General features: G+C 42.4%; 2 protein-coding genes across 2 annotated transcripts; both read right to left on the reverse strand.

The window, feature by feature from the left end:
- Positions 1-7,994: 7,994 nt before the first annotated feature.
- On the reverse strand, positions 7,995-19,872 carry rnf141 (ring finger protein 141). The gene is made up of 6 exons (XM_080760694.1): positions 19,745-19,872; positions 18,694-18,904; positions 15,842-15,950; positions 15,202-15,386; positions 12,507-12,614; positions 7,995-11,195 (listed from the first exon to the last, which is right to left on the reverse strand). Exons 2-6 carry the CDS (start codon positions 18,822-18,824, stop codon positions 11,045-11,047), a joined length of 684 nt encoding a protein of 227 aa, XP_080616820.1. The 5' UTR covers positions 18,825-18,904; positions 19,745-19,872; the 3' UTR covers positions 7,995-11,044.
- A 2,177-nt stretch (positions 19,873-22,049) lies between these two features.
- LOC308314079 (alpha-1,3-mannosyl-glycoprotein 4-beta-N-acetylglucosaminyltransferase C-like) lies at positions 22,050-60,580 on the reverse strand (the record flags this gene model as incomplete). The annotated part of the gene is made up of 5 exons (XM_080761486.1): positions 60,417-60,580; positions 54,053-54,139; positions 24,404-24,546; positions 23,860-24,001; positions 22,050-23,209 (listed from the first exon to the last, which is right to left on the reverse strand). The coding sequence occupies exons 3-5, from the start codon at positions 24,530-24,532 to the stop codon at positions 22,050-22,052; spliced, it is 1,431 nt and encodes a 476-aa protein (XP_080617612.1). The 5' UTR covers positions 24,533-24,546; positions 54,053-54,139; positions 60,417-60,580.
- Positions 60,581-70,206: the final 9,626 nt, after the last annotated feature.

Here is a 70,206-nt window from a genome sequence, read left to right on the forward strand (position 1 = left end):
TCGTCATTTTTTTCAAATCCTCAAAAATGATGAAAAACGGCGCGCTATAGTATGCCGTACGATATGGGCTATAGCCCATGGTCCAAAATGATGAGAAAAGAGGTTAACTTTTTTTTTCAAAATTTCAAAAAACATGGGCTATAACCCATTGTTTTTGTCATTTCGTCATTTTTTTCAAATCTTCAAAAATTATGAAAAACGGCGCGCTAGAGTATGCCGTACGATATGGGCTATAGCCCACGGTCCAAAATTATGAGAAACGAGGCTAACTTTTTTTTTCAAAATTTCAAAAAACATGGGCTATAACCCATCGTTTTTGTCATTTCGTCATTTTTTTCAAATCTTCAAAAATGATGAAAACGGCGCGCTAGAGTATGCCGTACGATATGGGCTATAGCCCACGGTCCAAAATTATAAGAAACAAGGCTAACTTTTTTTTTCAAAATTTAAAAAAACATGGGCTATAACCCATCATTTTTGTAATTTCGTCATTTTTTTCAAATCCTCAAAAATGATGAAAAACGGCGCGCTATAGTATGCCGTACGATATGGGCTATAGCCCATGGGCCAAAATGATGAGAAACGAGGTTAACTTTTTTTTTCAAAATTTCAAAAAACATGGGCTATAACCCATCGTTTTTGTAATTTCTTCATTTTTTTCAAATCCTCAAAAATGATGAAAAACGGCGCGCTATAGTATGCCGTACGATATGGGCTATAGCCCATGGTCCAAAATGATGAGAAACGAGGTTAACTTTTTTTTTCAAAATTAAAAAAAACATGCGCTATAACCCATCGTTTTTGTCATTTCGTCATTTTTTTCAAATCTTCAAAAATGATGAAAAACGGCGCGCTAGAGTATGCCGTACGATATGGGCTATAGCCCATGGTCCAAAATGATGAGAAACGAGGTTAACTTTTTTTTTCAAAATTTCAAAAAACATGGGCTATAACCCATCGTTTTTGTCATTTCGTCATTTTTTTCAAATCTTCAAAAATGATGAAAAACGGCGCGCTAGAGTATGCCGTACGATATGGGCTATAGCCCATGGTCCAAAATGATGAGAAACGAGGTTAACTTTTTTTTTCAAAATTTCAAAAAACATGGGCTATAACCCATCGTTTTTGTAATTTCGTCATTTTTTTCAAATCCTAAAAAATGATGAAAAACGGCACGCTATTGTATGCCGTACGATATGGGCTATAGCCCATGGTCCAAAATGATGAGAAACGAGGTTAACTTTTTTTTTCAAAATTTCAAAAAACATGGGCTATAACCAATCGTTTTTGTAATTTCTTCATTTTTTTCAAATCCTCAAAAATGATGAAAAACGGCGCGCTATAGTATGCCGTACGATATGGGCTATAGCCCATGGTCCAAAATGATGAGAAACGAGGTTAACTTATTTTTTCAAAATTTAAAAAAACATGCGCTATAACCCATCGTTTTTGTCATTTCGTCATTTTTTTCAAATCTTCAAAAATGATGAAAAACGGCGCGCTAGAGTATGCCTTACGATATGGGCTATAGCCCATGGTCCAAAATGATGAGAAACGAGGTTAACTTTTTTTTTCAAAATTTCAAAAAACATGGGCTATAACCCATCGTTTTTGTCATTTCGTCATTTTTTTCAAATCTTCAAAAATGATGAAAAACGGCGCGCTAGAGTATGCCGTACGATATGGGCTATAGCCCACGGTCCAAAATTATGAGAAACGAGGCTAACTTTTTTTTTCAAAATTTCAAAAAACATGGGCTATAACCCATCGTTTTTGTAATTTCGTCATTTTTTTCAAATCCTAAAAAATGATGAAAAACGGCACGCTATTGTATGCCGTACGATATGGGCTATAGCCCATGGTCCAAAATGATGAGAAACGAGGTTAACTTTTTTTTTCAAAATTTCAAAAAACATGGGCTATAACCAATCGTTTTTGTAATTTCTTCATTTTTTTCAAATCCTCAAAAATGATGAAAAACGGCGCGCTATAGTATGCCGTACGATATGGGCTATAGCCCATGGTCCAAAATGATGAGAAACGAGGTTAACTTATTTTTTCAAAATTTAAAAAAACATGCGCTATAACCCATCGTTTTTGTCATTTCGTCATTTTTTTCAAATCTTCAAAAATGATGAAAAACGGCGCGCTAGAGTATGCCTTACGATATGGGCTATAGCCCATGGTCCAAAATGATGAGAAACGAGGTTAACTTTTTTTTTCAAAATTTCAAAAAACATGGGCTATAACCCATCGTTTTTGTCATTTCGTCATTTTTTCAAATCTTCAAAAATGATGAAAAACGGCGCGCTAGAGTATGCCGTACGATATGGGCTATAGCCCACGGTCCAAAATTATGAGAAACGAGGCTAACTTTTTTTTTCAAAATTTAAAAAAACATGGGCTATAACCCATCGTTTTTGTCATTTCGTCATTTTTTTCAAATCCTCAAAAATGATGAAAAACGGCGCACTATAGTATGCCGTACGATATGGGCTATAGCCCACGGTCCAAAATTATGAGAAACGAGGCTAACTTTTTTTTTCAAATTTTCAAAAAACATGGGCTATAACCCATCGTTTTTGTAATTTCGTCATTTTTTTCAAATCCTCAAAAATGATGAAAAACGGCGCGCTATAGTATGCCGTACGATATGGGCTATAGCCCATGGGCCAAAATTATGAGAAACGAGGTTAACTTTTTTTTTCAAAATTTCAAAAAACATGGGCTATAACCCATCGTTTTTGTAATTTCGTCATTTTTTTCAAATCCTAAAAAATGATGAAAAACGGCACGCTATTGTATGCCGTACGATATGGGCTATAGCCCATGGTCCAAAATGATGAGAAACGAGGTTAACTTTTTTTTTCAAAATTTCAAAAAACATGGGCTATAACCCATCGTTTTTGTAATTTCGTCATTTTTTTCAAATCCTCAAAAATGATGAAAAACGGCGCGCTATAGTATGCCGTACGATATGGGCTATAGCCCATGGTCCAAAATGATGAGAAACGAGGTTAACTTTTTTTTTCAAAATTTTAAAAAACATGGGCTATAACCCATCGTTTTTGTCATTTCGTCATTTTTTTCAAATCTTCAAAAATGATGAAAAACGGCGCGCTAGAGTATGCCGTACGATATGGGCTATAGCCCACGGTCCAAAATTATGAGAAACGAGGCTGACTTTTTTTTTCAAAATTTCAAAAAACATGGGCTATAACCCATCGTTTTTGTCATTTCGTCATTTTTTTCAAATCCTCAAAAATGATGATAAACGGCGCGCTATAGTATGCCGTACGATATGGGCTATAGCCCACGGTCCAAAATTATGAGAAACGAGGCTAACTTTTTTTTTCAAAATTTCAAAAAACATGGGCTATAACCCATCGTTTTTGTAATTTCGTCATTTTTTTCAAATCCTCAAAAATGATGAAAAAACGGCGCGCTATAGTATGCCGTACGATATGGGCTATAGCCCATGGTCCAAAATGATGAGAAACGAGGTTAACTTTTTTTTTCAAAATTTCAAAAAACATGGGCTATAACCCATCGTTTTTGTAATTTCGTCATTTTTTCAAATCCTCAAAAATGATGAAAAACGGCGCGCTATTGTATGCCGTACGATATGGGCTATAGCCCATGGTCCAAAATGATGAGAAACGAGGTTAACTTTTTTTTTCAAAATTTCAAAAAACATGGGCTATAACCCATCGTTTTTGTAATTTCGTCATTTTTTTCAAATCCTCAAAAATGATGAAAAATGGCGCGCTATTGTATGCCGTACGATATGGGCTATAGCCCATGGTCCAAAATGATGAGAAACGAGGTTAACTTTTTTTTTCAAAATTTCAAAAAACATGGGCTATAACCCATCGTTTTTGTCATTTCGTCATTTTTTTCAAATCTTCAAAAATGATGAAAAACGGCGCGCTAGAGTATGCCGTACGATATGGGCTATAGCCCACGGTCCAAAATTATGAGAAACGAGGCTAACTTTTTTTTTTCAAAATTTCAAAAAACATGGGCTATAACCCATCGTTTTTGTAATTTCGTCATTTTTTTAAAATCCTCATAAATGATGAAAAACGGCGCGCTATAGTATGCCGTACGATATGGGCTATAGCCCATGGTCCAAAATGATGAGAAACGAGGTTAACTTTTTTTTTCAAAATTTCAAAAAACATGGGCTATAACCCATCGTTTTTGTCATTTCGTCATTTTTTTCAAATCTTCAAAAATGATGAAAAACGGCGCGCTAGAGTATGCCGTACGATATGGGCTATAGCCCACGGTCCAAAATTATGAGAAACGAGGCTAACTTTTTTTTCCAAAATTTAAAAAAACATGGGCTATAACCCATCGTTTTTGTCATTTCGTCATTTTTTTCAAATCTTCAAAAATGATGAAAAACGGCGCGCTAGAGTATGCCGTACGATATGGGCTATAGCCCACGGTCCAAAATTATGAGAAACGAGGCTAACTTTTTTTTTTCAAAATTTCAAAAAACATGGGCTATAACCCATCGTTTTTGTAATTTCGTCATTTTTTTAAAATCCTCATAAATGATGAAAAACGGCGCGCTATAGTATGCCGTACGATATGGGCTATAGCCCATGGTCCAAAATGATGAGAAACGAGGTTAACTTTTTTTTTCAAAATTTCAAAAAACATGGGCTATAACCCATCGTTTTTGTCATTTCGTCATTTTTTTCAAATCTTCAAAAATGATGAAAAACGGCGCGCTAGAGTATGCCGTACGATATGGGCTATAGCCCACGGTCCAAAATTATGAGAAACGAGGCTAACTTCTTTTTTCAAAATTTCAAAAAACATGGGCTATAACCCATCGTTTTTGTAATTTCGTCATTTTTTTCAAATCCTCAAAAATGATGAAAAACGGCGCGCTATAGTATGCCGTACGATATGGGCTATAGCCCATGGTCCAAAATGATGAGAAAAGAGGTTAACTTTTTTTTTCAAAATTTCAAAAAACATGGGCTATAACCCATTGTTTTTGTCATTTCGTCATTTTTTTCAAATCTTCAAAAATGATGAAAAACGGCGCGCTAGAGTATGCCGTACGATATGGGCTATAGCCCACGGTCCAAAATTATGAGAAACGAGGCTAACTTTTTTTTTCAAAATTTCAAAAAACATGGGCTATAACCCATCGTTTTTTTCATTTCGTCATTTTTTTCAAATCCTCAAAAATGATGAAAAACGGCACGCTATAGTATGCCGTACGATATGGGCTATAGCCCACGGTCCAAAATTATGAGAAACGAGGCTAACTTTTTTTTTCAAAATTTCAAAAAACATGGGCTATAACCCATCGTTTTTGTAATTTCGTCATTTTTTTCAAATCCTCAAAAATGATGAAAAAACGGCGCGCTATAGTATGCCGTACGATATGGGCTATAGCCCATGGTCCAAAATGATGAGAAACGAGGTTAACTTTTTTTTTCAAAATTTCAAAAAACATGGGCTATAACCCATCGTTTTTGTAATTTCGTCATTTTTTCAAATCCTCAAAAATGATGAAAAACGGCGCGCTATTGTATGCCGTACGATATGGGCTATAGCCCATGGTCCAAAATGATGAGAAACGAGGTTAACTTTTTTTTTCAAAATTTAAAAAAACATGGGCTATAACCCATCGTTTTTGTAATTTCGTCATTTTTTTCAAATCCTCAAAAATGATGAAAAATGGCGCGCTATTGTATGCCGTACGATATGGGCTATAGCCCATGGTCCAAAATGATGAGAAACGAGGTTAACTTTTTTTTTCAAAATTTAAAAAAACATGGGCTATAACCCATCGTTTTTGTCATTTCGTCATTTTTTTCAAATCTTCAAAAATGATGAAAAACGGCGCGCTAGAGTATGCCGTACGATATGGGCTATAGCCCACGGTCCAAAATTATGAGAAACGAGGCTAACTTTTTTTTTTCAAAATTTCAAAAAACATGGGCTATAACCCATCGTTTTTGTAATTTCGTCATTTTTTAAAAATCCTCATAAATGATGAAAAACGGCGCGCTATAGTATGCCGTACGATATGGGCTATAGCCCATGGTCCAAAATGATGAGAAACGAGGTTAACTTTTTTTTTCAAAATTTCAAAAAACATGGGCTATAACCCATCGTTTTTGTCATTTCGTCATTTTTTTCAAATCTTCAAAAATGATGAAAAACGGCGCGCTAGAGTATGCCGTACGATATGGGCTATAGCCCACGGTCCAAAATTATGAGAAACGAGGCTAACTTCTTTTTTCAAAATTTCAAAAAACATGGGCTATAACCCATCGTTTTTGTAATTTCGTCATTTTTTTCAAATCCTCAAAAATGATGAAAAACGGCGCGCTATAGTATGCCGTACGATATGGGCTATAGCCCATGGTCCAAAATGATGAGAAAAGAGGTTAACTTTTTTTTTCAAAATTTCAAAAAACATGGGCTATAACCCATTGTTTTTGTCATTTCGTCATTTTTTTCAAATCTTCAAAAATGATGAAAAACGGCGCGCTAGAGTATGCCGTACGATATGGGCTATAGCCCACGGTCCAAAATTATGAGAAACGAGGCTAACTTTTTTTTTCAAAATTTCAAAAAACATGGGCTATAACCCATCGTTTTTTTCATTTCGTCATTTTTTTCAAATCCTCAAAAATGATGAAAAACGGCACGCTATAGTATGCCGTACGATATGGGCTATAGCCCACGGTCCAAAATTATGAGAAACGAGGCTAACTTTTTTTTTCAAAATTTCAAAAAACATGGGCTATAACCCATCGTTTTTGTAATTTCGTCATTTTTTTCAAATCCTCAAAAATGATGAAAAACGGCGCGCTATAGTATGCCGTACGATATGGGCTATAGCCCATGGTCCAAAATGATGAGAAACGAGGTTAACTTTTTTTTTCAAAATTTCAAAAAACATGGGCTATAACCCATCGTTTTTGTAATTTCGTCATTTTTTTCAAATCCTCTAAAATTATGAAAAACGGCGCGCTATTGTATGCCGTACGATATGGGCTATAGCCCATGGTCCAAAATGATGAGAAACGAGGTTAACTTTTTTTTTCAAAATTTCAAAAAACATGGGCTATAACCCATCGTTTTTGTAATTTCGTCATTTTTTTCAAATCCTCAAAAATGATGAAAAACGGCGCGCTATAGTATGCCGTACGATATGGGCTATAGCCCATGGTCCAAAATGATGAGAAACGAGGTTAACTTTTTTTTTCAAAATTTCAAAAAACATGGGCTATAACCCATCGTTTTTGTCATTTCGTCATTTTTTTCAAATCTTCAAAAATGATGAAAAACGGCGCGCTAGAGTATGCCGTACGATATGGGCTATAGCCCACGGTCCAAAATTATGAGAAACGAGGCTAACTTTTTTTTCCAAAATTTCAAAAAACATGGGCTATAACCCATCGTTTTTGTCATTTCGTCATTTTTTTCAAATCCTCAAAAATGATGAAAAACGGCGTGCCATAGTATGCCGTACGATATGGGCTATAGCCCACGGTCCAAAATGATGAGAAACGAGGCTAACTTTTCTTTTTGCACAAATGCACATATGCACCTACACACGCACAGGCGCACATGCGTATGCACACCTGGACCTGTAAATTAACAACACAAAAACTAAGGCACTGGTGTCGGACTTCTGGTTTACCGGAACGGGGTTCAACTCCCTGCAGTGCCCTGCTCAATTTGTTGTATTTACATGGTTCATTGGAAATTGCGGAAATTGGCAATTGCGGAAATTGAAAATTGCGGAAATTGGAAATTGCGAAAATTGGAAATTGCGGAAATTGGGGAAATTGGAAATTTTTCCGCAATTTAAAAAAAATAATCTAAAACCGATGGGCTATAACCCATCGTTTTCAAATCGTACAAAAAATTAAATACAAAACGTAGTAAAACATAAATACTATGGTCAATGTAACTTGCTCCTTTATAGTCACTTGGACAACGACAACAAAAACATTGTCAGACTTTATTCTTTCACATCTTTATGGATTATTATATAAAATAGATTTTTGATAAACAGCTAATTAGTCAAATAGAACATTTTAGCAACTCAAACCTTAGTACTAATACAGTGTAATCCTCACCACAAATCAGTTATTAAAATTATCCAGCAGAAACTTAGAACTACATAGCTGAGAAGAAACATAATTTAAATAATTATTATATTAAGTTTTTATTTAAAAATAAATGTGAATTTGCTAATACAATCAACTTGATACCCATACCCTTAGGACTTCATTTCAAAAGTAAATTGTATTTGCTAATGCTTAACTTTGTCAATAACCGTAGGATTGCAACCCATTACATTTTCATTTAATTATGTGATTTCAAGATTACATAGCCTATTTCCTTATTTGAAATTATAAAGCTGCCCATTGACAGAGCCATAGAGTAAGACAGAGTTACGACAACTCCGTTCACTTCATGGGGCCAGGCTCTTTTACATAGACTTCCGGACAACCGGAAGTTTACGGAATGCATTGGATGGGCTCGCACAAAGCCACGTGACCAGGCTGTTTTTTGCCCCCTCAATGTCGCAACTCTGTCTATACTCTATGTCTCTGCCCATTGCTAAATGTCAAGAATAGTCAGGCCAAACCTAGCAGATCACATTATAGGTGGAGTAATACACTGACTACAGTACTGCACTGCTTACAGAAATCACATAATCAACTTAGAGAATATACTGCACACAAAAGAGACAATTTTAGTTTTGTTGGAAAACCGAAAGATAAAGTAAACATTGCTCACGATCACAGCATGTGTACCCCATCAAAGCAACAGCCAATGCCCAACACTTACTTTAATAGGTTTTATAGAAACATATTGCATGACTCAAACCTCTCCTAGTCCTTTTAACGTATCTTAGTAGTCTCTCTGTAACTCTTATGTTCTGTGAATTCCATATACTGTACTGTCCATCTGTCTCTCTCTGTCACAACAAAAGAAAATATATACAAAAGGGAGAACTGCCCATTCAGCACTGCATTATCCACAAGTTTCACACATATTTTGCTAAATAGTTACTGTATTGATTTCAAATAATTGAATCGTATCGCCATAATGAACCGATATCGTATCGTCAACCATGTATCGTGATACATATAGTGTCGCTGTTAAGATGTATCGTTAGATCCCAAATATATACTGTAGTGTATATACTTTCTATAACCTCCTTATGTGTGTATTATCAATGCAAGATTCAACACCGAACCAGCATAATATGTATATAATTTTCACCAAACTGCTTTTAAACTGCTTTGAATGGCTGTGTATTGGCCCTCTCTAGTCATGCAGGAATATGCATTCCTATCAAGATCACTTATACTCTAACTTCTAATGTAGGGTATTTTGGGATTCAACGGCTTAGCGTCCACATTCTGGGTCTAACACTGTAACAAGTGTAAGATAATAAGTGGTAAAAAGGCCTTGAATTAAACTGCTACGACTGACCAACAAAAAGCACAACGCAAGGATCAGAACCCAGTCCAGGTTCTTAAGCTTTGCAAGATTATTGTTGGATGATATTTAGTGATTCTGAAACAAATGAAATTGCCTATTTATTCGTTTTTGATTCTCGTGTCTTGCTTTCAGCGTTGTGATCAGTTCACTTTAAATTCAGGAAGTGGATTTCCTTTACATCCAACCACATATTGACAAACATGCACTTGGAGCATAGTCATTTTAAACTCAAGAAATGATTGAAACAAGAGTGTGCATATTTGCTAAAGCACTTTGGTATAGGGGACATTATGTTTCATGTGCTGCTTTCTTAGTCGGTACATACATAAAAAGACCATAGCAGTGGTATCTGGCATGTTTAGCTAATTGAGTTCAACTCAAGTTTTATAAGCTTCTAAATATCCCAGTTTGTCCCAATTTGGAGTGAGAAACGACTAATAAGCACGTGCACGGCCACGTGCACTGAGGATTCGGATGTAGGCTATAATAAAATAATAATAAAAAAATATATTATTTTTCATTCCTGGACTAAATAACATTAATCAAAAACGAGATTTCTCGTTTTGGCACACGGGGAAAATGGGCTAAAAATGAGACTTCGCGTTCTTCTCAGATTGTGTTAAGTAAGGTGTTAGTATGTGATCCAACACAGTGAAAAGTCTGCGCTATTTTATTCATATTCTGACTGCGTCTTAATGCATTTGAGCTGGTTGGATTCAAGAGTGATTTACATGTATTAGCTTTTTCTAATTTAGCAACGCTCTCAGCCTGCTTCTCTCTCTCTCTCTCTCTCACACACACACACACACACACACACACACACCTGAACTGAACTTAAAAAACACCTATAAAAAGCGTGAGTCATAGTCAATAGATAACATGTGATCGGTATGGTGCTTTAAATGCCATGTGCTTACAAGCCAGGTTAGTAGTTAAACTCCTACTGTAAAGTTAACCTGGTGTAGTGCACAATGAGTTATTTCAGCATATTTGTTTGTGAAAGGAATAAAACAAAAGGTATATTAACAGCTTTTAGCATGTCCATCCGTCCCAATTTTGGACTCCACTTGGACAAACTAAAATCAAACCTACGTCTAATGAACAGAACTGATCAAAGGCAGGTGACCCATGCAGCCCTGCTGAAAGTGTCTCTGTGTGTATAGTTGGCGTGATAACCCATTTAGACCATCTGTGTCACCTCATAGCCTTTAACCAGTTTAACCATTATTTTATAATTATACTTTAGCTGTTGAAAATTAGCACATCTACATATACTGCTATGAGCTTGCACATCTGCTATTTTTGGTAAATCGTGAAAATGTGTGCAAATCTTTGAATATATATTCTTTCACAGCAAACGTTTTTTGCTGAAATATTTGCTTCTGGGGTGGTCCACGGCCAGATCGTGGTCCGCGGCCAAATACAGATAATTCTGGGGTGTCCTTGACATGAAATACATAGATTTTTCCAGAAAACTGTCATGATTTAGAAGACATTTGTAGAATGTATTCTCAGGTCTTAAATGGGTCACGTCAACATGTCAAGGCCTGTGTGGGTGCCCGGCCTCATCGGCCAGGTTCAGGATGTAGCCGGCCATATCGTCCTCTGTCGGTGCGTCGGACATCACCCACGACTCGTTGGCAGCCGTCACCTGCAGGCGGCATATGGGACAGTTTCGGCTCTGGCCACTCCTATGTGTGAACAAGAGAGATCAGAGGATTCTAGTATAAGTTAAATGTGTCGACTTTGGAGTTGTGAGGAAAAACAAGCTTTGGAATCACAGATATAGAGCACCGAAGGGCCTTTCTGTGTGGAGTTTGCATGTTCTCCCCATGTCCCCTATAGGGTAGGTACCCTCACAAAAACATGCAGTAATCCTGGTCTCTAAACTGCCTCCCCCTGGCCAGCCGGGGCACCTGATGGAGGGGAAAGGAACTGGTTGGAATAACGTGTTCCTTCCACGCGCTACGTCCAACCAGGGAAACTCCCCCCTGTCAGGTGTAAAGGAGCAACTTGGACACTCAAGCATGAAGGAAGCATGAGTTAAGTCCGTTGCTCTCCCCAGGTTGGCGGAGGGTGTGTAGAGCCCAGGATCACATTAGATGATTGACACAGGGGTCACAAAATCGTGGGATAAAAAATATATTTAAAAAATATATATATATCGGTAAAGGGCGCTAAGGCCACTGGTTTATGTACTTTTTTATTTGCATTGTAATCCCCATAGGGGGATTTTAGATCGCCTCATTAGGAACTGTATTTGTAAAATAAACAAATCATCCCGGCGGTTTCACTCATTTATGAAGAATCAACTGACTGTGAGAAAACGCTAATATTACTGCTACCAAATTAGTTACATTTTTGCTAGAAACAGACTTGGTATGAAATATGACTGACTGACTGTCGTAAACGATACAGAGCCACCTCCCCGACAATTTCGCTGAGACAGTTTGTTTATTTTTGTCCACAATTTTTATATGAGATGATGTTTAGATGACCCCATGGCCCATGCTATTCTCCATAGAGAAAAACTTCCATGAACCAGGGGATGAGTGAGTGACGTCAGGACTTCGGCACTCCTGCAATTTAGTGTTCCTGAAATGTAGTGTCATATATTCCCGCCGACATTGAAATCTGGTGTTAATTTTTTAATACACACCATTTAGTCTTAGTCCTATTTAGTCTTCTGAAAAACCTTAGTCCACTTAGTCTTAGTCAACTAAATTAACTCTGCTCCAGCAGCACCATCCAGCCATTTCACATAAAGTGCACAGTAAATGTAAAATGGTGCATTTACTGTATATAGCGCCCCTAGAAAACAACATTTAGTTTTGATTGCGTTTAGAATAAGCCTTAGATCAACCAGGGCATTGTAAGTACCCACACACACATACATATACTGTACATATACAATATACACAGTATACACACACACTTAAATAGCCACCGCAATAATAGAATTTGCCACAAATGTAATAAGAAGTGTTAAGTGTTAAGCGTACCACTTGTCGATGCACTTCTGACAAAAGCTGTGAGCACAGGGCAGGATGAGGTCAGACCTGCCGTCCATACAGATACAACACTCCTCTTCATCAGTCAACTGTTTCACCCTGTGGGACACAAGCAGTGGTAGAAAAAATACTCAATTTGGTTACTTAACTGTGACTGCCACCTAGTGGTTTGGGGAGGTGTTGAAATTCTTCATTGGAAATAACCCCTTGACTTGTTGAGATGAACCGTCTCGTTTTCAAGGGGATCCGTAAATACAGCCTGATTCTATTCTACATCCGAGCCAGAGTAATATAGTAAGAGAGTGGCGACACTAGCGTTGACTCCCATTGTAAAAATGGAATGCGGAAGTGGATAGTTCCAGCCATAGGAGTAATGTTTGGAACTATAGCCCATAGGCACCTGCTTTTGCGATTCTGATTCTGAAAAGAATGACAGCCTGTCTGGTGATACCATGGGGGCAAGACGGGCAGTGTCGGTAGGCCAATCAGAGGCAGGCGGGGCGTTACCATGTCTATGCTCGGACGTAGAATAGAATCAGGCGTAAATACAGAATGCATAACAAGAGAAAAAGAACACATAACAGACAAACATAAACAGGACAATTCATACAACGGTAACAAGACAACTCACCCCGTTCCTGTTTTCCTCCCAGAATTTTCCCCAGTGAGGGGTGGGAGAGGCTGGTCAGCAGACGGCTGGACTTTGTATTTCTCTAACTATAAACTTTCATGACAGCAGTCAGCCTAAGTACAAATATAATTTATGAAAAGCTACTACAGTGAAGTCTGTTCACAGAAGTTGTTGTAGGATATGTGGGGATTATCTGACGAGGTACCATTTGAGTGTGCAAAACCTTACATATACTAAATAATACTAAATTGTTTATACGGTCAATATACAGGAGTATCTTTTTATATTTTTCCAAAAATAATACAACAGCCAATAGCATATTACAAAGTTATCCCCCTCACTGGAGAAAATTCCGGGAGGACAAACGGGCACGCACCGGGGTGAGTTGTCCAGTATTCCATACAACTAGTCCAGTAATAATGTCATTTGACCAAACTCAGCTGATTTTGTATTTACAATTTACTAAATGTCATTATGCTTAAAGATGGAGTGCCGTGATTTTTCCCCACCCTTAAACATGATCATCAGATTTATAAGGAGGAAGAACTTTTTTTTTAAAGTGTACAGTATTTGTTAAAATTATGGTTTTATGTGGACACGCCCACCAGTTCATTAGGTATGCGTGAGTTTAACCTTAGCACCACCCACCTAATCCAGTCCCTCCGCCTCCTCCTTTAAGACCACCCACTTGTCCTAGTCCTTCCCCCTCCTTATAAAAGGACAGCCCATGGCTCTGCCCTTTTGTTTACAAAATGACAGAGGGATGACACATTGGTGTGTCTAATGTAACAAAAACTCATGTTTTTGTGAATGTTAGAAGTTAACACTTCCCATATTTATGAGATGTCGGATAAGCACTATTATGAACTTATACTGCCACCATTTATCCATGCATCCATGCAATCTATGTTTATCCATTATATTGACCCTATTGTCACAATCAGCTCATCTCATCATCCAATTCAATCATAGTTTAACAGCAGAAACAATTAGTTTAATAGATCATTTAGCATGAATAATTTGCCAATATACTGTAGGCTATTGATTTCCTCCAGCTAAGCACCCTGGCATTTAAAATTTTATTAACACAAAACACTTGCAGCTCTGCCCTAGGCCCATTATGCTAGCAACTAGAAGACTCTCCACTCTTCTATTGCTCTGATCAAACTCAATTTACAACATGAATATGCCGTTCCTTCTGATTGCATTGAGTTTCAGCAAAGGTCGTGTTGCCAGATTTAAAAACAAGCGGCCAGGTCCACGAAAACAAGTCACAGAAATTGCCTTGATTTATGAAAACGTATCAACAACACCAATCCTTTTAACAACATCGCTTGTAATAGCCAGACATGGCAACATGACTTCCAGTGTGACATAACAGATACTTCTAATTCTTGACTTTACAGCCTTGTATAAGTATAACAACAGCCAACACGAATGCACACTACACTCTGACTCTCGGCCACTGTGATTATAAAAGAAACAACCTGAACTCCTTGAGAACAGCAGAGCAACTGCATGGACAGCAGAGCAGGTACTGTATAAGGCTGGTTTGTGGTTTCCTTGATTAATCCTGAGGACCCGACGTGAACTCTGCTCTGTGAACTGGTATTGTGTGGTGTGGTAATGTGTGAAATGCGCCGTTCAGTTCACACGTGTGTATGTGGCAGGCAGCTCCGCCCACAGAGGTTGTCTATTTAAAATATATATATCATGAGGGGGAGGTGCGTGTGCAATAGTTATACGTCACCCTATCAGTGTTTATATCATTGGTTCCGTTTGACCTTCAAGGGTTCAGCCTCCAGGAAGAAACCCTAAATACAAAGTTAATACACCATTGCACATAAAAACAACTCCAGGGTGTCTAATGAAGTACACCTCATAAACACATGAAAAACTGGAAAATTACAAAAATTGTGGCACTCAATTGTGGCACACAACACACTCCTTAGGCTAAAAATGGACATAGCCTCCTTGACATGATGAGGTCAGCAGATTTGTGTGTGCAAATATACAGTGACAAACGGGACATCCAGGTATGTAGTCCATTCTAACCTGCCCATCCACATGCTGGCCTGACAGGAGTCTGCAGACGGAAGCTGTCCTGAGGGTCCCTCTGTGACGCGCTCTGCCGACGACAGCACCTCCGCAGCTTGGCTGGTGATGTCATGATACAGCTGAATGAACTGGTACAGGTTCATGATGCGAGATGCCTCCACCATCGCATTCTCCTTGTTGATCTGACACACGCACGCACACGCACGCACGTACAAGAAACACAATCTTTAGTTCACTTCCCCCGTCTCTCCCTCACCAGTCTGAGAACCCATCGTCAAAAAATAAAGGAAAAACAGTGCCCTTTGACGGACTCAACAGTGTGTCTCGACTCGAGAGACTACTCCCTCACAGACACAAATCCAAGCATGTACAAATGCACATTTGCAATTTGCTTTTGCTAATCTCATGCACTTACACACCCATATACAGCATGCATGCGTGTGTGTGTGTGTGTGTGTGTGTGTGTGTGTGTGTGTGTGTGTGTGTGTGTGTGTGTGTGTGTGTGTGTGTGTGTGTGTGTTTGTGTGTGTGTGTTTGTGTGTGTGTGTGTGTGTGCGCGCACACCTCACCTTGGTGCAAACTATCCTCACACACACACACACACACACACACACACACGCACACACACACACCTCACCTTGGTGCAGACTATCCTCACAGCCACCTTCCACAGGGCAGTGGCATCGGAGCCTGGCTGCACCTCAAACAGCAGGTGCTTGGGCTGTCCAGCAGCCAACTTGGCCGTACTGAGAGAAACACAGCAGTGGAGAAATCAATCATGTTGAAAATAATATTGTAACCAGGCAGTAACCACATGACTGAGTGAGATGGGCAATATGACTTAACCCGAGACCTGATTCTACAAAATGTCTTCAAAATCCTAATGTTCCCTACCACCCACCCAACACAACAGTGGCCCCCAGGTTGATTCTAAGTCAGGGTGGTGGTCCCTGGCCCATAACCCCACCCAACACAACAGTGGCCCCCAGGTTGATTCTAAGTCAGGGTGGTGGTCCCGGACCCTGGCCCATAACCCCACCCAACACAACAGTGGTCCCCAAGTTGATTCTAAGTCAGGGTGGTGGTCCCTCGTTCACAATCAGCTGAAAAACCCCTGGATAAGACATCTTTGAGACCAAGACCATAAGGCTTACTCACCCTATCTTGAACAACTTTATAATTGAAGGTTGAGTTCTTAAGGATAGGCATTAATAAGCTATAAGCTTCAGCCTATACCTTTTCAATCACGTTAAAAGAAAATGTTATACTTGTAATGTCCCTCTGAAGAAAAATAAAAAGATTGAAATAAACTATATAAATAGTATATAGTTTATTTCAATCTTTTTTTCTCTTCAGAGAGACATTACAAGTAACACATCTGCCTGCCTATAGGCTTTTTAGAAGAAGCCCTTTCTTCTTGCCGTGATCGCTGCCTTCCTATCTAGATTTGCTTTTATCTCCTCCAGACTTGCACTGACAATGCACTATATTTGGGTGTCAGTAAGTGAAATATTCAAAGACTGCAACTGATACAAAATGCAGCTGCCAGGCTCCTGACTCACACTCAAGAGAAGTGAGCACATTACGTCGTTGCGGCCCTTCACTCATGTGTTTTAGAAATAATTTTAAGATTCTACTGCTTGTTTTTAACCCATTCTGAACGGGAACCCATTTTGGTGTTAGCATCATGTTATGCTTTAGCTATTGAAAAATAGCAGATCTACAATCTGGCGCGCTACGAGCTTGTAGGTCTGCTATTTTTGAAAAATCGAAGAACGACTGACATTCTTAGAATCTGATCTCAGGTCAGAATGGGTTAATCAGACCAGTGTGTGTCCAGTGGAAACCTCGTATGAATCTGATCTCAGGTCAGAATGGGTTAAAGCCCTAAGGCTAAATAGTCAGGCTCCTGCGTATATCTGTGATCTTTGAGATCATCCATCTATTGACGGTTCCAAAGTCTCGCCTTGTCACAAAGGTCGACCAGGCTTTTTGCCGTTCAGGCCCCTCAGCTGTGGAACTCACTGCCTCAGGCAGGCAAAATCTCTAAAATACATAACTCTATCACACAGCTTTTTCTTAATTCATGAACTGTTGTACTATTTATGCCATTTCTGATCTTTATTGTCTATTTACTGTTGTTATTGTAAAAGCACTTTGTAGCTTGTTTTTCCAAAGGTGCTATATAAATAAAGTTATTATTATTATCTATACATGCGGTTATGGTGATTGCAAATGGGAGATAATATAATATGTTTCACCTGAGTTTTGACCTAAGTTTCAATACAGTTAATATACAAATTGACAAAACATCCGGTTTTAGTGTTGAAACCGTTTCAGTGGGATATCGCCACCGTCACAGAGGTACCGTATATGTCTTGTGACAGACATTATGTCTTATTAGGTTATAAATAGCCATGTCCTTTTGCCTCACTGAAAATATACATACCCATTAGGACAATTCTACAAATGTCTTCTAAATCCTATACAGTTTTCTGAAAAACCTATGTTTCTATGTCAGTGGTGCTCAACCTTTTTCATGTCAAGGACACCCAAAAATATCTGGATTTGGCTGCCGACCCCCATCTGAAAATATGTTGTTCCAGGGACCTCCCCAGAAGCAAAGATTTGAGTTAAAAACATTCGCTCTGAAAGAATATATATATGAAAAGATTTGTGCCACATTTTCATGATTTTTCAAAAATAGCAGATCTACAAGCTCATACATAGCTCGGCACCGAGTGCCGCGCTACGAGCTTGTAGATCTGCTATTTCTCAACACCTAAAGCATAACATAATGCTTAAAACACCAAAAGGGGTTCCCATTCACTGACCCAGTGTTTGGGAACCTGGCAGTGCCCTATAGCGGCTAGCCTATAAAGAGCGTCGCAGTCCCGCCCCCTAGAGCGGCCCGGAAGAGAATTGCCAATTAATTTTTCCCATAGACGTTTCAGAAAGTATTTATTTAAAGTCCTTTAAAGTCCTTTAAAGCCTTGGACAAAGCCAACTCTGCTCCTGACAAATCATGACAATAAACACAATTATTTTGGGCTGAACAAATAATTAGAAAGAAGCAAAAAAGGGCAGGGTACAACACCTTTTTTGGTTGTTTTTAATTCTTTCTAATTATTTGTTCAGCCCTAAACAAATTGATTATTGTCATGATTTGTCACCATCCGAGTTTTTTTAAACGTCTATTGGGAAAAATGAATGAGAAATTCTCTTTCGGGCCGCTCAACTTCATGAAAGGTGGTGGGACTGCGACACTCTATATACTGGTTTCATGGTTGCAGTATTTGTGGGGTGCATACTTAGTTTAGACTAGTCATTGGTTAGACATGGGTTAAGGTTAGGTTTAGGTGTGCTGCCCCATGGGAGGTTAGGTTTAGGGTGAGAGGTTGTAGTTGTAGAACTAATGACTGGTCTAACCAAAAGCTGTCTAAACTAAGCACTGCGCCCATATTTGTCAAGTGACAGCGTTGAACTTACACATCATTGAGTTCAGACACTCGGGCCAGGAACTCCTCGTAGGTGAGGTAACCGCTGTCACGCACCAGGCCGGCATGTTTCACCACTCTCTCAGGCAGGCGGCCCGCCTGACCTGAGATCTGCTGACCCATCACAGCAGCAGCAGCAGTAGCAGCACTTTGCACAGCGCGGACCAGGAGACTCACTGAACTTCATTCAGTACTGGGGGAGTCTAATGGGGGACAAATGATTAACTATTATGTTATAACCCATTTAGACCTGAGGACGCATCTGTGTCGATCACCTCATAGCTTTTAACCACTTTTAACCATTATTTGAAACAAAAGCTGTATTATAGGAGGGGCCCTCAAAAAACAGGAAATGATCATAGGAGGTAAAAAGGGGAAAGAAAAATATACAGTGAGGGGGAAAAGGGGATGGGGGACAGTTTTGAATTGCAGCTGTGTATAGGTGCCCTTTGAGAGCGGTTTTGAAGGAGTCAAGGGATTGGTGTGGCTCAGTGGCTGCATGCGCTGGGCAGTTTTACTTCAAGTATAACCAGTTAACAGTTACTGTATAGCCTACTTGTTAAACCAGATAGGTAACAAACACAGACATCTTTCCAGTGAACATTGGCTGTAAGATTACAGCCAAAAAAACAGAACGGAAACCAATTAATTGTAGTCTGTATGTACTGTTGTACAATAGTACAATCTTATTATGTACGTGTCAAGACAAGTAGGCCTATAGTTCTATTGCTGGAGATGCTTATAGAGTTCGAACTATATTTAGCAACCAATTTAAGATCGATAATATATTTGCATTTCAACGCGGTTTCGATGGTAACTGAAGCAAACATTACTGTCGTCAAATCGTCAACATATTTTGAACAACTTATTCAAAAGTAAACAACGTAATTTATAAATAAAACACGGTAAATATATATATGATCAATTAAGCCAAATCAATCTAACATTTACATTAGCTAGCAAAATTCGAACCAAAATATACCGTAAAAAGGTTAAACCCATAGCAACAGAGCAACTACTGTCATATATTAGTAATATCTTACCTTGAACTACAGACATACAATCATAAAGTGGCATAGTTATTATTATGATAGGTTGATGTAATAATTCACAGTACACTGCATTAACCCTGTTGTTATTTTTTTTTCACAGTAGACGCTGTTTGATGACGTCACGGTCGAGTAGTAGTAGCTCATTCGAGTAGTCAGACTAGAGCGCCCTCTGTCTTGCCATCCTTTACTTTTATAAATATAATATAACCACTTTTGGAATTTAAAATGCTCCTCAGACAGCCACAGTAGCCTAAACAAAAAAGAAAAGAAAAACAGCATAATCGTCTTTACCCGAACCTTGATATCATTGTTTGTTATTGTATTGTTATACTAATAATTGTTTAATTGTTTAACTTTCGACCAAAGTATAGTCTACTTTGTTTTAGCAAATCATTAAGTCATTCAGTCAAATAGGCAAAATAATGCTGTCACATCATTTCCCCCCTTATTTGCATACAGTAACCTACCTAATGATAATTTACTTAATGATAGTACCAATTATCATTAAGTCCAGACAGTATTAGTAACATATTATTTTGACCAATGGCCCCTTGGTATATAGGCCAGCAGTTTTCAAGCTTTTTCATATCAAGGTCCATTATGTATCCACGGACCACCATTGATGACATTTAGCCTCTCAGACCCTAAACTAAAGAATAGTTTAATATCGTTGACAGTTGACACACAATTTGATCCATTCTGTTGGCAAACGTTGATTAAAATGTACAATTAGGGCGAGCGTACCTGTTACCCAATTCTTCTAAATTCTCTAATTATGTAGACTTCTTGTAATGTAGCTGTTTAACAATAATGTAACTCTTGTTGAGAGTGTAAAATGAAACCAAATGGACCAATTGTGCATCATTTAGCTGGGGACCACCTGGAACCTCCTCAAGGACCACGGTGGTCCCCGGACCACTGGAGTAGGCTATATGGCCAGTCAGTAGCTAATAATGGTACCCAAGAGAGTGAAGAGACAGTCTAGATGCAGACCGATATTGATAACGTTGGACAAATGCATCACCAGAAGAGGGCAGTGTAATACAGCCACAAATATAAAAGTCAGGCGCACCTTCAGCCAAGATAACTGCTCTGATTCTCTTCATTAGATTTTCTCTCTTCATTTTAGAGTTCAAACTTGAATGGTAAGGTGGAACCCAAAAATATATTTAAATTCAGTACAGTAATATAATAATAATAATAATAGCTCAAATTTATATAGCACTTTTCTAAATACCCAAAGCGCTTTACATAAAACATGAGGAACAGACTTTATTCAAGAAAACAAAAACAAAGCAAAACAAGTATAAGATCAGCTAGTGCTAGGTTAGGATAAACAACGGATGGAGGGGGGGACATCTTCACCAGACCTCAGCTGGGGGAAGCTATCTTGAAGAGGTGGGTTTGGAGCATTCCAGAGGGAGGGGGCAGAAACATAGAAGGCCCGGTTGTCCACCCAGGTGTGGTACTTGGTCTTGTGGACCTTCAGGAGGTTGGCTTCACTGGACCTGAGGGGGTGACATATAGGGTTCACCAAGATCGGAGAGGTAGGGGGGAGCCAGGTTGTTGCATGCTTTATAGGTGGTGAGCAGAATTATGAACAAAAGGGCCTTTCTGTGTGGAGTTTGCATGTTCTCCCCGGGTCCCCTAGGGTAGGTATACCCTCACAAAAACATGCAGTGATTACTGGTCTCTAAACTGCCTCCTCCTGGTCACCCTGATGGTGCCTGATGGAGGGGAAAGGAACTGGTTGGAATAACGTGTTCCTTCCACACGCTTAGGGGAAACTCCCCCGTCGGGTGAAAAGAAGCGGCTTGGGACTCCTCATGCATTGAAGGAAGCACGAGGTCAGTCCATTGCTCTCCCCAGGTTGGCAGAGGGAGTGTAGAGGATTACATTAGGATTAGATAATTGACACTGGGTGAAAAATTGATTACAAAATTGTGGGATGTAACAAATAAAGAATAATGTACAGTGACAGTATGGCAATGAGCCAGAAGAAATAATTGACACTAAACACCTCTATATAAAAACAATTTTATATATACACATATCTTGTATGCATATAGATGTTAAAAGGATTCATACAAACTGATCACAGTCATTTTAATCCATAAAAACAATCACAATTCAGAGAAGATTTCTGAACAACCCAAGAAAAATATGGACTGTTTCAAATTCCACATATACAGTACATAGATACAGAGGTTGTCCAAAATGAACTTGAAAACTTTCACAGTAATAAATACATATTAACTAACAGCATATTATTCAAAACAATATATCTTATAACATTTCATAGATTCTTGGGCTGGGTAGTCCACAAACTGATAGTTCGTACAATAAGCCATTCTTGCTGACTGGCGGTAACTACAATTCGCACACACTCAATGTCAAAACTAATCTTGTGGTCCACATCATGAACTTCTATGTTGCCACCACGAAACTCCCCTAACGTGATGTAGGAAGAACACTGCCTTCCTTGCTTGGTTTCCACTGACCTCTGCCCTACTTCCAGAGCGCCGTGATGCAGCATATCATTTTGCCTGTCATCTGTACCCGTGGTGATTTTAATTTTACTGATTTTGGCAGATTTGTTAAAGACTACGACAAAGAAGTCTCCTGTGCACGGGGGCTTCCCCCAGAAGTATTCATCGACTACACTGCTATAGGCTTTCATCGCCTCATAGTTTTCAAATACATTGATATTGGTGTAAAAAGTAGCGGGAGGGTTGTCAGGAATGTCTACGGAATCTTCCTCAAAGTCGTCATCCTTCAGCTTGTTCTCCGCTCCTTTGTACGAGGAGTAGTAGCCCATGTGCTGGAACAGCGAGGGCTTGAAGCGGATCACGTCCTTCTGGGCCAGCAGACCCCTGAAGTGAATGAGGAGCCAGTCGCACGGCATCTCCTGGTAGAACATGAGCAGGAAATGGGCCAGACGTGGCAGGTCTTTGGAGTGGTATAGCTTCCCGATGTAGCCGAGCTTGGAGAACTCCAGCATCACCCAGTAAGAACCTTCTCTGGAGGTGATGACCTTCTTCAGTGCCGTCAGGAAGTTCCTGGAGCAGCGCACGTCGTCCTCTAACATTATGTAGAAGTGAGAGAGATTTGTGCAGAAGTTGAGAAGGAAAGCGTAGTCCACATTCTGCTTGGAACGGAAACGGACCCTATCCTCTGGGTCATTGTAGTTCCTTTTCAGCCCATCCAGAGATGGGTAGTACTGTTCCGGAGCGTGGATTACCAGGAGACGTCCAGCTATGACGTGGTGGGCAAACTTCCTGGTGATTTCCTGCACCAGGTTCTCACACCAGACCATGTCAAAGTCTGCCAGATGGACCACAACCACAATCTCTTTCAGTTCCTCATAACTGGACTGGTCAAAGATGGATTTGATGGTCTCCAGGAGGTAGTTCCCACGTTTCCTTTTGACCGACGACAGTCCAATGGTGAGATATTCTGTAAAACAGAATACCGGTAGCTTAACTGTGAAATTGTCTATTATTGCCTATTATCTAGGCAATTTAGAATTGTTCTGAAACATCAACTAAGTGCCTACATTTTTTTATTCTGGACAACAGTAATAGTACTGTCACTACATTTAATCATCTTATCTGTTTTGAAGATATAGGTATTTATGTACAGATTACATCCAAGTAGCCAAGTTTTCAGTATTACCCGTATTGCTTCCAAGATCATCGGACTCCATACACCCACACTTTCTGATATGAACAATAAGGCCATTACACGGTTAGCACTTTCAATATCAAATGACACTGATCATCCTCTGTATCGCTTTTTTAACCTCATGCCATCTGGACAAAGATACAGAACCTTGCCATGGAAAAAGGTGCGTTTCAGTAGGAGTTTTTAATGCCATCGCAGCATTAAACAAACTGCCCCGCCGATAGGATTGTTCTGTATACATCGTACATGATGGGATGGTTCTGTATGCAGTGGGGACCTGTTTTTGTATCGTCTTGGTGTTATGTGCTATGTGTTGTTCTTGATGTGGGTGTTGAACAGACTGTGAATACAAATATCCTTCGGGACAATAAAGATTATTATTAGTTCAATGTACAGTACTGTAGTGGGAAATACATACTTACTTTTACGTGGCAAGGGGGTTCCAGCAAGGTAACGATATGTCACATTTAGGGTCCCAGAAAAGTTGGAGAGGTCTTTGAGGACATATCTTTCAGAGTTGGTAGAGTGTATGAGCGTGTCCTCCATTTGCCTTTTGTTTGCCTCCTAAAAGACAAACATAATCTTTAACAATCTGTGCAATTTGTACATTTCACACAATAAATGGATACACTGGGGATTTTAAATGCATGATGCGACCTGGATCAGAAAGGTAGTAATAGAGATAGACTCATTCAAATCATTATTAAAAACAAGCAAGTGATAAAAAGGAGAGCAAGAAAACATTTTCATTTAAATCCTTATTTCTTTCATGTATTTTATAAGATCAATTGTTGCTATCTGAAACATGTACTTTTCCATCTGCCTTCAAGATGGTGACTTTGAATTGTTTTGTATTTTGTTGTGACAATTCTTGCACAATAATTACTATTACTATTATTATGTTGTCCCAGTGGGAAGAGACAACATAGAAGGTAAAAAAAACAGTGTAAAATTGGAGAAACTTACCAGCACATACACATTGTCCGTGTACAGGTTGAGAAAGAGGAGGAAGGTGATGAGAAACCCGAGGAAGGGGAACATGGAACGTTTTCGTAAGCACCTCATCTTATCCACAGACTTCCACATCAGCCTCATGGTACCATCGCTCACTGTGGGGAAAAGCATACATAACACAGACTTACTGTAGGTCAAATGATAGTTACAAGACTTACGTCCCAGTAGCTACCCTCGATCCGTCCATCAGGGAATGAGCAAGGCCACACAATCCGTTGCTCCGTAACTACTCTGCCGGGACTGGGAGAACCAGATTCTGGCGCGTGGAAGGACTAGGCTCTGTTGGTTGACTCCTGTCCGGGCTCCTTCTACTTCTCACCAGATCCACTCCTGCTCTCACCAGGCCCAGGACCTGTGCGTTGCACCAGACTCCCAGCACCAGGCACTTCATTCAGGAGTGGTGGATTATAATGGCCCTCCTAAAGGCCTCACCGAGGTTTGTTGGGCATCCTCCTCACGGAGGACACAGGCTGGGGCGCTATACCCATACTGCTCACCCAGGTGCCGTCTACATTCTTGCATTCTGTCAGCACTCAAACAGCCACAGTGAGAAGTAAAAGGGCAGATAGTAAGTAAGTGCTAAATGTTTCAAAAATGATTACTCTGGAACAACTTGACCAACAGCAGTAGGTCAGTACAATCAAAGTAAAGTTGTTTGGCCCTCTCTCTCCATGAGACGAGAACATCATTCGTACACATTCATAAAGCTCTGCTAAATTAAATATTTCATCACTGTTAAAGCCGAATACCATTCATCAAACACGTTTCCATGCAGGAACACATCCCGTTAATGGTCCCCACGGCCAACAGCCTTCGGTTTTAGTGCTCGATTTACCTGGAATCAATTACAATGCACTTTAAAATGGATTCCATGATCTCACTGGGGCAAACGTGCTACTGTATAGCTAAACAAAGCTATTCTTGGTGATTTCCCTTCCTACATTTCATCCAAATTCCATTTGGTTAATAAGTGCCTGGCTATGTTGTGTATAGCCTACCCTCATTTTCATCTGAGAGGGGTAAAATATCTCTTTCTTTGGTCCTGGTTGTGGAATGACCTACAGACCAGACACTGTGGAATGACCTACAGACCTTTTTTGGCCTTGGAAATTCACATGAGAAGTTTCAAAAGGATCATAGCCCAAGGAGTGTTTTTTTGCAAAACTAATGCTTGGAATGGATTCAGCATCATGTTTGACATGTCACATGCTACATAAAGCATGCTGAAATTTTGTCAAGGTATTTGTATACTATGTGCAGTGACAATAAATTGAATCTAATCTAATCTAATCTAATGCCAATTATGAAAATTGCTCAACATATGCAAGTTAGTTTCTACATGCTGGGTACTACTCAACATTTCTAACATAAAACCTTGGTGTACTCAACATGTCCGGGTTCACAATGGGGCTCTATGGGCTGGCTACTAGGGCTTGCCGTCAATGTATTTCCGAGAAAATAAATAAAGGTTGAATGGGGGAAAAGAATCAATGTATTCTGCAGGATGTTGCCTATAACCCTATATTCACACAGTGAGTGCATGCACCTCAATGCAACATTGCTTACAACACATCACAAGTCATCACATACAAGTTTCAACTTTGTTCATAGTAGAAACCGATGGTTAGTTTGCAGGTGTAGACAATAATGATTGCATAAAGCAAAGCCAGCACTGATAACAGATAATCAGATGATTTTTCTAACCACAGACAAACAATATTTAATGGTGCTCATAGCTGAAGTTCAGGAGCAGGGCCACACTTCCAACGCAGCTACCTCCACCTCCTATCAAGCCACCTCCAATTGGGTCACCTCCACCCGTGCATATAAAGCCCATCCAACCCCCGGTTCTCCCCCCGTTCTCGCTTTCGTCGTCCCACCCCCCCACCCTAATTCTCATCCTACATCTCCTAACAGATCCCTAAGAGGGTCTGACGTGCCTCGGGAGCATGCCGGATCCCCGAAGCTTCCCCACCTCGGGTCAAATCCCAGACGCCGTCGATGGCCCGCCGTGGGCCATCACCCCGTGGTGGTATTCATGATCATGTCTTTCTTCCCGTTATCAATAAACATGTCAAACGTTTTCATTGGTGGTGTGGTCCTTGATAGTGAATTGTCAATCATTCTTTCCTTAAACGTCATGTGCGTAGTCTAGCCATATTTGGTAACTTTATTGAGTCACTGATATAAAAAGGTCTTACACTTCTTCTATTGTCTCCACCAGGCTGAAGGCATGGGGAGAGATTACTGTATGTTTTGTTGTCTCCACCAGGCTGAAGGCATGGGGAGAGTATGTTTTGCATCCTGTCCTTCTGTCCGTGCGTGTGTCCGTCTGTGGTCAGCTAATCTCCGGCAAGGTTGGCTTGATCGCAGCAAAACTGTGTGTGCGTGCGCACACGCACACACACACACACACACACACACACACACACACACACTTGCAGGCCTGTTAGGTGGTATAAAAACTGGTACAGATACCAGAAAAGTCCAGTATATGTATATACTGGACTTTAAAAACTGGTACAGATACCAGAAAAGTCCAGTATATGTATGACTTTTCTGGTATCTGTACCAGTTTTATACCACCTCATCCTTTACCTAATCTTGTTTACGTTTTGTTTATTTTTACTTGATTTATAAGTGCACAACGCATCAACCTTGTACTTTCTTTGTGATCCTGTCATAATAAATCCTCTACCTACAACACGTCATTGTCAATTGATGTTGATGTTGTGATTGTGTCAATGTAGCATTGCCTCTACTGATATTGACTGACTGGCACTGTCTAAATACTCTTGAAGGTTGCAGTTGCTTCTGTGTGTTTGCTATTGTGAACCGTCAATGCAATAGTATGTTATGCTAGTAGTCTGACAACATAGAAGAAGATTGGCAACCAAATGAACAACAATGACTACAACATCAACATGGTATCTTTTAAAGCTAAAACAAATTCCCTTCTTGTATACTCTGGCCTACTTTGACAGCTTATGTAAAATGTCTCACAACAGGCCTCAGTGTGAGTCCCAGGTGCACCATCTTGTACCCTTGATGTTAAAAGGAAAGCATCCTTTGCAGTGTCAACCTATATGTATCCCTGGACTGAGCAACTCAATAAACAATGTGCACTGCTGAGGTCAAAAAAGAAAAGAAAAGAAAAATGAAAAGTATTTCAGCTCCATTGTAAAACCTGAGAGAGAAGCGTCTGCGAGACACGAGGGTGGAGCATGGAATAATCACTGTGAGAAAATATAATAATGTTGGAAACACACACACACACACACACACACACACACACACACACACACACAGATCTGATCTGATCTGATCTGATTTGTAATAGTGGTCTGATAAAGCAAATATTACAGCTGCGAAAATGAACAAAGACGTTCCAACAAAGGCCTATACAATTCATGAACATCATTGCCTTGGCAAGAGAAATGATTGCTGAGAATTCATGAGCTTTTTGTTTGCTTTCTACGAGAGCAAATCTAGACTTTAAACAAACTGTGCGCTGGTCAAATAATTTCTATGGAAATTAAGGTAGGTCACGTCACAATTGTGTCTGTTCAGTTATTATATAATATTTCTATGCACCCATTTTGGAGTTGAACCGGTTGAAAAATGACACTTGAAGGGCTAATGCTATACATTATAGTATTATTAAAATATCCTAGTCACATTTTAGTCACCTGGAGTGTTTTAGTGTTAGTCTAGTTTTAGTCGACTAAATCAACTGTAGATTTAGTCAACTAAAATGTATTTTGGCAGGCCTTGATGCCGTCCATCGTAAAATAGCCGATCTACAAGCTCACAACATGTCCCAGCACGATGCGTTGTGAGCTTATAGATCGGCTATTTTCAGCATGCAAACAAGTGTAAACGTGTAAACTGACTTGTGTCTTTTACTGGATCTCTTGTCCACTAGTCCCTTCCTAACATTTTAGTCTCGTTTTTATTTGTTGACCAAATTGTCAACATAATAGTCTTAGTTTTAGTCATAATAGATTGGTTTTCATTTTGTTTCCATTTAGTTTTCGTAAATGAAATAACGCAGTCGACGAACGTTTTTCGTCATAGTATTTAGTCGACGAAATCAACACTGCTCCTATTGCAACGTATGTCGTACAAACGCTTTGACTTTGATCTCCCCCCGCAGCTTTCTGGTGGTCTGATGCACTAAAGTGTTTCATTTATGTGTAATTACTTTGTGCCAGCATGGACAGATCCTGTACAGTTAATTCCTTGCCGGCACACAGTAACACCGACATGAAACAATATAACCTTAAATATAACCTGCATTCATCTGGAGAGAGAGCGAGTGCATTTTCCTGCAACAGCATCAGCCGCGGAACACCCGTAGTGTTTCTCGGCGGCATCAGTCTGACACTCTACCCCAAACCCTAACCCTAACCGCAAGCACGACGCAACGCATGGCATCAGCCGCAGAACACCCGTGGCAGGCGAGAGTGTTTCTCGGCGGCATCAGTCCAACACTCTACCCTAAACCCTTACTCTAACCCTACCGCAAGCATGACGCAACGCATGTCGGACCAAGGCACTGCCGCGGAAGCGAGCGGCAGTCGAATGTCTTAATCCCCCCAGTTTCCCCGACAGATGCCGCCCCTTCTCCCGGCAGCGCCGCGCCTGTTTATCTAAGCTCATCTCGCTCAAGAATCGCCTAAGGGTGGCGCCATTTTCCATGGTGCCATACAGAATAATTCCATATACTCACGAACAATATCCATTGGGTCGTGCAACTGTCTGTCACGGCTTGTGACTGCCGGTTCCGCCCGGAGCCTATAAAGCAGCCCACAGCCGGAAAGACGCATTCCTGCTTTTTTCTGCACGTCATACAGACGTCTTTCTAAGACTACCGACCTAACTCCGTTGATACTATTATTCCTCTCGGACGAGTGCCCTCACTTGTACCCTGGAATTCGCGGTGAAAACCCGGTGGTCTTACACTCACGATCAGAAAACGAAACGCAGTAAGTTTCTAAAATAAGACTTTTCTAGCAGTGCCGAGAGGCCTCTTGAACATAGCCTTCTTTAGTGTTTTCAAACGCTAGCATAGCTTAGCTTAGCCGTTGCCAAACGCTAGCTCAGCATTAGCCGTTGACAAACGCTAGCTTCACTTAGCTTGGCTTAACCAGTGTCGGAAGACCTCACGTTAGCCGCGAAGCTTTACCTGTCCCGTGGAACAAGAGCCAGCCGACATTGGACGAGACACAACCGCTCTTGGAAAGAAGCTCAGCGACGACCCGCGGAAGTCAACCTGCGCTGCTCTGCTAACAGTGAGTTGATAAACCTCCGTTTTGCAACCTCAGTTAGCTCTATTTTCCCTTGTTTTCTCCGCTACTATCGTCGGAAACTGTAGGGACCCTGCTAGCTAACACGCAGTTTTCACAGACTCCCTCAGCCCGCGCTGAACCACGCTCTTTCCCGCTACGTTGTGTCGCAAGACCCCGTCGGCTCGGAAGCCCGCTCCACGGCGATTACAGGCTTCCACACGGCCTCACGGCCCACGGCTAGATTGATAGCTCACGTTGCTCCGTGTCGGAAGACCCTAGCTACTAGCTAGCTGCCTTAGCAGCCTTTCTAACTACCTCTAGCCTCCTCCAGCTACTATTGACTACTAGCTACCTTGACTACTTGGTTGTTTGTTTCTGTAGCTTTGCTAAGAATTATCTCTGAATATATATATTATTGTATATTTAATTTTTAAATTAAATATACATATATATATATTTATTTATAGCTACGTCTGCGCTGTGCTTGACCTGCATACTCTTCCTTGTGTCGAAAGACCCTGGGTAGCTTTCTAGCCTTATTTGCACCTCAGTGGACAGTTGTGAAACTAAGCTAGGTAACATGGCTACTAGCACACAGCATGACCAGACCCAGGAGGACCGCCAGCGGGTATGTTTCGGTCGTAACTGCAACAGAACCCTGGCATCAGACGACCCGCACACGTCGTGCATGTTCTGCTTAGGCCTCGAGCACGCTCGTCAGGCCTTTGAGACACATGGTTTCTGTCCATGTTGCCTTGTCCTCACTACTAAGGACAAGGGCCGCCGCCTCTCACGGGTCTCACCACTTCAGAAGGATCGCCGCCAACCCCATCCAGGGTCCCAACGGCGATGGAGGTCCTGACCTCAGGGCTAACCTGTCCCGCCCGGCCGTTGATCCTTGGCCTTCCCTCCCTACCCCTAGTGGTAGGATCCCTGCCAAGTCCGGCTCCACTATGGCCAAGCCTAGGGCCTGCCCCACGGCGACGGTCACGAGACCGGATTTGGACCATGGGTCTAAATCACCGACCAGGAAGGCGCCCAGGATAGCGACGAAGAGGGCCCCGTCCCTCCGTTATGAGAAGGAGCCCCGTGGGGACACACGGGCCGGACCACAACAGGCGCCTAGACGTCGCCAGCCGGCCGCGTCCTTCACCAACGCTTGGACTGACAGAGCCGGAAGGGCCCGCAGTCCTGACACTTACTACAGCTCCGCCGGCACTGCTAGAGCCGGAACGGCCAGCAGCTCCGCCGATGATATCTACCCCCCACAGCGTATTAACGACAACTGGGGCGAGGAGATGGAGGAGGTGGACCCTCGAGACGACCTGCCCTCATACCAGGATCCCCACAAGGAGGATTACACAGTCCTGGATGAGGTGTACTCTGACGACGACGACGACGACGACGACAGGTCCTCTGACCCCGATGTCGTCTTGGACCGCGACGTAAGCTTCGGTGACCTACCAGACACCGACCGAGCGGACCCAAACAACCTTCCTCCACTGGAACTCCTCCCTTTGGACAAGGCAGACATCGTAGAGGTGTTCATGGTGGCGGCCATTAGATGTGGCCGTGCGTGGCCAGCAGCAGCGCCCCTTCCACCAGAGGAAGAAGAATGGGGGCTGGGCCTCAGACAGACCGTCAAACCGGCCCCGCGAGTCAAACTTCCCTTGGCCCAAGGTTTCAAAGCCCACCTGACAGCCATGTGGAAAGAGCCGCTGACACCGCTCCCCATGCCGCGCCGCGTGGGCCTCTCCCTGGAGACAGAGGACATGCCCACGGTGGGTCTTGACAAGATGCCAACCATCGACAGGATCATGGCGGCCTTCCTCCTAGACCCCTCCTCCTCCCATGTCACCCCACTGTCCAAGGACCCGGTCCTGACAGATAGGAAGGACAAGGATGCTTCCGCAGCCAATGGGAGGCTCTACACGCATCTGGCATCGGCTGGCAAGCACCTCAATGCCGCCCTCCTGTTGCAGGGCTCTCTCACGAGCCTACTGCTGGAAATGGGGGACTCCCCATCTCCAGAGCAGATGGCCGAGGTTCGACGTCTCCATGACGAGTCCGTAGGCTTCGTCCACACCGTCACAGAGCAAGTGGGGAGAGCCATGACGCTCTCCATCATGGCGGAGAGGGACAGATGGCTCGAGGTCTCTCCAGACCTGCCGGCAGAGACCAAGGTGAAGCTCCGTAAGGCGTCCATCAAGCCTGGTGGCCTCTTCGAGGGGGCACTGGAGGAACTGGCTCTGACCTGGGAAGGCCAGAAGAAGGGTCGTGAGGCCCTTGCTGCCTTCGCCGCTCCGGCTCATCGTTCACGCCAGTCCTCCCGCCCACCTACGCGCCAACCCCAACGCACCGGCGGTGGTAGGGGAGGCCGCTCTAGCTCCAAGCCCCGCCAGGAGAGGGCAGGAGACCAGCAGGCACCGTCTGGTGCCTCGGCCAACGCCCCCGACCGTGACAGACGCCCGGCCGGGCGTGGCCGCGGCCGCCCAACCCATGGCCCCAGACGAGGCCAGGGCAGAGGCCGTAGGGAGCCGCAGAACAAGTGACACCGTCCCAGTCCCAGGGGAGACGAGACCGGACGTCTCCCCTCCCCCCCCGAGCCTTCAGTTGAGTGTTCTCCTCACACTCAGGCCGCCCAGGAAGAGGCGGCGGCTCGCGATGCGGAACGTCACCACGGGTGCGGCCGATCATCAAAATGTTGTTATTTCAAATGTTGTAAATGTTTTTTCACCTGTAATAAAGGCTTTAATGCCATTAAAAACAAAACAACAACAACAACATCGGGGGGACATGAACCCACTGCTAGGAGTAGCCCCCGGGCTCTCCGAAACAGTGGGACGGGACCTCGGCCTTGTGGCGGGCCTAAACGCCACTGGCAGGACGGGTCATGCCGAAATTTTCTCCGGTCCACCAGGGGGCGCCAGCCCTGCGCGACGACACGCTCCCCTGGCGATGGAGAACCCCCTTGCGCGTCGCCTGACACAGTGGAAACTGTGCGGAGCGTCTCCTTGGGTTCTCCGCACCATAGCGAGAGGTTACAGGCTCCAGTTCGCTATGAGACCCCCCGCTTTCGGAGAAGTCCTCTACTCCGATGCACGCGGCGAAGCGGGTCAGATTCTTCAGCAGGAGATCAACTCTCTGCTGGAGAAGAAGGCTGTCAGAGAGGTACCCCTGAGCCAGAGTCGCAGCGGGTTTTACTCGCGCTACTTCCTGGTCAAGAAAAAGGGGGGGGGGCTGCGTCCAATCATGGACCTGCGAGTTCTCAATCGGTACCTCAAGTCCTTCCGCTTCAAGATGCTGACAGCCAAGTCTCTCGTGCGCTCCATACGCCTGAACGACTGGTTCACATCTATAGACCTGAAAGACGCCTACTTTCACATCCCTATCTACCCACCTCACAGGAAGTTCCTGAGGTTCGGTTTCAAGGGGAAGGTGTACGAGTACACGGTTCTCCCCTTCGGGATGTCCCTGAGCCCCAGGGTGTTCGTCAAATGCACCGAGACGGCTTTGGCCCCTCTGCGACGACGAGGTCTACGTGTAGCAAGCTACATCGACGACTGGCTTCTGAGCGCGAGCTCGCCACAGGAGGCACTGCGGAACACCACTCGGGTGGTGTCCCATATGTCCTCCCTAGGGTTCACCATAAACCACGAGAAGAGTGTGATGGTGCCCGCCCAGTCGATCAACTTCATAGGCATAGCACTGGATTCAGTCTCCTTCACGGCTCGGTTGAGCCCGGAGAGGATCGACGCCTTCCTGAAGTGCGTGGCCCTGTTCCAGAGAGGACACAGACTGCCACTCAGAATCTGCTTACGTATGGCGGGACTGATGGCATCGGCCATCTCTCTGGTGCGGTTGGGCAGACTCCACATGAGACCCTTTCAGCGTTGGCTGAGATCTCTACGGATGCCCACCAGATTCCTCTCGCGGCGAGTGACAATCCCCGGGGAATGCACGCTCGCCCTGAGATGGTGGTCGGACAGACGGACCCTGACGGAGGGAGTCCCCCTTGGGCTACCGTTGACCAGGAAGGTCGTCACTACGGACGCGAGCCTGAGTGGGTGGGGGGCCACCCACGAAGGCAGGTCAGCCAGAGGGATATGGGATGGAACCTTGAGGTCCGCCCACATCAATTATCTGGAACTCCTAGCGGTCTTCCTCGCGCTGCAAGCGTTCGAGCCGCTCATACGGGGTTGTCATGTCCTCGTCCGTACCGACAACACGACAACGATGTGCTACATCAACAGGCAGGGTGGACTGAGGTCCTTGCGCCTGCACACGTTGGCGTACAGACTTTTGACTTGGTGCGACAGACGTCTTCTGTCGCTAACAGCCTGCCATGTCCCGGGACTACTGAACGCGGGTGCGGACCTGTTGTCCAGAGGTCCCCTCCGCTACAGCAACTGGTCCCTACACCCAGGTGTAATAGAACAGATCTGGGACAAGTTCGGGACACCGGTGGCAGACCTGTTCGCTACAGACGAGAACAAGAAGTGCCCACTCTTCTTCTCCCTGACAGGCTCACCAACGTTGGGACTGGACGCGATGGCACATCGATGGCCTCAGGGCCTACTCTATGCTTTCCCTCCGCTAGAGTTGATTCCCTTCACCTTAGCCAGGGTGAGGGCTCAAGACTCGGACGTGCTACTAGTAGCTCCAGCCCGAGGATCCTGGAGGCAGGACATCTTTCCTCTCCTCTACGACCAGCCTTGGCAACTCCCTCTGTGGAGGGATCTGCTTACCCAGGCGGGTCACGAGATTTTCCACCCGCGCCCACAGGACTTGGACCTCTGGGTATGGCCGGTGAGGGGTCGACCCTAGTGGCCACAGGCTTGCCCCCTAGAGCATTGAGACGATCTTGGGTGCCAGGGCCCCTTCGACTAGACAGCGGTACAACACGGCTTGGAACGTGTTTATGCGCTGGTGTGCAACGAGGCCGGAACGGGCCGTTCCTTTTCAGGCCTCGGTGGTTCTTATCCTAACCTTCCTGCAAGAATTGTTGGATAGAAACTTGGGGAACTCCTCAGTGAAACTCAACCTGGCGGCCATATCGGCCTACCATGTGGGTATGGACAACAGACCAATAAGTGAGAACCTATTGATTCGACAGTTCATGAGGGGTGTCAGGCGTGCTCGGCCGGTGTCCAGATCCTTAGTTCCGTCCTGGGATCTGACCCTGGTACTGCACGCTCTGTCAAGAGCCCCCTTCGAACCACTGGACATGGTGGGTTTGAAGTTTCTCTCACTTAAAACCGCACTGCTAGTCGCCTTGACTACAGCGAAGCGATCTAGTGACATGCATGCGCTCTCAGTGAGTCCAAGTTGCATGAGATTCAGTGGGAACGATACCAGGGTTTCGCTCAGGCCGAACCTGTCGTTCCTGCCTAAGAATTTTCCTTCCGGATGTGCTCCGGTAGACTTGGCAGCTTTCCACCCGCCCCCGTTCGCTTCGGTGGAGGACGAGAGGCTGAACAGCCTCTGTCCGGTCAGGGCACTGAAATTGTATATAGACAGGACTGCTGCCTTTAGAAAGGGCAATCAGTTGTTTGTCGCATGGGACCCTCAGAGAAGAGGGAGTCCCATAACCAAGGTGAGGCTTTCACAATGGGTCGTGGAAGCCATACAGTTGTCCTATGCCGAGGGAGGAGCACAACCCCCGGAGGGTTTGCGGGCTCACTCTACGAGGGGCATGTCTGCATCCTGGGCTCTTGCGAAGGGAGCCTCACTTCAGGATGTGTGTACGGCGGCGAGTTGGTCGTCCCCTTCGACTTTCGCCACGTACTATAACTTGGACGTGGCATCTTCTGGAATTGCTCACGCCGTTCTGGGAGCTGCTGCTAGGTGATGGGACAGTTGGGAACAACGGTCACACACGCGCACTTCAGGAGACAGATCCTTGGGCATATAAGATGGGGAACCATCAGCCCGCGTCTGAGTGCTTAAACAGTTTACACTGGCTAGCTCCTTGGGTAGGTTCTTGTCTACTGGGCCTGTGGTCCAGATAGCCTCCTTGCCTTTCCTTCTCCCCACGAGCAGGGAACTGCTGGGGGAGGGGTCCCGGGTCGGGCCTCCTTTCAACTGGTGGTAGTGATACGGGGGGTTTATGTACACCCTTAGGCGATTCTTGAGCGAGATGAGCTTAGATAAACTCTGGGTTACTTTAGTAACCTCAGTTTATCAAGCGAATCGAGCGAGAGAATCGCCCTTATTACCCTTCTTGCTTAGAAAGAGCACAGAAAAAAGACTGGTTGATAGGAATGCGTCTTTCCGGCTGTGGGCTGCTTTATAGGCTCCGGGCGGAACCGGCAGTCACAAGCCGTGACAGACAGTTGCACGACCCAATGGATATTGTTCGTGAGTATATGGAATTATTCTGTATGGCACCATGGAAAATGGCGCCACCCTTAGGCGATTCTCTCGCTCGATTCGCTTGATAAACTGAGGTTACTAAAGTAACCCAGAGTTACCGGCAGTTCTGGTGTCTGGAGCGTGGCTGCCGAACGGATCGACAGTGCAGCTGTCATGATCCATGCACCTACTCCGGCAGTCGCCGACCCTCCTCCCTCCGTCTCATTGCCGTTGCCGGAGAGTGCACTCGCTGCTTCTGTTCAACTGACATGTCTGTGAAAAGGGTCCAAGGCAGGGGTTCTCAAACCCGTGGGTCGCGACCCCTCTGGGACATGGCCAAAGCATTTCCGGGGGTCGCCAGCCAAAAACGTTGATAACCCCTGCATTAAGGTGAAATGTACTACAAATATGTACTACAAATGGCACCAAAACTTTTTTTCTTTCTTTAATGTGGCACTGATCAATGCCACTCTGTGGAAGCTTGTTGTAACAATAGGCTACTAATGGGAAGTTGGGAATGAATGGTATCTATTCTGTTTATCACCTTCTTCCGGTGCCCTTGCTTGGATCATTCCCATCTTTGAACTTCATTGTGATCTTATTCTCTACTACACACTACACTGGAGTCCAGAGATATTATCCAGAGATATTAACACAATCCCCACCGTGATTCATTAAAGAATGATTACTATATGCCAGGATATCGCCCCATTCAACCCTTATTTTGAAGATCCAAAACACCACGACCGGATGTTGTGTCAGCTTAATGGTGTGTGTTGACTCTCGACCGGTTGTTATTATCTGCCTTGAGCATGAGAAGTACTGGCGGCGCCATTACTGCGGAGTAATAAGCGTTGTTACTTGTGCAAGCATTTTATTGATATTCGATGACGTCACACCATGGAGTCCTATGGGGGCTAGCCACGAATGCTAAAAACAGCTAACGGACGGTAAATAAAATACTATTAATTCTGGATTAATGGACATTAAAAGTTGGCAAAGGAGGGTTTAAGCAATAAACCCGAGATATCCCGGGAATGTCATAGATTGGGCTAATACAGTATGACTGTTTCACCTAATTCATATTCAACAACTCTTTCATAAAATGCAATGAATCTCCCAGACATACATCTGTTCAGTGCCTTTAATGAGATGCCATTTTAATAAGCTGGTGGGTTGTACAACAAAGACATTTGGTAAACAGAATTGTTCTTTTGCCTGATGATGTCCAGGAAGTAAACATGAGCCCATATGGCATTGTTATGTTTTGTGTGTATGTGTGTGTGTGTGTGTGTGTGTGTGTGTGTGTGTGTGTGTTTGTGTGCGCACGTGCGTGCGTCTCTGTGTGGGTGTGTGTGCGTGTGTGTGTGTGCTCACGCCTCGTGCATGTGCAGGCAGATGTGAATAAATGTGGTGAATAAATGCTGTATAAATGCTATGGATGATAAAGCTGTTCAATTAGGTAATGGATTGGTACGTATATTTATGGATAAATTGGATACAATGCTGACTTGAAAAGGGAAGAAGAAGAAGAAGAAGAAGAAGAAGAGTTTATTTGTATAGCACCGCCACCTTTTATACAAAACAGGCAGTTTGAAAGTGCTTTACAGTTAAGAAATAAGAAAAACAGGAAACAGAAGCAAACAAGAAAATAAATGTGCATTACATTAAAAGAAAAAACTTGAGCCTTGAAACTATTCACGGACGAGTGTGCTCGCTTACACTTTATAGTCTTTTTGTGGCCTGTGATAAATTGCATCCTCCCAGCCAGAATGATGGTTCATGCATGCATGTATGCAAATTCAGCAGGACAGAGATCAGAGAGAGCGAAGACGGGGTGAATTAGAGATAGGAGTGGATGAGAAAGAGTGGGTTGAGTTCGTCGACTAATAGGCCTACTACAGTATGATGAAAAATGTTCGTCGACTACCTTTTTTCACTGACGATAACTACATAAAAACTAAATAAAAACTAAGCTATGATGACTAAAACTGTGACTAAATATATTGACAATTTGGTCAACAAATAAAAACTAGACTAAAATGTTCGGGAGGGACTGGTGGAGAAGAAGTCGTTTTATGTTTGGTTGCAAGCAGGTGTCACGTTCAGAAAATAGCAGATCTACAAGCTCACAAGGTGTCACTCTGCGACACGGTGTGAGCTTGTATATCTGCTATTTTCAGCATATATAAATCAGGCATTAGGATGCCATAATGGCCCAGTGATACTCAACCTCAGGCCCGCGGGCCACATCAGGCCCGCGGGACCATTATGACTGGCCCACCAATGAAAATCTAAAAAAAAGAAGAAAAAAAAATCTGGAAAATGAAATAAAAATAAATAAATCTGAATGAAGTTATCTTTAATTACATTATTATAAGTAATACTATTAGAGTTGTACTATTACTCGAACGAAAATAAAAGCTTGGGGGGGGGGGGGGGGAGATGCAATGCAAATGAAAGACATATACTGTGTATCCCTATTCCCTGACATAATTTTATAGCTAAACGGACAGAATTCTATTTTATTTGAATGATGAAACCCAGCTGCCATTAATAGTTGGAATAGTTAGAAATGGTAATTGCGGAAATTGCGGAAATGGTGGAAATGGAAATTGCGGAAATTGCAATTGCGGAAATTGCGGAAATTGCTCTTCAGTTATAGCTATCTATTTTCAGGTAGATTGTTTTATTTTACTCAGTCAGCCATATCACTACTAATTTTTTTTCATGAAAAAGGTCATAGCTGGGTAATCTATTTTCAGGCAAATTGTGTTTATTGTATTTTATTTTACTCAGCCATAACAATTTATTTTCTGTTAACCAACTTGCTGGCTGGCATGACAGCTACTCATGGAGAATTGGACAGGCAGGCAGTCAGACAGCTACTCATAGACAGGCAGACAGACAGCTACTCATGGAGAATTGGACAGGCAGGCAGACAGCTACTCATGGACAATTGGACAGGCAGGAAGGCAGACAGCTACTCATAGACAGACAGACAGCTACTCATTAACAATTGGACAGGCAGGAAGGCAGACAGCTACTCATAGACAGACAGACAGCTACTCATAGACAGGCAGACAGACAGCTACTCATGGACAATTAGGCAGACAGGCAGACAGACAGCTACTCATGGACAATTGGACAGGCAGGCAGGCAGACAGACAGCTATTCATAGACAGGCAGGCAGACAGCTACTCATAGACAGGCAGACAGTAAGACAGCTACTCATTGACAGACAGACAGACAAATAACTACTCATGGACAGACAGACAGACAGGCAGGCAGGCAGGCAGGCAAAGAGCTACTCATGTTATGTTATTATGTTATTATAACAGCTACTCATGTTATGTGCAATAATTTGTGCAGTTATGGAAACAGCTCTTTGTGTTTATGCAAGAAAATGTAACACATTTATTTACATATTGTGTGCATGCACATTGTACTTTGATACATTTTGCGAAAATAAAGCAATTGAAAGAGAGAAGTTATCAAGTATCATTAATGTCGTAATTTTATCTACTGGCCCCTGGCCCCTTGCCATTTTTGTAATGTGGCCCACAGGTAAATCTATTTGAGTATCCCTGCACTAAGGTACATTTTAGTCGACTAAATTAACTATAGATTTAGTTGACTAAAATCTTAAGATATTTAGTCGACAAAAACAAGACTGACACTAAAACATTTCAGGTGACTAAAATGTGACTAAAACTAAATGGAATTTTAGTCAAAAGACGGTGACTAAAACTAAATCAAAATTTGCTGTCAAAATCAACACTGGTGCGAAACCACCACCAGCCGAACCAAGCAAGTAAACAGCACTCCATCCCAGAAGAAAGACAGCTCCCTGTCACCAGCAGGGGGTTCCTCTAGCGAACCAGTGTGTGTTTACTTATTCATCAAGCTGGAGATGGAGGGCTTGGCTTTGTTGCTCACACTCCAAGCCCCATGCAGCCGTTATCCTCTTCCTGCTGACGGACGAGAGGGGGAGACCCTATTAAAGATGCATGTGGACCACTGAGACTCTGGGACTCCCGCTGAGACTCCTGGTGAACATTAATGCACCTGCATGCACTGCTAGAACCCGTCGGCACGCCACGTTAACTCACCCATCGCCAAGAGAGAGAGAGAGAGAGAGAGAGAGAGAGAGAGATAATAGAGTTATATACCATAATATAGCGAGAGAAAAAAAATCACACTCAGAGGAGGCGGCAGTGAGAGGAATGCGGTGCAACGTTATCTATTTTATCCCCTTTATTCTGACCTTGTTTATGGTAAGTATACACTCAAGTAGGCTTACTAAATCCCATTTTGGCAAACTGAAAGAGCTCTAGCACTGTGCACTAAACACTTTCGGTCAGGACCCACACTTCATGACCATAGGTGAGAGTAGGAACAAATCCGTACAAATGATGATGGTTGTTTTTTCTGTGTATTTGATGATCTTTGATGAAGAGATTTTTCAGAAATGTTTTAATGAATTGAAAATGGACGACCCTGGTGTAAACAAGTCTTAGTGCTTTCTTCTGGTTTTTATCCTCTTAGCAGTTTTTGCATTGACCTACCTTCCTTGGACTGTACCCATTCTGCAATATGTTAATACAAATTTCAATCAATCAATCAATCAATCAATCAATCAATCACATTTGTCATATTCCATTCAGATTGGCTGACTTAGTGACTTTCAAAGTTTGCAGGCCCTGGGTAGGCAACCCAGCCTGGCGGGGAACTACATTTCGAGGAGTCTAGTTATTATTTATTTATTTTATTCTCATTTATCTTGGTTTAGCTTTTTCTTATGTCTTACGCTTTCCTGTACCCCTCCAGTGTATTAGTTTCACTCTCACTCTCTGCTGCTATGACGCCTGGATTTCCCCACAGGGATCAATAACTATTTATCTTCTTGTCTTTTATCTGATGTCCTAACCGTTTCATACAAGATGTCTGGCATAAAGAAGGATGTGAATATAATCGCTCAAAAGAACAGTTTTCGGCTCCGTTGACTTGCTCTGGCATTGCTAATAAATCCTAACGGCATCCCATTTAAACCTGCATCCAATATCCCAAACACCAAACAACTGTCTTCAAGGTTGTACTTTATTGTTACATCTTGTGTACAGGTACATAAGAGTAAAACTTATTTTTGTTTGGCTTCCTTACAGACAATGCAGCAGCATATAAATAGCATAACATTCAAACAACAAAACACAGCAAACAAATCAGATAATTGCTGAATTCAATGTTCAGCAATGTTTTATTAATAGACCTTATTGGAATTTCTTTCTCATTGTGATAATTATACCTGTATGTGTGTGGTTTTTCTTTTCATAATAATTGCTATAAAAGTTAATAAAGATTTGTGGTATAACTGCATATACCGATGTATCCTGCAATTCAATATTACTGATGCAGATATAAATGTTTGTGCAAACATGTTGTACAGGTTACCATATATGTGGCGTTTAGAGGGCATATATAGTTCATTATCATTAACAATGAGACATCTTTACCTTGAGCCTGTTGTACTCCATTTTCAACAGGAGCTCTTTCAAGAATAGGAGCAATCAAGGTCACTTCTTAGAAGCATAATGCTATACAGAACTATGTCAAGGCATGTGAAACGAGATGTATCTTTAATGTAGGTAATCTCTCAAGACAGATTTCTTCTTCTTTTTTTTACCGAATGGGTTCCCTGATTGCCTTATTGGTGGTGAATAACATCAAAGACTGCTCCGAACAAAGAGCATGGTCCGATGTTAATTAAGTTTTTGACTTCTCCAATCGATTTGCCCCATAATATCCACATTTCTACTTGCCCTGCCTACTACCTAGGGGGGTACCGTTGCCAGTGGTGCAGCATGTACATTTCCCTCACAAAATACATCTCAAATTCATCGCCTGTTGTTTGTGGGTAAAACACTACAGAACATGAGTTTATTAAAAATATATATATATATTATGGGTGCTGGACCGCTGGTGGTAAAGCGCCTGCTCACAAATGAAGAGGTTGTGGGAAATGTGCCCATGGCAATACTTTAAAGATGGAGTGCCGTGATTTTTTTACACCCTAAAACATGATCATCAGGTCTTATTGTTATATAACGAAGTCGAAGTATAATATATAAGTTATATATGTTCATCTGAGGGACCGTCACCTCTACCTCTCTCTCGCAAACGCGATTATGCATGCGATGTGAGACTTAATATTAAGAGTATTTTTGTTGTTTTGCAGGCCACGGGGCGGGCAGGTTGTTGATTCATATATTGTTTCGCGGGGCAGGTTGGTACGGGCTGGCTCCTGTGGCGGGACAGGCAAAAAAGCCGGCCCGTGCAACACTAGTATGTTGTAGGCTGTCTAACATGTGAGTAAAAGTAATGGGGCTACAGTGGGTTGGAATTTGGAAACTGATTCTCTTAAAGTGGACGCAGGTGCTGGCACAGCTTAACTACATATACTGTATGCTACCAGCTAGCAGCAGCACAGAAAGATATTTTCTTTTAATGTTTTTTTGCTTTCGCCTTTATTTTATATAATGGCCGTCAGGATCGGGAGTCCCCGGGAGACCCGCGGCACATGCACTGCCAGACTGGATTATCAGCCAAGGTGCCTGGACCGCTGAGCCACGTTCTGTCGTGACTGAACTCTCACACTAATGATCAGTGTGCACTGTGCACTGAATGATCAGTGTGCACTGAACTCTCACACTAATGATCAGTGTGCACTGTGCACTGAACTCTCACACTGAACAGTGTGTGTGCACTCAGCACTGTGCACTGAACTCTCACACTAATGATCAGTGTGCACTGAACTCTCACACTAATGATGATCAGTGTGCACTGAACTCTCACACTAATGATGATCAGTGTGCACTGAACTCTCACACTAATGATCAGTGTGCACTGAACTCTCACACTAATGATCAGTGTGCACTGAACTCTCACACTAATGATCAGTGTGCACTGAACTCTCACACTAATGACGATCAGTGTGCACTGAACTCTCACACTAATGATCAGTGTGCACTGAACTCTCACACTAATGATCAGTGTGCACTGAACTCTCACACTAATGATCAGTGTGCACCAGAGCATGTGAGCGTCTGCATTATGAACTGAGCGCCGAGCGTGTTTTAAAATGTTGCAGAGCGGCTTCCGGAGCGAGAACTGTCCTCCGCTCCAAGCCGCTCAGTGCACACAGCACACGTTGGGAGAGAGAGAGAGAGTACTTTAGTCGCAGAAATAAAGGATTTTATGCAACTCACGTTCAACACGTTGTCTTTCCAGGGCCAGGGGTAAGTAAACTAGTAGCAGCTCCCTTTAATTCCTCTGAAGTGACGCAGAACTTTTTTTCCATTCCCCATTCACAAAGTGCAACAGCAATATATTAATAGGCTATCAACTGCCAAGCTTGGCTAGTAGTTTACATCAATCATTGCCTCTCAAGCCCATATGCGTAATCTGCTTCACGGACTGTCCATGAGAATAGACATACAAATCACCAATGCACCATCATGGCGTGTCGACAGTTTACAGATCAGTTTCACTTTTGGATTTGGACACATATGCGACGATGGGTAGCCTACAATAAGCATTTTGGAAACGAAATAGCCTGTACAGTGGTGGTCATCATGTAACTTGCCTGTATCTTACGTATGCAGTCTGCAGTGAACATTAACGTTTACGTTATATGGAGAGTTTACCGCAGGGATGTTGATTGATTAGGTCAGGATGACATTAGGTTATTATTCAGCTGGGTTAACGAGACAGCAGTGCAACATGAAACCCTGATGTGTTTTTAAGCATAAATGTTTATGCTCCAGGCAATAAAATGACGATGTGTTTAATTAGACAATATCAGGAAAACAGCATTTTATTTATTTTCCCCCCCGTCATTTTTTGCTGCTGAGCGGGTGTATCTGAGCGGAGCGCAGAGTGCCCGATGCGCAAATGAAGGTGAGCGCTCCGCTGAGGGAGTGTAGAGCGGCGTGGGGGGGATGAACACGAGCAAATGACGAGCGGAAACAAAAGCCGTCGAGAGCGAAGAGCGGAATTCTCGGCCGCTCCGCTCCACTCACATGCTCTGGTGTGCACTGTCTGCCAACACAAAGACCTTGAGAACAACAGAGTAAGAGTCAGAGCCACAGGACTTCAATAAGACTCCTGTTCACAGGAAGAGGTAAGGACACTTTCAAGTAAAAAAAACATTGCAAGTGTTGTTCACAAACGCGACAGGTCAATCAGGCACGCAGGGGACATAAGGGATGTTTGTGTGTGTGTGTGTGTGTGTGTGTGTGTGTGTGTGTTGTGTAAAATGACAACAGCACAGACTATGCACCTATTTACATTAACTTATGTAAATAATATTGAACATAACACTATGTGATAGTAATCTTCGCTTGTTTGGATCCTTTGGTGCGTACTTGTGTGCTTGAGGGGCTGGCATAGCCTGACTCCACCAGAGGGGGCGGTATTGAGTTCACAAGTTCACAATACAGCCTCCATCTGGGCCTATTTTGATTTTAGTTTTAGTCATTGTCAGTCTCTAGAAAAGTTTTCATTTTGTTTTAGTCACATTTTAGTCACCTAGAATGTTTTAGTCGACTAAATATCATACGATTTTAGTCGACTAAATCTACAATTGATTTAGTCGACTACATTTTGGCGGGCCTTGATGCCGTCGTAATGACTGATTTTACACTTACTGAAAATCGCCGATCTACAAGCTCACAATGTGTCGCAGCAGGACGCGTTGTGAGCTTGTAGATCTGCTATTTTCAGCATGCAACCAAGTGTAAAGTGACTTATACTGGATCTCTTGTCCACTAGTCACTTCCTAACATTTTAGTCTAGTTTTTATTTGTTGATGAAATTGTCAATATATTTAGTCTCAGTTTTAGTCTTAGTTTTCGTCAGTGAAAAAAGGTAGTCATTTTTTGTCATAGTTTTAGTCGACGAAATCAACAATGGTTGAAATCGGCCTGTGTGTGTGTGTGTGTGTGTGTGTGTGTGTGTGTGTGTGTGTGTGAGAGAGAGAGAAACCAGCCCGTGCAAGGGTCGAACCAATCAAGGCAGCATTTTGGCGAGCCCGGGTGTGACGGCATCAAGAAGTGCCTGTTGCAATTGAATTTCCTTACTTTCCTAGCACCTTAAAATTGGAAAATAGTGTTCTCTTCTTGAAAGCAAGGTGGAAGACATGACCTACAGTACACACCCGACACGATAGTGAGATTTTTTTAACTGTTAAACCTAATGCTATATGAGACGTTTGTTAACACTTTTGTCGTTTATCGCAGGATTTGTTTACCTTGCTGCTTGCACAGCCATTGCAATACATAATTATGGCTTTTACACACATTAGTCTTACTTAGACTGGAACATCATGTTGACGCATCCAGACACACACAGGGAGGGGGTGGACTGATAACCAAGACAGAATGGAGCAGTGCAGTGTTTGTAGATCCAGCTGTGAATGCACTCTGTCTCATTAATCATTCATTGGTCATAAGAGTGTCCGCAGAGATTCTTTTTAGCTTTTAGTAAACAGTAGGGGGGGGGGGGGGGGGTGTCTCCACAAACATATTGTGAACACCGCTCAACGGTCCAGAGACAATCAATTCCCCTATTATTGCATTGTGGTGGCTGTAGGGCAGAGCGGTGCAGAGGGATATCATATCATTGGAGACTTGCCAATAATACATTTCTGTCAGAGAGGGAAAGGACCAGCGGGGATATTGTGTAACTGTCAAGCCAGTTTGAGTCACATTTTCAATAACAAATGGCCCTCCTGTGACAAGTCAACAATGGCCCTCAAGGTGAGACACTGGCTATTTGTCATTCCAGACGTGAGACAGTGTGTGTGCGCGTGTGTGTGAGTTAATGATGTAAAATGTATGCTATAAGCCCTCAGGATAGGCCAATATCACACGGCCCAAATGAAATTGGCTGTGATGCGAAAATGCATAAGTGATTAGATATGCATCTCCGTCCATTGTTGTTGGTTTCAGCAACAACACAAGAAACCCTCGCAAAGCTGACCGTTTTGGGAGACATTATGGGGAATAGAAAGATTTAGCGACGCAATACAACATGGAAAACTCTGTGCCACTGTATGTGATGCCCAAGATATCTCGAAAAAACAATATGGGTAAAGTGGTTAACATTTCCTAACTATTATAGGAGCATATTGCATCTACAGTAGCATCAATGCTCTATACTCAATATTTTCCTCCGATGAGGAACTCTGTTGAGTTTTCAGTATTTGGAATCAGCCATTAAATACACTATACCGGTGCCCAGCTGTAGAGCACAGAGTCGGTATAACGATGGAAGTTGGAGATCCATGCCCCACCCGGCTATGCAATATATCCATAATATAAATCCAATATCCATATATGGAGATTTCTGGATCTTTATTCAATATGCTACTATAGATGCCGAGATGCTTTGATAAAGTTGTTATTTAGAAAAATGGGGCAGTCTGCTCCACAAAAATGGAAGAATGGAACTTTTTGACAGATGGGTAACCTAGCTGCGATCACTAATGTAATCCTTTGGGACTAGCATGGACAATTCCTGTACAGTTAACTTGTATGTTTGCACACAGAAACAACTAAATGAAAAGTGGTGTCCTTTGTCACTGATGAAATGTTTGCTACAGTACGTGGTTGCAACTCAAATGCTTCTCATTTGCATGAAGTTGGGATTATCTCAGCATTTTGGTGCTCTGGCTCCACCCGACAATCTCACAGCAATTTGCGTGGGATCGCTGCCTGTTTCCATAAGAAATGAATGAGAAGTGTAAAAAAGAAAAGAAAAAGAAAAATCACCTCACTCCGCCTACATGTATCTGACTTTTTTTTTCTTCCTGAGGCAGTACTTGAGGCTTGTTAAAAGAAGCCTCAAGTTAAAAATACTCCTTTATTAGGATTGTTGTAAACTTCAAGTAGATCGTCTATTTCCACCAAATGTTTTTGCCAATCATGACATGTCCAGAATAGGGTTCATGTGGTTACCCATCTCAATTAACATTGCTTGTTAGGTTACACAGGCTGGGAGTAAAGGCCTATTCATTCATTTTCGGTGGTGAGGTGACCACCGCTCCGGTGGTGAGGTGACCACTGCTCCGGTGGTGAGGTGACCACCGGAGCTGTAATAACGTGGAGCGGTGGCGAGTAAAAACAGAGAGAAGGGCTGGGGAGAGTGGTGGTTTGCTCTTCACCACGGCTCCGTGACGTCATGTTGGTTGCGGTGGTCACCTCACCACCGATAAATCAGACTATGAATAACGTTTAACTGACCATTCCAGTTGCATCTCAACATGTTCATGATTATAAGACAATCCGAAAATCTCTATCCTCCCTTCAGCCGTACCACTCATAGCCAGTTCTCCATTAAAGACAGAGGTTCTTTACTCTGGAATACACACATGTATACTTATTGCCAACTCCTCATCTCCACTTGTTTCTACCACATAATGTAGCCTTATTCTGAATAAGGCGCAGGTCGGATCCATATGTACAGGTAGGCTGTCTAACATGTAAGTAAAAGCAAAACATAAAAATAAATAAATATATATTATTATTTAATTGATGGATTAAATTAAATTAAAAAAATAAGAGGTTCCTCGTCTTGGCACAGGCGGGTCGTGGAGAGAAGGCGTTCTTGGCATAGCCTACTTTGTTTTAACAGTCAAATATGGTTCTCTTGCTTACCACTGCAACTGATACAGCACATGTGCAAAATAACATGGGCCCCAGATGTAAGCCCCATAGCAGTGTCCAATCTGTCACAGAAGGGACAGCCCGTTCATAACACCAGAAAGCATTTGCAAGTAATGTGGTTAAAGCATGTTGTTAAAATGCAGCCTGAATCTAATCTGCCATCACACCACAATTGGCAAAATGTATACTCACAGAAATAAATGGGACTTAATGACTGAACTGATGTGAGCAAAGAACAATAATAATTTAAATAATTTATATATTATTAGTGTCTTGACTTCAGCGAGGGCAGACAGATATTTTACTCTGCAGTTTGTGTACCACAGCATGGAATTGGTAAAGGAGCCATTTGTCTAAAACATGGTGACAAGATGATTTTGAGTTTGTTGAATTAAATGTAGAATAACAAGCACAGATTCTGTACAGGCCCATGGCGCTTGTGTGGTGATTGCGATCGTGAATTAAGTTACGTGGTAGTTTTATCTTCATGAATGATTAAGCTTGATTTATTACAGTGCATGGAGCAGAATCTCCCTCAAACTAAATCACTTGGTGTGTTCATGGCTATATGAGGGTTGGGGTGTCTGTCTGATAGATGCCTCACCAAAACAAAAGGGAGGTGTTCGCCCCAAAACTATTGTGTTTATTGTCATGATTTGTCCAGAGCCGAGTTGGCTTTGTCCGAGTCTTTAAATAAATACTTTCTGAAACGTCTATGGAAAAATTAATGGGATATTATCTTCCGGTGCGCTCGCAGGGGGCGGGACTGTGACGCTCTATTGACTAAGATTGGCTTCCAATGTTTTGAACAAAATGTCGCAAATCGTGAACGCAGAGTCCCTTGCCGTGAAACTTTACCTTACGTTATAGCGCCACCAGGAGGCCGGTTTTTACTCCTACATATTTTGTCCAAATATGCAAATCGGTACACATTATTATCTCTATAGTCATGTCATCAAAACGGACTAGACTGGCAATATGCCTAGGGCCTTTTTCTGATTTGTCTGGTTTCCAGGCTAAAGACTGACCTGTCTGATTTTTCACATTGGCTAAGATTGACTTACCTGTCAATAACTGACCTGGAGACCTGTGCTCAGAGGAGCAAATGTGTCTAGTTTAAATTAAATATATCTGAATATATATTCTGATATATCTGTAGCCTACTCCTACTCATCTCAACAGTGCCTGAGGGGCACTTTGGCATCACAAGCTGCAGTGCAATTAATTGAAGACCAAATAAACAGAAATTAGCCCTTCGCTAAGTCCCTCCCCAACCCGTCCTTGTCCAACAGGCACATTAGCAGCGAGAAGACAGGGCAAGCTGTCCTTCTCCCCCATAGAGATGCATGTTAAATGACGGGATTTCTCCATATAAATAAGCGATGATTTCAGTAGCAAGAGAATAAAAATGTCTTCCAAATCTAGTCTATCATTATTTAAATAAACTAGAAATACGAGGAAATCAACTTTTAACGACTACCTGACAGGAGTTTTCATGTTGCACGGTAAGACTACGGTCATTAGTATTATTCTCATCACCTGGGTGGGTCAGACGTGTAACTTTCCCGACATTAAGCCGTGTATATGTTCAACAACACAGCCATGGAAAATAACATTGACAGCTACAGTATGAGGTGGCAAAAGCTTGACCTGCATAGCAACAGTTGCTAAACTATTTGGATTGGGATTGGACAATCGCATTTTGGGGTGGGATTTAGCAAAGTGCTAATTGGAATCCATTAATGATTAAAAAAAACACAACTTATCAATGCAAGAAGAAAGACAGCAGCCTCGAGAAGCAGTTTTGGATGAGAAACACTGTGCCTCATTTCAGGAAGTGCTACTGTAGTTGAAAAACAAATATCCATTACATGGCGGTCATATTTGATCACGGAAAAAACTAACAAAACAAAAACATATATGAATAGGCTACATCTCAAGGCTTTTAGCACGCAAAGTCCAAGGACTAATTTGCGGTGACATACTGTAGTATAACTCCTGTGCCTCCTTTTACCAGGAAGATATAAAGAGTAATACCGCCTACTTATCACTTATAAAAAACCTTAAGTGTGCAATTCAAACAATGTTCGATGAATTCATAAAATGTCTGCCGTTCCCACATAATGCCTTCTCTTTCCAGGAAGAGACAATATTATTGTTCCCTCCTAATTGTTACGAAATGAAATATGAAGCAATACAAATTGATGAAGGCTTTTAGTGCAAAACACACTTTGGCTTAGGAGGACTTTGGGATAAGGCATGTGTCCTCCCACAATGGCACCACGTTTTATGGAAAGAAACGAAAATTAGACTAAAATGTTAGGTAGGGACCTTTAAATTGCCTGATTCTATTCCACGTCTGAATATATGATTGGCCTACCGACACTGCCCGTCTTATCCCTGGTCTCACCAGAATGTCCTCCAAGACCGAGGTTACTCCGTGGTGGGGAATAATACAAGTATGGTATAATACAAGAGAATGACAGCCTTGTAACTAACTTGTAACTTTTACATCATACACGTACATCATACGTTGTACTTAACTATGATTTGATTTGGGTGTGTTCAAAATAAAGTGTTGATTATCGTGTAGTAATCTAATTATAGTAAAGTAATACAGTTATACTAAAAAAGATAAAGATCAAGGGAAAAGAGACCTTTTTACAGTAACTAATGTTTCAAGTTTACACATACTGTACAAATAAATTACACAATAATCAACACAAACACTTTATTTAGAACACACCCAAATCAAATCATATTACAGTGTACGTGTTCAATCAATTATTCATGCAAACGGCATAAACAATATTCGATTGCCGCTTCTACAAAAATAAAAGTTACTGTTGCACGTGCCAAGCTGTCATTCACTTATATTATATCGTACTTGTATTATTTTTCACCACAGAGTAACCTCGCGTGAGACTATCCAGCATATCGCTATCCACCTCGGAGGAAGGTCTGGTAAGGCCGGCAGTGTCAAGCCCAACACACACCGGCTCCGTCCGACGCGGCACGACGCGTTGCCGCGCGGCGCCGCCTGGAAAATAGAACCGGTTCTATCGGCGCGCCAGCACGTGTCGGACGCCGCCTGTGTGCGATAGGTTCATTGAAAATAATGGAGGCGGCTGTTTTGACGCGCGGCGGTCGCAGACGGTGTGTGATGGGCTTCAGTAGGCCAATCAGAGGCAGGCGGGGCGTTACCATGTCTATGTGCGGACGTAGAATAGAATCAATCAGGCCTTTAAATTGTGTCTGAATCGTAAGGTATGGGTTGTGAAAGGCAGCCAGACAGACAAGAAAATTTAATTATTCATCATTCGTTCATTCAAAATATTCTGTATTTTGGAGGTGTGAATATACGCAAACTATTCGAGATAGCAAATAGCAAACTATTCGAGAAAGTACAGATTTCCAGAGTAGAACATGAGTTAAACTGTGATATGCACTGGCTGCCCTGTGCTAAGAACAGCTGTTAAGATTATGCTTGCCCAGATATCTCTGTGTCCCTCCAGCACACAGACTGACTTCTGTAAATGTTTTAGAAGTCATTTAGAAAGCTTTAGTTCTACTGAATAATACATTTCACAAGCTTAAGTGAAACTTCATTTCACACAAAACAATTGTATCTTTGTGAAACTGCTGTCTTGATAGTGTAGATTAACACAGGAAGTTGGTAATGTATGTTTTGTAATAGAAATAAAAATCTACAAAGTAACTATCCAAAGTTTTAAAATAATTGCAGTACAATATTTGTCTCTGAGATGTAGTGGAGTAGAAGTAAAAGTACTGATAATTGGATTTAACACTCTGTTTGCTAGCCATTTCAGGCAGAGCTAGCCCTGTGGTGCTAGGGGTGATACATTGAACGAATTACCTATTCTGAGGCCCACGGTAAATGTTCTCTTATAGCGAGAATCACACAGAATACCTAAAAAGAAAGCTTAACTTGTCCACTTGTCCATCTTCCATTCTGGAGATATTTACCTTTATGTAACACCTGCTTTTATAGTAACATACTCTTCTTGAACAGAAAGCCTAATTAGGAAGTCAGACGTTGACAGGCAGTTATAAAAAGGAACACATAATATCCCATACATACTCTACACCGGATGAAAGCCCTGAATGTCTACTTTTACGAGGAAAAAAGTGCACATTGATCCCACCTACAATTCGTCAGTAATTGGCTTTTGTATGAGCTAAAGAATGGGGACTGAGGGAACATATCGGGGCTACGTTACTACTGTTTTGTTTATTTTTGATGATGAAGATGATGATGACGGATCGAGCACACGTCAGGCGGGCAGATAAAACGATGCAAAGACGCGTTGTCATTACTATTATTTATCCATCTATGTATGTGTCTGTCACTGTGTATCGTTCCAACTCGGCTAGCCAAGTTCGCCGAGGGACGGTGGTGTTGTTGTTTTTTCCTCTGAGGTGGAAAGACTGTTGGGACGCGGTTAGTGTTGCTGCCCGCCTGCCCACCTCCCGTAACACAACAGTGCATTTGCATTGTTCCATCTGACCGGCGTTGATCATCATGATAAAGAAATAACCGCTCGCTGAGGGACGATACAATACGTGATAGTTTTCTTGTTCGAGTATGAAGAAAAAAGGAGACAGAAATCTGACCGACAGACACTCACACTCACACACTACACACAAGACCCCTCCCCTCCACCGAAACAAACAGGAGGGAGCCCTCCCCATCCCCTCCCCTGAAACAAAGAGGGAGAAACGGGATGAGAGGTGGACCGAGCCGATCGGCTTGTTATGTTGCGATTCTGTTGACCTGAGTTGTATATACACTCTCCGAGCCGCCATTACGTGACAATACGCCTCTCCCCCTCCCGTCCTGTTTTCAGGAAGGGATGGGGAGAGGCTTTTTTTGGGGGGGTGATTACGTGACCGGAATGTTGTGCTATGAACCAGGGCTGGTTGATCTATTGTCCGGGTGTGTAGAAAGGCGATTGAAAGTAATCAATAAAAACATGCACTAAACGGACATCTACATTTCCCGCACCGCACCGTTGGGATTCGAACCACGTAGAAAACCTTTTCCTGCACGGGCTGTGTTAAATAAAATAAATCACACTTGTGTGAAGTGAGCGGCACACATCATACATCACATTCCGTGCTCAGCCAATCAGCTGAGTACATTCCGTGCTAAACGGACAGACATACACACAAAGCTGTGTGCTCAAAAATACCTCAAAATTGTTGACTACTGTTCTGGGAAGACTGGTGTTTTTTCCTATAAAATACAAACACTTATATATTGAAATTTTATTTCCGATAGCCCCTTGAGATGTACAGTATCATCTCGTTTTAGAGGGGGTCCTAATACGGTAAGGTAAGCCTTTTCTAATCAATTTACAACTGCTGGTGCTACATTAATACGAAAGCCTCTTTGAGATCAGTTAGATGCACATTGACAATACCACACTTTTTGTGTGGTATTGTTGATTATTAGGGCTGATAGTTTCTCTATATTGCATTTGCATTTTTAAAATGAGTCACAGGTAAATTAATATAGCATAGCATACTATGGCCCGGAACGGCTGGGCACCTAGGCTGCTAATCCAGCCTGACAGCGTGTCACGGGTTCGAATCCCAATCCCGACAACGTTTTCTGGGTGTTACTCTCCATTTCCTGTCAGTCTACTGTCCACTCAGCTCAGTGACAGCTCAGTGGCCTTGTGGTTTGAGTGTCCGCCCTGGGGTTCAATCCCCGGCCGGGTCATACCAAAGACCCAAATGGGACCCAGTGGCAGTGACCCCCTGCTTGGCACTCAGCATCAAGGGTTGGATTGGGGTAAGTCCCTGCGACATATTAGAGTCATGTCCAGGGGGTGTACTTGTACATCATGTCCAGGGGGTGTACTTGTACATCAAGCTGCCTCACGCTACAGAAACAGGAGATCCTCCTGCCCCCCCCCCAACGAAGTTGAACGAGAGAAAGTGACGTTCACACACGCCATAAATTAACGCGTTCGCAATGACGTTCATCAGGCAGAAATACAGTACGTTCAGTTCACATTCAGCCCAAATGAGAACGTGTTTGTGAACTATCGTTCTTTGAACAGGTTCGGGTACAACACTGCATGTTAGTTTGTGTCATTTTGGCTGCAATCATCGGTTGGGTGCTTCTGAAGTGTTTTGACAGACATGATAAAAACAATGATTTACGATTTCCCTTGTTTATCAGTAGGGTCTGTATATAATCTTACCAGTCTGACGTTGCTTATCTTGTTTATAGAATGCTCTATTATCCTGGCTCTGAAGGCTGGCATGAATCCACGGTCAACAGCTACAGCCTTAAGAAAAGGAAACAACAGAAATAATATTTTAAATTTTCTTATTTTCAAATCGGTCAAATTGTGATTGCATAGGCCTATAGACAAGTATCACTCACTATGAGTAGAGTGTAAGGGTGAGGCTTGCTACTGTAATGTAAAACCTATGAATTGGATTACTCCAATTTCCTCTCAATTTGTCTAAACCGTAAGATTTAGCAATTAACTATTATAATAGAGAACTTGAATTAGTCTGGGTTGGTAACCAATCTATAGCTGTAGCAGAATGGAAAACTAGCAGTCATTACTCATACATACATCCTCAGGGGGAAGTGAAGAATCACTTCTTTGGCAGCGGAAATTGTGAATCATTCGTAATAATATACAAAGTAAGAGGAAATTCACACTTAACAGAAAGATTCCATGTGCAACTCTCTCTATTTTCTCACACACACACACACACACACACACACACACACACACACAGATGACAGAGGAAACCATGCGAGGCGCCGAGGCACCAACCTGCACATCGGGAGCAATTAGGGGTTCAGTGTCTTGCTCAAGGACACTTTGACACTGCGGGGGGAGCCCGTCTAGTTCCCAAGTGGCCGCTACACCTCCTGAGCCACTGCCACCTATACAGCATCTGTTTTATCATTCATTCATTGTCATACTTCAAACAGGTTGGCAGTGATAGTGATAACTAGTTCTGCTACGTTCCTGCTCTCTCAAGATGCCAAATTGTGAGTGTGGGAGACTGGGAGAGCAAGAGCGAGTGAGAGAGACCAGTCTCTCTGAGCCAGAAGTCTTGATAAAAAAATAACTAGTTATACAAGCAGATGGCCATGCTGCAAACGCTCCATTGCTTTCTCATTTTAAAAGTAGGCTGTCCACCCACCTCCCATGATTGATTTATTTCTTTATTTTTTGCATCAAGGAGAGGCAATCTGCAATTGAAGTGGACAAACAAACAAAGAAACCAGCCACTTAGATGTTTGAGTTCTCTTCCTGTCTAAGCCTGCTCATACACAAATTAGTGGTCATATTTTCAATTGCAAAATTTCTGTTTTGATTAGCCCTTCAACTGTCATTGTTCTCGGTTCAATTGCAAATGTGTTTCCTTGACCATATCCATTTTACTGTCTTGCTCAGGGGGATTCTGAGTCATTATCGGATATTACATGAAATGCATTTGAAATAATAGGACCATAAAATGACCATAAAATATATTTTCACAGTCATATTGCTGTTGAGTCAGGCTGTTGAACTCTTCAATCACTTAATCTTACAAGAGAACTGTTGATCCTCTATGAATATATATGTTTTGAAAATAACATATTTCTGACATTTGTGTCTTATGCCTTACATGAAGCAATACCAATGCAACTGCAGCAGTGGCGTGTCTAGACTTTTTGACAGGGGTGGCCTTGGCCTTGTTGGGGCGTGCATGCGCACACACGGGTGCACGTAAGCATGCGGTTAGGAAACGTTTTCAGCAGCTGGATAAGGGTGAGGAGATTAACAGCAAATACAGGAAATATGGATTATGCCATTGCTAAACATTATGCAAGCCATCATGGTTCACCCTCATGGTTCTGTGGGATTGAGAGAATGGAGATGCCCAACAGAGGGGGTGATATTCTAAAGAGACTAGCCCAAAGAGAAATGCAGTGGATATACACACTCAATACTATGACACCCAATGGACTGATGATGTGCTACCTTTTTGGAATTTTTTTCATTCCTATTTTTTTATGTATACTGGATTGGGGTTTAGCACTCCACTGAACACCATTTCTGATGCGCAATCTCTTTTTCTCATTTACAGGCAATTGGTTTTCGCAAACGAGGAGTCAACCAGGCTGTGTGTGCCAGTGCTGTACAGACTACAGAGCCAGAATTGACATCCCAGCGGTCCAGACATTCGAAGGTCATGGAGTAGGAGTAGGGTGAAGAAAGGACGCCAGCGCCGTGGAGAGACGTGGAGTACTGAATGAAGGCAAACCGTTTTTTTCTCAGTACCTATGACAAATTGACAACATCAAAAGGGAGGAACTGATGGAGAGGGTGTAAAGAGTGCAGAAGCAGTATGGGGAGGCCTGGAGGGTCATGAGATGACTGGGTAGAAGAGAGGACTAAAGGCTCATACATAGTCTGGATTTTCGGTGGTGGGGTGACCACCGAACTACAACATGACGTCACGAGCCGCGGTGAAGAGCAAACCACCGCCACCGCTCCAGCCCTTCTCTCTGTTTTTACTCACCACCGCTCAACGTTATTTCAGCTCCGGTGGTCAGCTCACCACCGGAGCGGTGGTCACCTCACCACCGAAAGTCCAGACTATGAATAGGCCTTAAGAGGGACAACCAGAGAGGGACACACAACCCTGAAGAAGAGGGTGAGGACCTGGTTCAACCATTACCCAAAGGCTGCTGGGTGGCCACTAATCTCTCAAGAACAGATTCAGAGCTGCACTACTGAATCTGTCGGCAGGGGCATTAGGAACATGTCAACATTGGGGATTAGAGGAATGAAATAAAACAAAACAAAACGAAAAACAACTAGCCAACATCCACATTCTGCCCCCAGAGGCAAAATCTGTATGAGGGAATAACAAGGGTGAGTGAGAAAATAGCAGCCAGGAGAATGAGTCTACGGGACACTGCCAAAGACAATTGAGACAATTGCCAGCAAGCAAATTGGTGTGGTGGGGAATCAACACGTGGGCACCGGTCAAGAAAAATGAAGAAGCACAAAGTACAGAGAAGCTGACCAGATGTATGGAGATTAGAACCATGATGATGGGAGGTGACGATGGAGGGCTCGTCTGAGGACAACCTAGAGCAGCGGTTCCCAAACTGTGGTGCACGCACCCTTTGGTGGCCACCAGGGGGTGTGTGACATGAAAAGGGTAATGGCGGACAGTTTACGGTGTTATTTAACACAAATAGCAAAATCGGTAAAACAGTAAAAACACCGTTTTATGGAGATGTATAGAGCCGCTCCGTGTCTCACAGTCAAAATTCCAGCCCCCCGCTCCTCCCCCTCCCCTCACACATGCACAGCGGCAGATTCTTTAGTTTTAACTCAAGACAAGACCTGTCAAGACCTGTCATCGTGAGATTTTAGGCTAGAAACAGAACTAACTGCCAACTCCACTGGTTAATGAATGATTGAGAGAGAAAAAAAGAATAAGAAAGCCATTCGCTGATATCCTCTGTTCTTTTGATGGACTAATGAGTTACAATCTTATGTGGTTATATTCACCTCTCGTACAAGTATAAAGTACTAATCCGTTAGAAAATAAACAAATGAATCCTAGAACACTAAACATGTGTGTTTTTTCCGCTAGATATTAAGGCCTATTTAGTATGGGTTTTAGCTGGGTTTTCGCCTGGAAGGCTCTATGGAAATCTGGGACATTGTAGAACGAAGTGAACTGAGAGTGACGTTCACACACGCCAAAAATGAACGAGTTCACAATAACATTCATCAACCAGAAATAAATTACGTTCACTTCACGTTCGCCCCAAAATATGAATGGGTTGGAAGGTCGTTCAGGGACAACACTGGGAGGCACCTCAGACCTGTGCCACCTGAGGCCACCACACACCCCCTAGAACCGCCTCTGAACTGCACTAAACCACCACAAACCAACTCCTCAAAGTCAAAGTCGTACGATTTGTCACACACATTACCGCAGTGAAATTTGTTCTCCGCATTTGACCCATGTCTTGGACCGGTGAGCCACAGCCAAGGAGCGGTGAGCTGCAGCCGGGCCCCGCTCGGGGAATCATTTGATTAGTTGATTTGACCCCCTGATCCAATCCATTGATGCTGAGTGCCAAGCAGGGAGGCATTGGGTCCCATTGGGACCACTGTCTAACATCTCAGCCAATGTTGTACATTGAGGCACATCTTAATTAACACAAGGGAAATAATGCGATATCCTGTGGATAATAATAACCAGTGTCTTGACTCTTGATGAACACATTGCAACACTAGAATGACTAGATGCGTTGATAAACCAGTAACTCTATTCCCACTGGGCACCTGACAGCTTCTAGCCAGTAGCCACACACACACACACACACACACACACAGGGGGTTGGGGCCGGCCAAAAACAATACAATAAAACAGTGTCTCTCAGGTTGTCCTATATTAGGACTAGGGGTTATACACAGGGGAAAAAAAGAGGGAGCGGTCGTCAGACTCATCACTGACTGTAAATCGAGCATGCAATGAAAGTACTTTTTAATTTTAACAGGTTCATTAATTCTCAGCTGGTGGATGGTTCTGCTGGGGGGGGGGTCATGCGAGGAGCTAACATTAATAACAAGCAGGGACATTACAAGCGAACAGCGTATCTCAAATCTTTAGCCGCTTGTTTGACAGCATGCATCCCTGTGGCCTGTTATAACATATGATGCCATTAGGTCCCATATAGGTCAAACCGCACACACAAACACACCCAGGCTGACGGCACAAGCGATGGTTAATCAAGGTGTGCAGTTCGTGCGAGCGCGTTGTCTGGGACAATACGTTCTGGGGGCGGTGTCGCGTGCCGAAAATCACAGATCTATACAAGCTTGTAGATTGGCTATTTTCAATCCTTTGAAAATAGCAGATCTACAAGCTCAGTGGGCTTGTAGATCGGCTATTTTCAAGTCTAGTCTAGGCAATAGGGCCAACATTAGTAGTGGAGTGTAAAAGTATAGAAAATTGGAAATACTAGAGTAGAGTAAAAAAAAACATCAAAATGGTACTTGTACATATGCAAGTAGACTGACCATTCAGCATTCACAGACTTGCAGCCAAGTCTCATGGATCCTGCTGTATACGTCTCCTGGATTTGGTACCAAGCCCCCAGACCCCCCCCCCCCCCCCCCCCCCCTTGCACTGGTGTGGGCAGTGCATGCAATCATACAGAGATGTTCTCTTAAATAGGCTAATGAATGGTTACTGCTTCGGTCATCAAATCAATTTCTGTGGGTCTACTCTTTGCGTTTTAAAGGCTGAAACTGTACATTTTCCAATGCTAGTAAAGCAAGCCTGTTAAAAGTACCAAATTCACCAGAAGTTATCACAGGAAGAGGAAATTACATCTAAGTAAGTAGCCTTGCCGAGCCATGAGGCCCATAGGGCAGGAGCCTATCTCCTGTTTCTGTAGCGTGAGGCAGCGTGATGTACAAGTACACCCCCTGGACATGCCGCTAGTATGTCGCAGGGACTTGTCTTACCCCCAATTCAACCCTTGATGCTGAGTGTCAAGCATGCAGGGAGGCACCGGGTCCCATTTTTAGAGTCGTTGGTATGACCCGGCCGGGGATCGAAACCCCGACCTCCCAGTCTCAGGGCGGACACTCTAACCACAAGGCCACTGAGCTGGTGAAATTAGTCTACTCTGTTAAAAAGTTTCAGGGGAGGGGTATGTGGAGGCCCCGCCCACACCCCAACAAATAAATCTCATGGATTCTCACCTTGTATGTATATACTCGTCTAAGATTCTCACTGTCACAGCCAGCCCTGCTGAAAAAGAGAAACAGACAAGACAAGAGTCGGGGGGAGGGAGAGGGAGAGAGAGAGAGAGAGAGAGAGAAAGAGAGAGAGAGAGACACAGAGAGATAGAGAGAATGAGAAAGAGAGTGAGAGAGAGAGTGAGGGCAGGAGGACTGGAGGAGTGCAGGACAGGTTGTAGCATATTGAGCTGCAGCAGTTTTTCTGCGGATTTTAGACCCCAGATGAAAGCTATATGATGATGAACTGTCACTCACATCAGCTACTAAACCAGCACACACACACACACACACACACTGCATGACAGATCAGATAACGCGTGACTTTTTACACGTAAAAAAGAATAGATAACTGCGCAACATGTAGACTACTGTGTTTTCCACAAAATAAATATGGCATGGATGGTGAGTGACCAAACGGTTTGTCAGATGTGTACGCACTTAATGTGCACTTTAATAATATAAGTGCACACTTTTATTTTATGCATCTTGACTGTTTTAAAATGCTTGATGAGTGAAATTTAAAAACAGCCGTTTTATGGCGTTTTTCCTTCTAGCCAGGTGCTGCCTGTAAATTAATTGACTCATTAACTCACCAATCTCACATACGATTACGATCCATTCCTCGCGAGAGAACAAACGTACATATTCTACACAAACTAGCTGGAACAAGTTGTTTGACCTCGAAATCAAATAAAATGGGGGAATAAAACGAGAGAATGACCAATCAACGAGAGTGCAGTGAAATATAAACGCCGGCTTATAGCCCACTACTTACCTTTGCAGATCGTGCACAAACAGAAGGACCTCTCGTCTTGTATCGCATTCATTTCACCAACCATGTCCATATCATGACGGAATCCGAAGAAATTTGAGTCGGATCAGATGATCAGAATTAGCCTAAAAGATGATCAGAACAAGAGAAAGCTCAGCGCACCTCGATCGCTCTGTCTGTCTATCCAATGTGTCGATCTTCGGAGTACGGATCCTCCTCCCATCTCTCTCTCTCTCTCCCTCTCTCCTTTCTCTCTCTCTCCCCCCCATCTCTCCCTCTCTGACTGCCACCCATCGCCTCCTCTGTATTTCTGTTTCTCTGCACATTTGTGCCCACCATGCAGTGCCCAGAGACGTGCCCAGTGACCAGACTGCCCGGGCCAGTGCCCACTTCTTCTGGGACCTCTCCCCCAATTCATACTTTTTATTAGTAGTAAAGTAACTATAAGTAGGCCTATACTTACTAGGCTACATTTACTCTATAGTAAAGTACAATTTTGAGGTATTTGAATTTTACTGGAGTATTTCCAAATGTAGGCTATACTCCACTAGTAGGCCTACTTTTTACTCAACTACAATTATTTGAAAACTTTACTACCGGTAGTTACTTTATAAATGTTGTCAATTTGATTTTGAAAACTGGGGGACCTTCTGCATTATGGTACTTTTATACCAATACTTTTGTACTATTACTCAATGAATATATACTATTATATACTCCTATGTATAAAAAAAATAGAGTACCTTTTCCACCACTGGGTTTTGTAACTCTCCAAACACCCTATTTAAATGCTACAGTACACAAATAGGTCTAGACATTCTATCTGTGTAATGTGTCTCTAATATTAATCTTACAACAGCAGTATTATGTAGGCCGGGGTACGCTTACACATGTTATGTCAAAATGTCAAATACCAAATATCAGTGTATACATGATGTGTATTTAATACAGTATAATCCTTGAACCCTATAAATAAAGGATATGATTAAAATACATTTACTAAAGTACTTAAGTACAATGGTATTTGTATTTTACTGGAGTATTTCCAATTTCCAATACTTTTACCTCTACTCCACTACATCTCAGAGCCAATTTTTTTACTTTTACTCCACTACATTTATTTGAAAACATTAGTTACTACTTACTTTGGAGATTTTAATTTTTATTAGAAAACATACATTAACCGCTTCAACCCTATATACATTTCAGCCATTTAAAAATAGCCAATCTACAAGATCACAATGTGTCGCATCGCAACGCATTGTGAGCTTGTAGATCATCTATTTTCAAAAGACTTTGTTCACATTTGTACGAGTACTTTTACTTTTAGTACATTTTGATGCGGATACTTTTGTACTTTTACTTGAGTACATTTTAAATACGGGACTTCTACTTGAAACGGAGTACATCTCATTGCAGTATTTATACTTTTACTTAAGTAAAACATTTGAGTACTTTTTCCACCACTGATCACAGTGTAACAACAACACTTGTAGTGGATTATTTTTCATGGTGTGCCAGAGTGCTCCCTCAGAGTGTTGTCATGTTTATTGGCACTCATATGAGCAGCTAAACAACACAACTGTTAAATCATTCAGAGACCTGCCGGCACTCACACCAGCAGTTTGCAATGAATCCAATGTTAAATATACTGACCTATTTAACATTTGATTCATTGCAAACGGACCACAAGGGGGCGAGCCCAACTCATTTGCGATGGTTTTTGAAAACCATATAACCTTAACCATACCTAATAGTTACCATGCCAAAAATCATAAACTTGTCACCAAGTGCACAAATTGTTGATTTTGGACGAATTTCCCCCCAGTTATCATGGAAATCTGCCCTTTCGACTTTGATATATTCTTGTGTGCAAGTGGAAATATTGGCCTACGTGTGGAACTAGAGGAAAGGCCACGGGGTCACCAAAATCAACAAGAGTGCATTCCCCTTTGAATAATGAAGGTGCACAGCAAAATTCCAATCCATGGCAATCGAGTCGTTTATTTAAGATATCTTGTTTGGGAACACCGCAGTCGGGGCCAATTAAATATACGTGGAAAACAATACGAGTTTGGGATTTCATCACACGTACCAGCCTATCTCTAGTTCAAGTAGGCATGTTTAGACCTTTTGCTGACATGCATGGTTAACCATCACAATAACCTATTTGATCCTACTGTAACAGAGAGAGAGAACTATTTGATCCTACTGAAACAGAGAGAGAACATACATATCAGATGCGACACCTTTACTGTGTCCTTGTATTGGGTGCGTACTGCATATAATAGTCACAAAAATATGAAGTGACCCACCATGCCTTAAATTTGTTCTTGTAGTGGTTGTTGTTATGTTCAAAAATCCAATGGGCTTAAAAATGCATGACACCAGACTCCAACAAACTATGCACCCCTTGCAAGATCATATGTGACCAGATTTGACTGAGAGCCTCATCGCGCAACCTCCAGCTTTTCACCGGAGAAAAACCTTTTAATCCAAACGTTTTAATCTAAAATGAGTTAATAGCACAGGCATACTCTTCACATACTAGAGCATGTCTGAAATAAGTGTCAGAGCTGAAATCGACATGTAAATATGAAATAATGCTTAATTAAACATGTAGCTATAGGTGAAATGTTAGAGACCACATAAGTGAACCTTTCAAGCCTGTTTTCTCAACTCGCTGTTTTCTGCAAGACATTACTCTATAAGCCATATCTCCAAAACTGTTGGGTGAAACTGAACAACCAATATGTCAATTTGAACCCCTATGAACTCAAAAAATTTAAAAAATCCAATGGCAGTCCCTCCGTCAAATTTGGCCAGATATTCTTCTTACATTATTGTGCAAAGTATTCAGATAGAACTGATTGCACTGAGGATCAAGTAAACTAGATTGGAACATTTGTTCTAAGCTACAGGGGAACTGAATGTGTGAAGGATTTCACACATTAAAATTAGTCAAATGTGTTATAGTCTACAATAAAAAATAAAAAGCATTAAAGATTAAACATTAAACTCACAACTTTCAATGTCTGACTATGGTTTCTGAAGGCCAGTTGTTCCATTTGTCTGTGTTTAAACCCATAAGAGGTGTTTATTACTTGTTTTGCTTTACTTTACTTTTATTTTTGCTTTATTTAGATAGGATAGTAGAGACACAGGGAACTGTGGGTAGACAGAATAAAAGGAAGATGTACCACACAGGTCTCCAGCCATAATCGAACCAGGGACACTGCAACTCATAATATGGTTGACATATACCATCTATCAAACCATCCACCATTAAACAACTCAACGACAAGTATAAATTCAAATAAATTATAGACTGGGTGGTATAATTTCAAACGTAATTCCAGTGTGCCAGCTTTGATTTTATGCAAGGCCAAGGATGAATCCAGACCAGTTGAACATACGTGCAGCCCTGATATGTACGCTTACATATTACAGTGGATACTTTGTTCTTAGCCAGAAAGGAAACGGTTGCACAATCAAAGACTTATGTAAGACGAGCTTCAACTACACTTTAAGTTTTGCCTGAAGCGATGCAGAGAGTATGGTTACACCACTGGATCGATTCAGCCGCTATAGATCTCAATTCTGTGAGACAGCTGGTACTCAGTGATTCAATCGACCCTTCAACACCTCAGTTGGCTCAGTATGCTACACACTGTATGCCTGATTAAAGTCATTATGTATTTTGCCTCAGGATCTTCACCGCCGATGCTAATTTCAAAGTGTTATTCCCAACAGGAGCAACTTCATTAAGGGGCAAAAGTTTCTGCACAAAGCAATACATTTCTTCCACCTATCGTACACCGCAGATCAGCCAAAAGCATTAGAAGGCAGTGATGAGGAGTAACATTCAAGCAGACTATTGATTTGACAAGGGAGGCAACAGGCAATTATACATCAGGGGATTTGTGTGTACTTTAGATATTCATGTGTACTTTGGAGACAAGCTAAGCTATATTCATGAATAGATGAATAAATCAATCAAATATTGATGAGGCGGTGTCACATTGTATTCAAAAGGCATACATGGGTGACTGGGCCCATGTCACTTTATGGGATTTCTTTTCATTTCCTGAAACAGATTTACTGTATGCAAAATAAGCACAAAATGTGCAGGAATTGTGTCCTTTTTTACTTTTAAGTATGACAATATTCGAAGAAGAAAGAAGAAAAGAGAGTGAGTGACAGAGAGACATATGGAGTGAGAAAGCCTCACAGCGCCGTCGCACAAGCTCTTGTTACTCATTTTGGCCATGCTATTTTCTAGGCCTATAGGCAAAGTTAATTGTTCTTGGGCGAAAATGGTCATATGCAAACATTTTTAAGTTTTATGTGTAGATCGTGAACTTGTTTGTAGATGGAATAGCTCTGCATTTGCATGATACTATTGTGCAATATCATGCTTAAACTATAAAATAACAATTTACACAATGTAAAAAAAGGGGGACAGCGATGGAGGCACAGAAACAAATGAACAAAAAACAGAGACAGCAAGACAAAAGAGAGGGACGGCGATGGAGAGAGGACAAAACAAAGACAATTGAGAGAGAAAGAATGATATAGAAGAAAGGGGGCAAACAGGATAGGCAGAGGAGGCTGGCATCCAAGTCTGATGGGCGGTTACTCCTCTGTTCCACAAAGATTCAATTTGCTGCCACAACATCCAGCATCGACAAGCGTTTAAATCGATGAAGAATTTTCCATTTCCGCTACCTTTTCTCCACCAAACCATATGGAACACACAGAAATCTTATCCATTTAATTGCTAAACAAAGATAGAAATATGAATGAATAGTACTGGACCTTGTGGTTGGTTATGGAGCAATGATAGCTAGCACTGTCTACCTGTTTCTCAAAGTCATCACATACAGTGTGAGGGACTCACACATCCAGAAAAATCACCCACCAATTTTTGAGCCATCTGCAGTAGTAAGGTCATAAGAAATAACCTTTCACAGGACATTTGGGAGTTATTCAACACATAAACATTCAGTGCAAAACATTGCAAAGACCAACAAATCTGAAGGAAACTTGCAGTCTGAGACCCCCCCCCCCCCCCCCCTTGTCTCACAATTAAATCTGAGCAGAGTTCCGTGTCCAACTAGAAGAAAGAAATACCATGTACAGTATCTAGAAACTATACAGTTTTGCCAAGACACTGAACTCCAAGTGGAAGATCTGGCAAAAAGCAATAGGAAATAAACTAAAACTAGTGAGTGACATGCCCGATTTGTCTTTTATCTCTCAACCACGGTCCACAGATGATGATCATGATGATGAATCACTCCCTGACAAACTGCATTTCAACTTGAGTTGGCATTTGTTGTCAAATTTATGTACGAATATTTTGTGATGTATTGTTAAAGCCACATATTCACCCTGGACCATTTCCTCCATCACATAAAATAATTGTATAACTCCTATGTACCGTTTGTTCAAACCAAATGGGGCAAAGCTTCACTGGGGGGGCAATGCATGAGGATTCAAAGTCAAAGTCACACTGTGTTTTCACACTCATAAGGTAACAGACATTAATTTCCATCTGCCTGCTCCATAATTACATGCTTGACAAGCATGAAGGGCATCCATCAGTGTCAACCTCGTTAGAGAAAGGTAAGCACGGCGGAACAAAGCACCGATATGAGCTAAAAGGGAACCTTTTATCACCCCGATCGTTGGCTCCAGCTCCCTGGGCTGCATCTCCTGGGCTACTCCCCCGGAGCTGGAGCCTTGAATATTTCATATCCACTAATTTGAAGCACGGAGAGAGATCCCACTATGACTAAATATTAAACGAAGCGCTCCCTCTGCTCCCAACCAAGTGGAACGGAATAAAAAGGCATCAACACAGAACAAGTACGTGACCATTTATTCTCCACACACCTGCAAGGGGACAGGTTGGCACAGAAAATAAATAAATTATGCAATGTAGATTTTCTTTTTTACACATCACCTCAGGCGTTTCATTAGCTAACCGTCAGGCCACCATGTCATTATCATCTGCAGTATCAGCCAGGCTGCCTGCCATTTTATAGTCAGCACAGGGCCTTTATTTATTAATAGTGTACAATGAAGAGAGACAGGAAATGGGGAGAGAGTCGGGGAGTGACATGGAGCAAGGGCTGCCAGGCATCAAAGCCTGTGGAACACACCTTAACCACTCTGCTATCGGTGCCACAGGGGCTTTTATTTAAGATGATCATGCTATGGAATTCCAGCTTGCTCCAGATAAGAACTGAGGCTTGCAGATACAGAAAAGTATCTTTGTGTTCAAGGGAAACACTGTTATCCCTTTCTAAAGCACTTAAAAGTGCAATAAGAGAGGGGCACGGTGGCCTCACAGCTAGAAGGTCCCGGACGCTGGGGGCATCATCATGCAACCAAGTGTAAAATCTGGAATTACAACGCCATCAAACCCACCAAAATATTTTTTATGGACGAAATGAACTGTAGATTTAATCAAGTAAAATCTTATCATATTTAGTCAACTAAAACTAGATTAAAACTAAAACATTTCAGATGACAAAAATAAAGACTAAAACTGTGTGTATTAAAGAGACTATGACTGAAACTAAATCATAATTTGCTGTCAAAATGAACACTGCAGTGTAGTGTATACTAATACTGTATATCCTGGATGCAGGATCCACATCCACACTGATCCAGTGTTGTTTTCGTCAACTAAAACTATGACGAAAAATGTTCGTCGACTACCTGTCGAAAACTAACTGACGAAAACTAAATGGAAACTAAATGATAATTAAGCTATGGTGACTAAAACTATCGGTAAATATACTGACAATTTTGTTAACAAATAAAAACTAGAAAAGTGTGGTTGTCGCTTACATTGCGGCTTAGAAATCCACCACTCCTGAATGAAGTGCCTGGTGCTGGGACTCTGGTGCTGGGACTCTGGGCTTGGTGAGAGCAGGAGTGGACCTGGTGAGACGTAAGAGGACAGGAGCCAACCCACAGAGCCTAGTCCTTCCAAGCGCCAGAAGACCTTGGGAAACATCACTGAGGATACGTCCAAGGTGCATCCATGCGATGTTTTTTGTTATAGAAGTGCATGCTAAAAAAAGTACTTTCATTACCGTCTACCACTGCGAATTCCTGACAGTCTCGTCTGTTTACAGGAAATTGGTCACAGTGACCGGCGTAATTGGACGGGCCAGTTCGAGGGTACCATTTGTTCTTTGGCAAAGATACACTAATGGAATATTCCCTTCCTTTATGCTTCTTAAACCAATTAGATTTTCAAGATGAAGAATCTGTTTTGGGGTTTTTTGCGGCTTTCACCTTTATTTTATATATTTTTATAGTAGGCTGACAGGAAATGGGGAGAGAGATGGGGGGGGGCGGCTGAAGTGGTTAGAGTGTTTTGTAATGATACTCAAAATCTTAATTCTACAAGTAGCCTAACTAAAGTTTTCACAAATTGTAGTGGAGTAAAAGTAGGCCTACAATATTTTCCTCTGAGGTGTAAGTGAGGTAAATACGGAGCTCCTGGCCATGCATTCAAAATAAAATGTATCTCGTCCGTACAAGATAATATCTCATACAACATAATAATTATCTTGTACGTACAAGATATTATCTTGTACGTGATATATTAAATAAAATAAATAAAAAGAGTGATAAATGATTTGCTTCATATACTTTTAAATTGCATGCGATTACAATTCAGGACTAACAACCTGTGTGTTTTTTGTTTTGTGTGTTAAAGTTATGTTATCTAGCCAAGATATCCCCCTTTATCTCGGGAAGTCGAGGTGATACATAAATGGCACATGAAAAGAAAAGTAAGATTAAACATTTATTACACCGCACACACACCCCCCCCTTGTGATGCAATGTGACCTTGCTTCCCAATACAGGACCAGCCAAAACGATGCTGCGTTAGGCTGCTGTTTTGTTTGGCTACACAGGTGAGCTGAAGCATGATGCTTGTCACGCTCACTTTGTGGCGGTGGCATTGAATCAACATCTGAGGCCCTTACTGTCCAACATTTGCTACAAAAACAAAACCACATACTATGAAAGTAACAAAAAAAAACATGCCCAATATAGGAACACCAGGTTTAAAGTGGTTAAACTGGCACAACAATAATCTTATGAATTGGATTGAAATTGAAATGAATTTGTTTAAAGTGGTAACTGGCACAACAATAATCTTATGAATTGGATTGAAATTGAAATGAATTTGTTTCATCTGGCAGCCCCCACCTTACCTTAAAAAGTGACTTGTGTCCTTGAGGACAGAACTGTGTAATGAAACAACAATTATGTTAATACAGCGATAGATGGCTGTCGTCAGTGGTGAAGTTCACATCTCCTGCAGCAGAGCATGAGAAACAGAGTGAGAGAGAGGAAAGGGACAAAATGTTTGGCTGAACCCCAAAAAGGGACGGTCCATTGGGTATGAATCACTAGAAGTGACTGTCAAATAAAAGCAGCAGCACCTGCTAATTCTACAGGGTGGAAGTCATTACAATCGATCCTGGCGACGCCACAGGCAAAGGTTCCCTCACACAACTGCTGTGGTGTTTACAACAGACCTGGCTCTCATACTTTTTGCAGTTTCTATGTTTTTAGAAGATTGGGCCGTACACCTTTGTGATTGTTTAGCTCTGGCATTTGGCTGATGCTTTTAGTGCAAATTGCGAACCGTATATATCTATGTAAGAAATACCCACAAATAACGTCAATACGCTCAATGTTTTCCCCATCAAATATATTGTGGTGTGTTGAGGAGTGGGTAAGGACGAGGGCATGACAAGGATTCTCATTTCATCAGACTTATAACTTCAAATTAGGTGAGCACAGTACAGCAATTCTAGGACACAGAAATATATCAATGATCACTGGCGGTTATAGGCAATAACATCAGTAGTCACTAGTAGTCAGTACTGTCAGTACTGGCACAGACAAGGAGACTAGAGAGCGTTGCAGTCCCGCCCCCGAAGAGCGGCCCGGAAGAGAATTTCCAATTAATTTCCCCCATAGACGTTTCAGAAAGTATTTATTTAAAGACATTTAAGCCTCGGACAAAGCCAACTCGGATGGTGACAACTCATGACAATAAACACAATTTTTTGGGCCGAACAAATAATTAAGAAGAATAAAAAAGAGCAGGGTACAACACTTTTTTGTTTTTCTTCTACCGGTAATTATTTGTTCGGCCGCAAAAACGTGTTTACCATCCGAGTTGGCTTTGTTCGAGTCTTAACGTCTTTAAATAAATACTTTTTGAAACGTCTATGGGACAAATTAATTGGAAATTCCCTTCCGGGCCGCTCGTCGTCATGAAAGGGGGCGGGACTGGGATGCTCAATAACTGTCAAGCACTGAGCTCTGGGTAACCTTTCTAACAACTAGCAAGGACATGCTCTCCTCTGCCTTATAAACTGCCAACGCCCAGCAACCAAGGTCTGAACCACTACAACAAAAGCATATTTGAAATGAATTAAGAGCTGGCTATGCGTGACTAGAGAATTTTACAGTAAATCAATCTCAATTTAATATATTTTGCAGTGATTTAACTGATACAGGGAAGGCCAGTGGTTGAAGTAGAACTATACAAAGAGATCCTTGGAGCACAGGTATATATATATATATATATATATATATATATATTTACTGTATATATATTTGCTGTTCATATATTCAGAACGGGTAAGGACTAGTAATCTAAATTATACTTCGAGGAGTGGAAAGTTGAATAGAATATTAATAGTGATGGGATTATGATATAAAAAGGACATTAAGATATTAGATA

This window comes from Protomyctophum bolini (assembly GCF_963924005.1).
Source record: "Protomyctophum bolini genome assembly, chromosome: 4".
In the NCBI taxonomy this organism is placed as follows: domain Eukaryota; kingdom Metazoa; phylum Chordata; class Actinopteri; order Myctophiformes; family Myctophidae; genus Protomyctophum; species Protomyctophum bolini.

Coding starts and splice junctions, on each gene's coding strand:
- rnf141 (XM_080760694.1), bottom strand. CDS start 18,824: ATGGGTCAGCAGATCTCAGGTCAGGCGGGCCGCCTGCCTGAGAGAGTG. Junction 12,615..15,201: donor GCCAGCATGTGGATGGGCAG/GTTAGAATGGAC, acceptor TGTGTCCCACAG/GGTGAAACAGTTGACTGATG. Junction 11,196..12,506: donor CAGAAGTGCATCGACAAGTG/GTACGCTTAACA, acceptor GTTCACACATAG/GAGTGGCCAGAGCCGAAACT.